Genomic DNA, 72,089 nt, shown 5'->3' with positions numbered 1-72,089 from the left:
CCTGACTAGAGCAGATGCTCTAGATCTGCTCCCGGTAATGACTATGGATCCAATCTCTCTGACAGAAAATAACATCTGGGGGATGGAGGGGGTGGTTACCTCTCTGTGGCATTTCCAATGCAGGAAAAGAGACTTGCATATATTGTACACTCAGCATTTTCAGAATGGATGAAACTTTCACTTGGGGAGTTCTGCTTACTATACGCCCCACAGTCAGGAATCCATCTCCTGATCTATTAGAGAGAAGCAATGCATCTGAGTGTCCTGGACTCAAAAGAAGTAAGCAAGGCTACTGATTTCAACTTCAGGACATTCTCCATCACCATCCAAGGTCATCTATGTGGGTAAATGTGATGGAGGGTATCACACACTCATCATCTCCTCTATCATCAGCATCCCTGTGCCATCTGGGTACCGTTGAGGTGCATCAAACATTGTGCAGTTGTAGTTAGAGCTATGGGTAGGCAGATATGCTTTTAGCCACTAAAATGTCATAAGAAGGATAGATGGCTTAGTAAAGTCCCTGCCATTTAACATGAATGTCTGAGTTCAGATTCCACATAAGTCCAGAGCCCACATGAGAAACCAGGCGTGGCAGCATCCACCTGTGGGAGAAAGACACAGGTGGGTCCCTGAAGCTCACTGCTAGAAAGCCTACCTCAGTTAAGGAATATTGTTTGAGTGAGAGATTCTGTCTCTAAAAATAAATATTGAGAGTGACAGAAGAAAGACATCAATCATCCACCTTAGCTTCCATATATATGCTCCCATCACACACACACACATACACACACACACACACACACACACACACACATACACACACACACACACACACACACACAAATACATACATACAGTCATGGGACCTTTAGCAGATCTATTTCCTCTCTGGCCCTGACCATCTTAGGAAGAAATGATTAGACCCACAGTCTTTGAATTCTTTTCAGTTTTAAGCAGGCTTTGATACACGCTTTATGAAAGGAACACAAATCTATAGAGTTCCACTTGGATGCCATTTGAGAGACAGTGAAACTCAGTAGTCAAGTGAGGGCAACGAAAGCTAGCATCTAAAGTGCAGGGCTGCTTTGGATGACACCCAGATTCGTTAAGCCTTCAGATCGTGGAGCAGTAGCTACTTAAGCCTACTGAGTTTGTGTAGGCGAGTTTTTATGTTAAATCGACACAGGCTAGAGTCATTGGGGAAAAGACAATCTCAGTTAAGAAAATGCTCCCACCAGTGGAACCCATAAGCAAGTGTGTAGGGTTTTTTCTTAATAAGTCATTGATAGGAGAAGGCCCATCCCATTGCAGGTGGCGCCACCTTCCGGTCCAGATGGTAGAAGGAAACAGGCTGAACATGCAATGAGGACAAGTCAGTAAGCAATACTCCTTCATGGCCTCTGCATCAGCTCCTGCCTGCAGGTTCCTGCTTTGAGTTCCTGCAAGCTCTGACTTCCCTGCATCATGGATCACAAGCTGTAAGATAAAATAAACCCCTTCCTCTCCAAGTTACCTTTGATCACAGTGCTCTGTTTCAGCGATAGAAACCCTAACAAAGGCAGGCAAACTGCAAAAGACCTAAGACTATACATGCATGTGCGTGTGTAAATAGGTAGACTTTACATGTGTGTGCATACCAACTTAGCACAGCCATCTCTCGTAGTTTGTGGATTTAATTCCTGCTGGTCTATTTCACGTTGTGCTTTTCTTGTTCTGTACTCACTGAGTCCCCTGAGAAGAGACCCAATTCTGTCCTCTTCCCTCCTCATCACCAGGCAGTCTCTCTGCACGTGTGTGTGTGTGTGCACGCAAGTGCAGGTGCAATTGTAAGTCACTTTGTAAAATGTCAAATGTGATCTAGCTGCTCATTAATAACACCCAACTCTGCATTTCTGGGTAAATAACTAAATTGCCACTTTCCGCGTGTCATCTCTTCCTGCCTGTGTTGTCACTTTGGTACTTCAAGGGATCAAAATGTGGAAACGCTTAGTTCTTTAAAAATCTGGTCTTCAAAGGAAAAAAAAATTGACATGATTGCTCAGTGTCATTTTCCCCTTCCCAGGCTTCGAATTTAAAAATGTAATTTGTTTTTTTTTTATTTCCTGGTATCACACATTATAATTGGTTATAATTAGGAATAAATTGCTTCAAGGAATGAGTAAAGCATCTGATTGTGTTAAAAAGAAATCTGCCTTTAATGTCAAGGCATCCAAGAGAAGTGCACTTATTCGCATTAAGTCCAGAGATCAGTGGTAGGAAACTGGAAGTTTCCTTAAGAAAGGGCTGACAGCCAGTTGCAAGGGTACTTCAAGGAGGAGAGAAAAAGCATAAACCAAAGGATCGAAGGACTCAGATTCTCAGGCTGTAACATAAGACCTAGCTGAAATGAAATCGAATGTCAAGCCTTTTTTCTTAAAAAATCAGCTAAAACCAGAGGCTTTATTAAAGGAGACACATTATAAGACGGAAAAACTCTAGAAATATTTAAATTAGCCAAGAATTGGTTTTTTTGGTCTGGGAAATAGAAAGATAGTTACAGGTGTTAAAACACACACAAAATGGATGGAAGTCCAGTTAATGAAATTCTATACAATCATGCATGTTTCAGAACCAAAATGTTTCTGAACCAGAGGCTGTGTAGGCCCGAAGAATGTGAAAGCATGAGAAAGGCTAGGACTGATAGACAGACAAAGGCCATGTCTGCATCCACATCCGATGCTGTGAGTAAAATAGCAATATCCCCCGCCCCGTGGCTCAGTGCCCCATAAATCCCCAGCTAATAAGGTGCCTATGACAGAGCTGCTCCTTAATAACTTCTAGGGTATAATAATGGATGGCGTATCCAGCTGGTTGCTGCAATCAGATAGAAATTAAATCATCTTTATTGTTTTATGTTTTCGCCAATTCCCTGCCCCCAACCCTGCCCAATCCTGTTCCTAGCCTTTCTTAACCAGTCCTGGGAGAAGTGTTTGTTTGCATCACTTATCAGGGAACTAGAGCTGGAGGGGGGAAGAGCAAAGAGGACTAGAAAGAAGACCTCAAGGCTTCTGGCTTCCATGAGCCACAGATCCATCCCTGAGTCGCACGTGTTGTTTGTTCACATTCTGTTTATTTATCTTGTATTTCTTAATCCGCCTTCGCCACAGATCCAGAGACAGCCATGCATCTTACATTTCAGAATCATGGCTTGAGAGCCCATGTTGGGCCAGGCTCTGTGCTACTTACTGGGTACAAGTTGATTAAAACAAGACCATTCCTTCAAGAAGCCTCCATTGAAGAAAACTTTAGCAAGGATGGCAAACATGGAAAACAGAGAGAGAGAGAGAGAGAGAGAGAGAGAGAGAGAGAGAGAGAGAGAGAGAGAAAGTGAGTGAGTGAGAGAGAGAGAGAGAGAGAGAGAGAGAGAGAGAGAGAGAGAGAGAGGCAGACTGCTGTGATAAATTTGACAGGTATCTCAATGGACAAACTAAAGAAAGGGACAGAAGAGAGTGAGATAATTGCAATTCAAATGAGAGAAAACCAGAGCAGGATTATGGATGCTAATAGAATTGAGGTTAGAAGTCCATGAAATTCCTTCTTCTTTTAGACCAGTGAGAATGTCAACGAAGGTTCAAAACAATCCATTAGTAAGGCAAGGCTTTGCCCTGCAATCTCTCTCCTGTGTCCCTGCCTTCCTCTGTGTCCTGAGAGAAAGGCTCATGGCAGCCACTAAGCATCTTAAAGCAAAGACACATACCTGCACAGCTTTCCCTGGATGCTCCTCCACTGTTCACCAGCGATAGTCCATCTTTTAACCACCCTCTCATCACATAGTTTCATAGGTGCCTATTAGGAGCCAGGCAAAGTACTGAGGCAGGGCTGAAAACAAGACATGCACAGGATATGCATCCTACCTTTGAGGTCACTAATTGGTAAGCTGCTATGGAGTGGTAAGGCCAAGCACTGACAAGTGGATGGGATAAAACCCCAGATGGCAGTTATCAGAATGCATAGGTCCATAATCCTACTTTTGCCAATTACCAATTGGATGACCCTGAGTAACTAACTGATCTCTCTGTGCCTCAGTTTGTATGTAAAATGGGAACAATAAGACTTTACCGTATAAGAATATTAGAAAGCTCAAATGATTCAACAAAGGCTAAAGCCATATTGCCAAGGGCCAAATGCTGTAAGGGATAAGCAAGCAATGCACAGCACACAGTTTTTCAGAATACTAATATGAGTATTGATGGAACTAGAAACAATGGGTAACACAGGCACAGAGGAGGGAGCGATATGCATAGTGACAGGGAAGCTTCTCCGAGTAGGTGGGATTCAGACTTAACAATTAAGTCTTTGTATCCTTTGTTCATAGTCACCTACCTAACAGCCAGTCAAACGTGACTGCTGGGTATAAAAGACTGAGAAAAGAATTCAACAAAGGGAGAAGAAGTTGGGCTAAGGGTGATACAGAGACAGCTTGCTTGAGCAGTAGATACATACGTGTCTGAATAGCAGGCACGTGGCAAGATTCTATCTTAATGCATTAGGAAAACTTCCTGGTGACACAACCTCCTAGAAAGGCAACCTCCTGCATGCAATATTTTAGTCCCTGCTTGACTGAGAAAAAAAATAGACCTTGGGAATGGAACCCTGCCTTAGCAAGAGATAAAGAGCCCACACAGCTAGTAGGTGGCTTATCACCTTGTATGGAGCTGTCTGTCCAGTTGCAAGTTCTATTTGTGTTCCTCTTTTCTGCTTAAGCATCATGTATGTCAATGGTCCTCAGGCTCACTCCTCTTTAAGTGTTTCGGACCACATGGGGGAGAAGCCCAGTGCCCAAATTGTGTGCACGAGCTAAGCACCCTGACCACCTCCAGGAACTGCTAACCCAGGCACAATGGGAGCTGACATTGTTGTCATTTCGCTGCTTTGTACTTTCCTTGCTAACTCCAATATGAGGGTGCATTAAATAAAACATTTGAATTTCTGTTCCATAGCTGACACAGGCTGTCCTGTGTCTTTGTGTTTGTACTCCTCCATTGGCACTCGCTACCAGTGTCGCGTTCTTCAAGTGTAGGAAGCTTGTTTAGCTCACAGTATACTCCAGAAATATTAGAATGAGCAACCACGTGAACTGTATATTTCATACCTGGTGTCACAATAGATCTTCCCTTCCTTAAACTATTTCCTTTAGGTATGTTTGTCACAGTGTTTTGTCAGATTAATATACTATCTATACTGATTATTATAACATTTGGCTATGCAATTGGCTGAACAAGTTACTAACCCTTCACAAATCTTTGGGATATCTTGTTTCTTAAATTGGACCAAGGAGACAAGAACTGCATTCTTAAGGTAGTTGATATAATTAAGAATCTATTCTTACACCATGCCTGTCAGTATAACTGACAAAATAATAAATATCCAGTAACTGGTGATTATTGTACAAACTGATGGTGAGGATGCTGTTGATGACAATAATGAAGATGATGTCAATGATGATGATGATGATGATAGTTATGGCAATAACATAGGGTAAAAAAAAATCACAAGTTGTCATAAATTCCCTTACTCAGTTTAGCTTTTGCAATGGATTTTATGTGTCTAATAATTGACATCTCTTCATTCAGCTTAGTATTCTCTGTAGGCTTAAAGTGTCACTTTTCAAAGAAATATAGATTAGGTTCATTGTTGATTACATTAAATGTGTGGGAGACAGACATGTTTGTTCACTCTGAATTCTTAAAATGCCTGGCTCAGACTCCCCAATCATAGACCACAGCTCAGCAGGCAAGGGCAAAAACAAAGTGATCTGGATATGATGCGGTGGGACTATAAATCATGATGAGTGCTGAAATTGAATCAAAGGGGGCACCTGTGCACACTATTTCAAAATCCAAGCAATGGGGAAATCACGGACTTGTGAGATCAACTAAGTTGTTGGCCACCAAGCAACAATTCCTTCCACCCTGCCTGTTGCTTGGGATATTTCCTAGCTTCCAGGAACAATGTGGAGAGTCGTATCAACATGGTACTGTCACCAGAATGTCTCTTCATGTGGTAAAAGGTAGTGTGGATTTCTGTATAGAGTGGTGATTTCGAGAAAGTAGGCAGAGCTATCATGGCGTATAAGTGAGCACTAGAGATAATGGTTGACCCTCTGAGAAGGGGCTGCATATCTTGTTACTAATTTTTAAGGTTTCTGAATACTAACAATTCCTCTCGATGTCAAAATAAATGGAAAAAAGATAGAAGCAGAATCCAGCCCTTCAAGAGATAACCGTCAGGCTTAGGTGATGTGAGAAAAGTTCTGTTCTTAGTTGTGAAGCAGGATTAATGATTCATGGAGGTGGTGAAAGAAAGGTCCACTGAACTGTCCTGTCTCTTAGAAGTCATAAAGGATACAATAATGGAGGAATTAAGCAGGCAGACCCAGCACAGGCGGCAGAGCTATTGAGGACCTCTGTCACAGCTTTGTGTACAGCTGACGTTGGCCCAGGCCCTAAGGAAATCACAAGACAAAGGGGAAGTAAGGGTAATGAGAAACTTGCAGACTTCCAACCTGGAAACCGTCCAGAGGTTTCCCATCCCTGCCACTCCTCCCATCAAACATATGCAAATGGAAATGGTAATAAACTCAGATAATGATAGAGTCAGCATTTAAACTCACCACAGAAAGCATAAATTACAGGGGAAGCTGTTACAGACACAAAGACTGGGTGCTTTATTGTTGGAAGAGAGGATATTCTGATTCGCAGGTGCTAGCTGCGCATCTCAGGCCAGGCAGGGAGTCTTACAGTAGGCTTCCTACAAGGAAACAATCTGAAGTTGGTCTGTCCTGCTGCAAAGCGATAAAGATGCCCTAGAAGGCTCAATGGTCTCTGCTATCAGCTGGGTGATGCAGACCAGATGCTGATCCTGCACCACATCTGCTGAGCCACACCACTCTAGCTTCACCGGTTCCCTTGCTGATCTAGGCAGATGTTTCTCCTGGGCTGAGTATCTGATCCACCATATTATTCTTTCTCTAGATAAGCATGCGGTTGTCGCTTTCATCTCCTTCAGCTCAGTACCCAAAGGTCCTTTTCTCCAATGATGCTCACAACAGCTACTCCATTTATTACTAGATCTCTGTCCCTTACCCTTGTCCTGCCCATAGTATTTATAATCTTTTAATATGCTGTACAATTTATTTTTGCTACATATGTTATTTATTTATCGATCTTATGGTTTACTACCTGTCTTCTTCCACTAAAATATAAACTCCATGGGAGTAAGAAATTTTGTCAGATTTTTTTTTGCCCACAACAACCCCTCTTCAAAGACCTAGAACTGAGTCAAGGACACAATTGTGCCTATTAATTAAAGTGGGCTAAACACATAGTTTTAAAAAAAAATGGCCTTCTTAAAAGAAGATGCTTCTCAATAGAGGTAGCTGCAATTCCAAGAGGCTTAGAGCATTGCTGGCTTCAGCACTCTCTTTCTCAAATCTGTAGTATGTCACTGGCACAGGAAACAGTGTTCATGCCAATTAGTGTAACACATATGGCTTAGAAGTATATCATCTCCCAAGAATTAAAAGTGCAGCAGAGGAGCCCAAAGGCCTAGGGCAAATATATGCCCCATTTGATTTATCCTGTACTCATGCAAAGACCTACCTGGAAAGTTATTATTGATTACAACTTTTAGAACTTAGAATGAGCTTACATCTCATGCAATTATCTTATTTGATAAATAAGACATGGTAGATTAAATGGCTTTCCTAGGCTCACGCATCCAATTAGTGGGAGCAAAGAAATCAAGCCCAAGGTCTGTTAATTCCCACATGTGCATATCCTACCACATTATCTCTTGTGTGGTTGTACTGGGTAGGATTTTTATGCAGATATCCCATGAATCACTCTGTACAGTTACTTTTAAGGTCTTTGTCGGGGATCCATTTTTATGCAGTGCCCAGGGCCTCACTGTTTCAGCACCTCTACACCGTGGACAGCAGCCAGCCCTTTACTCTGTTTAGTCTGTGCTTTAATAAACTTCTGACTCCTTTCGTTTTTATTTAAATGATTATCTGGTGCTTCCAATGTTTGCCTTAGAGAACAAGTATTTTAAGAGGATTTTATGATCCATGCCTATTCCTCAATAACTTGGATGTGGTAGTGATCTAAATAAAGCTTTGCAATTTGTGATATTATAGTTAAAACACCCAAAGCAAATTTTAAAACCTAGTGATTCTTAGGAAACTAAATAGACGCTTTGATACTAAGTGAGTAGCTATACATATATACACTTAAACAAATATAAAAATATAGGCTCTTTCCTTCAGATCCTATTAAAGAACATCACAAGTTTCCAGGAGAGGAATGTGGTACACACTGTCTCTCAATCTAAATTTACCCTGAAGCCCCTTATTGTTAGGCAACTCATAGATCTGATGAAAGCACTCTTGAAAAATGCTTCTCTACAAGGTCAAAATATCTAAGGACAGCAGGAGAAGCAGCTATGGGAAGCACTGAAGAAGAAAAGCAGGGCCTAAGATAAATACAGAATAAATTGGCAGGTTTTGGAGTCCAAGGATGCTGGAGCTGTAGCATAGTTAAAGAAAAATACAAAGATTAATCAAAAATGCACCAGATCTTTCATGATAAAAGGTGTTTTTCCCTAGATGTAGGAAGTAGAACTTCCCCATAGGAGAGCCAGTCACTCATTAGCTGGACCCAAGCCTCTGAGATTCTAACTATAAATCAGAGAGGATCTGAGATTCATCTGTAAGCCTCTGATTTCAGCAGCTTATGCCTTTCCAGAAGAATTACCTTGCCTACAAAATGGCTTCTGCTCAGGGCTGGGAAAGTTATAAGAAAATGCATTTAGCTACTACCTGAAGATCTAAAGTCATTGAGCTAAATGTAGGCTGCTCTTGTTAAAAATCACATTCAACACGATATTGAGGTCTATTACACACTTTCTCCAATTCTCATTCTCCCTTTATGTAATCTCAGCTGGGCTGATTTGCCTGCATTCTTCCCAGTAGAAACTTAGTACTCCAAAGACACAACAGAGTACCACCAACCTTGTACAGAGGGACACATGGCTGCATCTGGATTAGAAAAAGGGGGTCTATTTATACCCAAATTAATAGGCAGAATTTAGCGTAACACTTGCGATCTTTCTGATAAGAGAATGAAAGAGGATAAACTGCAGTTCCTTTTCCATTCTTCTTCCAACTGTGTTGTTTCTCCCATAGTATGCTTGTCACATGGCCTGGAGCAAAGTGATCTAGTAATGATAGGCCTGGATGCCACAAAGGAGGGGAAATCCAGCTGCACTGGGAAATTTCAGGGGATATCTCAGACAGCTAGCCCAACCCTCACCGCTTGTGTGTTTCAGGAAATACACTCCGGATGCTGTTGGTCTTATTTGTACATGATTCCCATCACTAAATTTAACACTGAGTGAGAGTTAATCAGAACTTCTTCCCTAACAACTAGAGGGAAATATAATCTTAAACTCTGCCCAAATTAAACAACCTTGAGTCACACTCTTTGATTCCATTCCAGTTGGGAATTCCTTTAAGCCTGTACTCACATCAACCCGGCCAGAGTCTCCCAAACCCAGCTGTAAGGAACAGCTAAACAGTGTCTATTTCTGCAACTTCAGTTAACTAATGTGTACTGTCAAATTAGTGGGAAATGCTTTCAAAGGAGATATTCCAGAGTTAAACATTTGAACCTTTAATATAGAAGAGGTAACCATTGCATAAACTTGAAGGGTCAGACGAAAGCAAAGTCTCCTCCTGTATCAGTGACGGTGGTGTGTAGGTGATGTTAGGGGACACTCCCAAGACCTAGGTGTACCTTCTTAAATCTACACATGCCAAGTTTCAGCAGTTCCACTCTCTCTCCACCCGCTGTATCTCAGGGCCAGCCACAGTAACCTAGTTACTCTGTAACTTATTAGTAACTTAATTACTGTGGACAGACAAGACAACTCTTGATACTATTACCTAACCCCCACACACCTTCACCTTGCAGCAGGCTCATAGGGTGAGTTCTGAGTGTCTTAAAAAGAAACCAAAAGTCCTTCCACCATTGCAACAAGAACTGCAGTGAGGTTTCCATCTCCTCTTCCCCCTTGACTTATATTAACTTTCGACTTGAGATCTGATAAATCCAGTTAAAACATCTGTTTACACATACTGACAGTTAAAGCCCACAACTAAGAGTTAGATTGCTCTCTCCAGAAGTTTTTATCAGGAACTACTGTTGAAGGCATAGAGAAATCCCTGCCCAGGATCCACTGGGCTCACATTCAGGCTCAGGAAGAAAATGAGGGAAACATCACACTTAATCAAAACCTCCTCCAAAATCCTTGGACAGCAGCCTCGCAGGGTTCAAACACCACAGCATTAGACCATACACCATGTTACTAGAAGAAGCTAAATAAAAGGAATTTTTGGTGCAGTAAAACATATCAGATATAAAACATTTAGAAATTCTTCAGGCCTGAAAGAAACGTTTTCTAAAATGTCTCCAAAAAGTTATATAGGAACTGGGGAGATGGCTTGCCCAGTAAAGCACTTGTACAAGCATGACGACTTGGGACTGAGACCTCCCACCAAGTAAAAACTAAACAGCATTGTAAAATGCTTCTTGCACTTTAATTACAGCACTGGGAATGGGAACAGTGACAGGTGGAATCTAAGGGCTCCCTGGCCAGCTAATCTAGCCAGTTGGTGAGCTCTGTGTTCACTGAGAGTCTGACCCTGTCTCAAATAACAATGTGGAAATCAATGGAGGCTAAGACTGTTGTTGACTTCTAGTCGCCACACAAACAGATCAACATGTACACATGAATATACTGTACACACACACACACACACACACAGAGAGAGAGAGAGAGAGAGAGAGAGAGAGAGAGAGAGAGAGAGAGAGAGAGAGAGAGGGAGGGAGGGAGGGAGGGAGGGAGGGAGGGAGGGAGAGAGAGAGAGAGAGAGAGAGAGAGAGAGAGAGAGAGAGAGAAGATAATGAAATTCCTGTCCTTTTACAGAAATGTTTTCGACTACGTAAGAGTAATTCTTCTTAATTATGGCACCATAGAAGTATCCTCCAGCCAAAGACAAAAACTAAAGAAATAAAATGAAAAACTACATAAAGCTATGTGTCCAAAACCTTCACTCAGTGACTCAGAATTGCATGGGCTTTAAAGGTGATTGATGGGAGACCTTTATATTCTCACACTCATGAAGCTTTGAAGCATCTCGTATAATCTCCTAGAGTCTGTGACCAGCAATTGAAACACAAATAGGTCTTCCCAGAATGAATACCTAGGTTATGTACATTAGAGTAATAGAGACAGCTACAGCAAATCAACCTCAAAGTCTCAGGATCCAGGGAAGAGTGTTTCTGACTTAAATAGCAGCCAGATGTAGGCATTCCTGGTAGGTAAGCTGCTGTTCCCCATTTTGTGACAGGGAGACCCAATTCTGTGGCTTTGCTATTCCTCCCAGGCCTCACAGCCTTTTGTACCACTCTGAAAAATAGGAAAGTGAAAGATGCAAAGCTCACATCTCTTCTCAGTACCCCTGGTCTTGAAGTGGCAACACTAGTTTTGTTTTGATTCCGCTGATGAAAACTTGTCACATGGCCTGCCTCAGAACAGGGAAAAGGGAAATAAAATCTGAGTGAAGATCCCTTTGCAGTGACAAGGCAGCAAGCAGTATGGACAGAAAGACAAGCATGAATTTAAGGTTATATTTTGTCATCTCTGCTAGAGAGAGATGAGCCAAAGCTACTGGGATGATCTGACTTTGGGCAAATGTTAGCAACTGCCTTGTGTGAGTTAGCTGAAGAGGACAGAAGTGGATCCCAGGAAAAAGTAAACAGATATCAAAATTAAAAAATACACAACAATTCTACTTCTTTGACTTCTCTGCTACTCTTATTTTTAAAGCAGTTACTTCATTCTGGCATATTCTAAGATAATCAACATAACACAAAGTCATCCTCGTAAAACCAGCAAACACAAGCATTCCATAAATTTCCTTATAGGCTTATAGAACAACTCAAAAAAAAAATTAAAAATCATCATGAAATAAGAGCATAGCTACGAACATGCAAACACTAATACAAAGCAGTGTGACATCTATGCAAAGATGAAGAAAGATTGTTAAGAGCTGACATAACTCCTTAGTTTTTTGAATAAAAATCCTTCAACAAAATTATTAGGGCATGCTAGAAGATGACCATTAGTACTTTTGAGAGAAGCAGGTAAACACTGTAGTCAGGGAAGGAGAAATCTGAGGAAATAATGTTGAATCCCCATTGTTACCGTCTCTCACTTTAACCCTCCCCAAGAAGACCAGGGACAAGGAAGAGAAAACAATCTGGTTGTGGCCATGAGAAAACTGGAATGGGCGAGACCTAACTCTATGAGCTAGTTCAACATCGCGTGTGTGAACACTGTGGGGAGTGTGACTCCCAAAGCAAAAGAAAGAATTCAGTAAAGGAACAGGAAGAAAACCACATGAACATCCTTTGATATATTCAAAGAAGAACCATAAAAAGAGAAAAAATGTTAAATAAGAGATTCTTCTCAGCCTCAGAACATAAAAATCCTCTGATTTCTCTCTTGATAAATATGATCATGCACTCCACAACAACAGCTAACCAGGAGTGTGGTTTAAGGCTGTAAAGGAGTCAACAGCAGGGTCCTGAACATCATACATAACTGGAAAAATTTCTATGACCTACTAATGTCATTCCTGTGGCAAAATACATCACTCATGTCGGTGGTGATCCTGGTTTTAAAATAAAAAACTCACTGCAAGGCTAATGGCACAAAACACAAAATATCCATTTACATATTATACAATACTTGATAATAATAATAAACACCTTGTTCCTGGGTCATGTACTTAATATTGTCTACCTTTCATCATTACTCCATGGTGTCCTTTATGTTAGTTCTTTATAAAATGGTGTATTCTGTTAGGTATACAGCCACCTCATATACCTTATGTTCTGTTTACTGTGCCTTGGTTGTCAAGAGATCATATTCAGTATAGGTCCACATCATTTATGTCTGTGTAAACATACTTTATAATTACACACAGTGACAAAATCACACAGCAATGAGTTTCACAGAACTCATCAAGTCAGAATCAGACAGTAACTAGTATATGACTAATAATTCAAAAACACACACACATATCATATATCATCATTCATCATTTATGCCCCAGCAATGCTTAAGCATGCATAGGCAGCCCATTTATGGTGGTTCTCCAGGTGTTCCTATCCTGGGCAGTCCTAGATGTTTGTGTTGTTGTCATACCCAAGGTTCACAGTCTTCCTTTATGCTGTCTATTAAGAGTTTCTTAGATCTTCCTCGTCACCTTATCCCGTGCACCCCTCCAAGTAGTGCTATCTTTGGGTATCTGCCATCACTCATTCTCATAACATGGCCAAAATACTTCAAGTGCCATTGTCGTATCCTGTAGTTTATTTCCTTCTGTAGATAGGGATATTTCGTCTTTCTTTTTTTCTTTTTTGTCAAGACAGGGTTTCTCTGTAGCTTTGGAGCCTGTCCTGGAACTAGCTCTTGTAGACCAGGCTGGTTTTGAACTCACAGAGATTCACCTACCTCTACCTCCCGAGTGCTGGGATTGAAGGCATGCACCACCACCACCTGGCTGGAGATGTTAATCATTGTACAGCTTATTTCTTTGTGTGACACCTAGAATCCTCCTGAGACATGCCATCTCAAACACATTCAGCCCCTGTTCTGAAGAGTGTTTCATTGTCCATGTTTTAGAGCTGTAAAGAAGGCAGCTCAAGACAAGTGACTCATATACTTGTAATTTTGTTGTCGCTGTTATGTCTCTCACTGGCCAAACCTTTCTAGTACCTGAAATGCAGCCTGCACTATCCCTATATGTCTCTTGACATCTGAAATAGTTCCCTCCTTTAAACTGAGGTTTCCTCCCAGATATACAAAGTTGAGTGCTTGAGGTTCTGATTCTTTATTACAGTGTTAAAATCCGTATGTGCCCTTCCCATGTGTTGTATCTCAGTCTTCTCGATGTTTACTTTCATACCAAGGTTTTAATATTTCTTCCACCACTCTATTTACCATGGCCTGAAGCTCACTTGGACTTTAAGCAAGTAGTGCTGTATCATTGGTGAAATACAAGTTATTGATTCACATACCACCTATCTGCACGCCTATCTCCTCATCCTCCAGGGCTATTGCTATTATTATTATTATGATATATATATATCATATATATCAAAGGATAAAAGTCAGAATAAATATCTTTTAAAATATATGTGTATCTATATATATAAAACAATACCTACAAACTACATGTATATTATATATACATATACATACATATGTATACATGTGTTGATGCACTAGTATGTGTGTGTGTGCTCATGTGTGCACTCCTGAAAGCACTAGTGGTGGGGTGGAATGAGATCCTTACATTTAGACTTCACACCATGCCACGGAATGTATTCCAGTAAATATGAGCACACAATAAATGCTAGAAAACTCAGATACAAAGAGCCACTATTAACAAAAGGCAACTAAGAACAGTGGTGACGGCAGCTACAAAAGAGACTTCAGATATCAGAGCTTTCAGAATCAACATTACAAACAACTATTAAGTTAACATGATTAGAGGAAGGAATTTCAAATAACTAAGGATTTATTCCATTGATCGGTGTGTTTGTTGTTATTCTAGTATCATGCTATTTTTATTACTATGGCTTTGTAATATAACTTGAAATCAGGAATACCTCCAGCAGGGTTTTCATTGCTAAGGATGTATTTGATGATATACTTTCTTATAACATTGTGTATTCACTTTTGATGAAGAGATACATGGAATGTTGACGGACTAGTGCCTTGAATCAATAGATTGCTTTTAGTAGATGGTCAATGCACAACAAAATTAATCCTACCAGTCTGTGAGCTTTGGAAATATTCTGTCTTTTGATATCTTTAATTTCTCTCTTTGGAATTTTCAATGCATTTTTTTTATTTCTTGGTTAGTTTTATACCAAGCTATTTTATTTTGAGACCATTATAAATGGAATTACTTTTTGATCTCTTTCATGATGTTTGTCATTTACATGCAGGAAGGTTCTAATTGTGTGTGTGTGTGTGTGTGTGTGTGTGTGTGTGTGTGTGTTAATTTTGCTTCCTGACATTTTACTGAATGTGTTTACAAGCTCAGCTGTAGGAGTTTTCTAATATACATTAGAGAAAAGACAGCATATTCAACAAATTGTATTGGATAATTCAATGAATGATTAAAATTAGATTCTTGTTTCTCATCTTGTACAAAACTCAACTCCAAACAGATCAAAGACCTCAGTGTAAGAGCTGATACCCTGACAGATGAGAAAGTAGAAAATGCACTTGAATTTACAGAAGTAGAAAAGGGCTTTCTGAATAGGACTCCAGGAACACAAGAATTAGGACCAACAATTGACAAGTGGGACTTCATTAAACTAAAATCATATGTGTAGTAAAGAATACAATCAATCATGTGAAGGATATCCTACAGAATGGAAAAAAAATCTTTATTTCTGTACAACTGACAGAGGGTTAGTGTTTAGAATACACAACGAATGTAAAAATCCCAAACACCAAGAAATTGAACAGTCCAATAAAGAATGGAATGTGGAACTATATAGAGATTTTTTTTCACAAGAAGGAACACAAAGGACTGAGAACTTTTTTAATGTTGATTATCTTCAGGCATTAGGGAAATGCGAATCTAAGCTACTTTGAGATTTCATTATTACTGAAGTCAGAATGTCGATGATAAAAGCAAAGAAAACAATCGACAGTAAATGGTAGAGTAGATGTGGGGAAAGGCAGATCCTTATTCACTGTTTGTGGGAGTACAAACTGGCACAGACACTACAGAAATCAGTATCGAGTTTTCTCAAAAATCTAGAAATAGATCTACCATATGATTCAGCTATATCAATCCTGGACATACTCCCAAAGGACTTTAAATCCTGTAACAGAGATACTTGCTCATTTATGCTCATTGCTACACATTGCTATTATTCAAAATAACCAGGAAATGGAAACAACCTAGATGTCCATCAAATGACAAATAGGTAATGAAAATACAGTGGGTATAGATATCCAATGGAATATTATTCAACTGTAAAGAAAAATGAAATTATGAAATAGACAGGTAAATGAATGAATGAAGCTAGAAATAACAATTAGGAATGAAGAGCTCAGACCCAAGAAAGATGAATGCCAGGTGTTCTCTCTTACATATAGATATTTGCTATGGCTCTTTAGAGATGTGTATTTAATTGGAGCTTTCACAGAAGTTAGGAAACAAGTTAGAAGCCATGGAGGAGGAGTTTTAAATGAAGAGAAGAAAATGCGATACTGTGATGAGGGAACTGGGAATAATGAAGCAAGAAGGAAGGGTTGAATGAGGTGAGAGATGGAAAGACTATGGGGAGGGACTAACACTAAAGATCTTTGCGAAAGCCATATGAAAATGTACTTGTGTAGAATCATATATATGAATACATTTTAAAAGCTTAAAAGGGGTTTCCCCGTAACAGTGGAATGATCCCTCTCCCAGGATGACAGATTATCGAGCAAAAGGCCAAGCGCCAAGTATGTGACCTACTTTTGAACTGTTGATCAGTGGCATCCTGTAGAAGACCCCAAACTTTACAAGCTACTGCCATTTCTCTTGGTTAGCCTCCAGAATTTGATAGTAAGACCCTATTGCTGAAGACTACACAGATCTGAGCCATAGAACATGGAGAAATCAAGTTGGCGCCAACATGAAAGCTTAATTCCCATTGAGCAGTTCTTATAGCACTGGAATGTGCTGTGTATGTTACTGGTGGAGTAAAGCATTCAACAGTCCTGCCCGGCTATGAAACTGCCAGCTGTAATAGTCAGCAACTTGACAAGATATGCCCACTGATGCAATAGCGGCATGAATGTAATGAGTGTAAGCAATTACTCTCTGAATGGATTTAAGAATTCCTCAACAAGCTAGAACTCATGTCTGGCACCTTTAATTGGATTGAAATCCCATGGCTGGGTAGGTCATTTGCCCTAGGGAAGGACCACTAGTATTATTCTGCTAGATGGACACAGTATTTAACTGACTAAGTATTTATCTTTATACCCATAGACTACTGAATCTCTAAATCCTCATTAGATGTGCCTCTTTTTGCAGTAGATAACAATTATCACAGAGACTCATAACTGGTCAGAATTCAGAGACTAAGAGACAAAGGTTGTTCAGTTCTAACCAGAACATCAACAGCACAACCCTTCTACCCAAGGCTCAGAGATCACCATAGAAGAGGGAACAGAAAGATTGTGAGAGCTGTAGAAATCAGAGCAATGTGTCCTGCACATGACAGGTCAGTCATACACATGAACTCCCAGTGGCTATGATTGTAGTATACAAGACCTGAGCAAGATGAATCCATACAAAATCTCAGCATTGGTAGGAGAGTGGTTATGAAACCCCACTCCTAGCTGAAGAACTGTTAACAACTGGTGGATACTAGGAGAGGGAGAGAGCTTTCTTCAGGGTTGTGCCCCCAAGAGACTACACATAGCCTCACAACTAGACAGGGGCAGCATAAGTCAACTCAGTGGATTTAAAGAAAGATCACATGAAATTGAAAGGACATGGTAATGGGTCATGGAAAGGGAGGAACTGGAGTATGGGGAGTAGAGGCATAGATTTACTCAAAACATGTGTGCATCAAATTCTCAACAAAGTAATAAAAACAAACAAATAAAACAACTAAGGATTCATATACTAAAGGAAATTTAAAGGATGTGTTTTAAGAACAAATAAAATAGAAAAATGAAATTCCAACCTAGAAACACTTTGAGTGTAATAGAAGTGAACATATGAATAAATCTGAATAAAAGGTGATTCTATAAAACAATAATAAGGTATATAATTTATAATGCCAATAAAGAGAAAACTAAAGCAAGGGAATATCTGCAAGGTATATAAAGATAACTAAAATTAAACTATTTTATGGTCTCATTATTTGGAAAGATTATAAAAATATTAATTAACTTTATACTGTATTAAGTACACATTTAAATTTTTTAAGGGTAGTCTCAAAGAAAAAAGGAACCAAGTAAGAAGTATCTTCCAAACCAATAGAGAGACAATGATATATGTAAGGTAATAAATAAAAGTAAAAAGGGAGAGGAAAGAAAATATGGCAAAAGTAAAACAAAGAAAAAAGTACAAGATAAAGGAAACAAAATACGTCTGACTATCTGAATAATTCGAATAGATCAAGATGGACTGCATAAAAGGAACAGATTGATCAGAATGTGATGTGTCTAAGAGCTATATCTGAAATAGAAAGACAAAGGTAAAAGTAAAAAAAAAACATGATAAAAGTAGCAAACTGTGTTCATATCAGGCAAAATGGGCTTTCTGTAAAAACACTTTATTAACGATAATGGTTGTTTATGCTAAAATGGTCACCATCCCAGCAGACAGTAAAATGAAAGGATTACAGCAGCTGTTCTCAGCCTGTCAGTCCCGACACAGAGAGATACATAGACAAGGCAAACACAACATAGTGCACCATAAAGAAGGAACGACTCCTAATAGGAGTTACAGAATATTTATGACTGAAGACCCTCTCGTGAAACTTTGTAACACGTAGGAAAAGTGAAGCTTGGAAGAAAACTGTATGAACTGAAACGTTAAATAGAAACAATGAAGGGAGTGGCACACAAAGAACCAAGGAAGTTAGAAAAATAAAATAAGAAGAGTAAGGTGTAAAGAAGCCATGAGGGGAAACAAAGTGAATGAAATAAGTAGTTCTACACTAAAAAGTTGCCTCAACATCCACCTTTCCCAGCTCCCCCTGAGTGATGTCCTCAGATGGTGGCGACCCACCCAGAGCCTCAGCGCTGCCAATTCGGTTTTCAGCTGTAGTCCTCAATCCTTAACGACCACCAGATCATCCCAGATATAGGACAAGCGCTGAGGGAAGACAAACTGAACAAGCAAGGAGGCACAATTTAGATAACGCAATGACAATTCAGAAAGAAAAACATTGTAAAATTCAGAGGAGTTATCACTAATCTCGTGAGAGATGTGAGGAATGGGTGTTTTAACTAAACGGTCATGGGATGCTGGAGTCAAAGGAACATGGCATATGTGTGTGTGTGTGTGGCGGATACTTGACAGAGACATTTTAAAACCAAGAAGGAAGACTGTGAAATAAAGTTAAAGTACATCTCCAATAAAATTGAAAGGTAATAGATTCGTTATGATGGGGGGAAAGGAGTAATCAAATCAGAGGGCCATTTCAGTATGTCCAGCATCTGAAAAAGGAGAAGGCATTTCCTAAACAAAGACAGCAGAGAAGTGGAAGGGAGAGGAGGAGAGGAAGGGCAGGAAGAGGAACAGGAGGGAGAAATAAAGAAATAAATCAAGATTCACAGTTACAAAACACATGATTTTCCAAATTGGCAGGATCCCACACAGTGACGAAACTGTGCCACCCTGAGGCACAGTGCTCAAAAATTTTACCCCACTGAAGAAAAAATAGTTCCTAAAACTTCCAAAATTAAACCTAAACAGGTGTAAATACGATCAGGAATTACAATGGCTTCAGATGTATCTATAAAAACATAAGACAAACGAATGATAGCTATGTTGCCTGCAAAATTCTTCAGGAAAATACTTTCTAAATTAGATATTTATACTATCCAAGTCCTATTAAATGACAAAGTATAGATATTTCCAGGCATAGAAAATTCTACTTATGACCAAAGATGATACCTCATCAAACTAAGGTGTAAAACAAGAGAAATAAATGGCAGGAAAAAGAAAAACTCTTAAAGTAAAAAAAATATAAAAGGTACCCTGAGAAGACGCAGAAAGGAGGCTGTAGAGTCATTCTTTGCATCAGTCTACAAACTATTCAAGTTGGATCACATTTGAAATGTTTGGACAAAGGAAATTTATGATTATAAAATCTCTACAATTCTCCCCAAAGTATACTGTAAGAGTTGGTGGGGAGCGCTCCCATGAAATGAAAAAACGTACAATGTGTTTGTGTGGGACCGAGCGCAGCAACAAAAGAGCACAAAAGGCACAGAGGAAGAGCTTTCACTGAGCCGCGTGATTATTATGTGGTCAAGAAAGTAAGAGAAACTTTATAATATCTGCGCCCTGGGATTTAATCTGAAACATAAGAAAAATGATCCTTATATGCATGTATATTTATAGATGCATAGCCCATCTTAGGAAAGATACAGCTGGCTGCCTCTGGGAAGAGGAACTTGGTGAAAGGGCTTTAAGGAAGAATTTTTTTTCCTATTTCTAATTTACTCCTTTGTTTCTTAGAAATTTTGTAACATATGTAGCCTATCCAAAATGAATGAATGAATGAGTATGTGTGTGTGTTCCCTGTTTGATCTGATTCAATAATTTTGCTTCTAAGATTTATTCTAATATGCTTCGGCACATGTGCAAAATGATTTATGTACAAAGTTCCTTGTTGGTAGTAACAAAAGAATTGGATATATTATATCCTTCAAAGAAAGCCATGGTGAAATACATTATATACATTCACACAGAAACATATTTTGTAGACATAGAGAAAATGAAGAAATTTATTTCATGACACTGAAAAAAAGTCTGCACAAATTATGAAGTATAAAAGATTAGGAGACATAGCCATTACAGGAGTAACCAACCCTTTTCTGTTTGTATTTGAGACCTGATCTATAGACAGCAACTGATTCCTAGTACTGTTGAAAGAAAAAAAGCAGTCAAAAGCCCAGAGCTGAGAGGCCCTAGGGAATCCACTGTTAGTATTTTGCTACTCAGTCATGTTGCCAAACTTCCTTCTAAATATTTATTTTTCTACCTATAGCACCGTATGGCTGTCAGTCCTAGGCAGGGAACTTCTTTTTGCAGTGGGCAGCTGTTAGACAGGGCTTCAAAATGGTCAAAGTGCTGAGAATAAGTGACTTAAGTTCTCAGCAAGACAGCAAAACCCAGTTTTAAAAATAAATACCCAGACTCTAAAATAATCCGAGGAAAATTACCACAATAGACACTGGGCCAAGAATTTTGTGATAGTCCAAGGAAACGCCAGTAGTAAAAATTTTTCATAGTAAATTCTAATAAATATTCAAGTAAATAAAATGTAGGGCACATTTACTTATCTGCTTTTTATTTTTATCTGCTTTTCTTTGAGTTGTACCTCTTAAGTCTACAAGTTCTAGCACACAGTGGGCTCTCAGTTTATACTGCATGAATAGTGTGTATATAATTCTTTTTTTTTTCTTTTAATTTATTTATTTATTAAAGATTTCTGTCTCTTCCCCGCCACCGCCTCCCATTTCCCTCCCCCTCCCCCAATTAAGTCCCCCCCCAGTCCGAGAAGCAATCAGGGTTCCCTGTCCTGTGGGAAATCCAAGGAACCCCTACCTCCATCCAGGTCTAGTAAGTTGAGCATCCAAACTGCCTAGGCTCCCACAAAGCCAGTGCGTGCAGTAGGATCAGAAACCCATTGCCATTGTTCTTGAGTTCTCAGTATTCCTCATTGTCCGCTATGTTCAGAGAGTCCGGTTTTATCCCAGGATTTTCCAGACCCAGGCCAGCTGGCCTTGGTAAGTTCCCAATAGAACATCCCCATTGTCTCAGTGTGTGGGTGCACCCCTCGCGGTCCTGAGTTCCTTGCTCATGCTCTCTCTCCTTCTGCTCCTGATTTGGACCTTGAGATTTCAGTCCTGTGCTCCAATTTGGGTCTCTGTCTCTGTCTCCTGTCATCGCTTGCTGAAGATTAATATTCAGGAGGATGCCTATATGTTTTTCTTTGGGTTCTCCGAATTTAGCTTCTCTAGGATCACTAATTATAAGCTCAATGTCCTTTATTTATGGCTAGAAACCAAATATGAGTGAGTACATCCCATGTTCCTCTTTTTGGGTCTGGCTTACCTCACTCAGGATAGTGTTTTCTATTTCCATCCATTTGTATGCAAAATTCAAGAAGTCCTTGTTTTTTATTGATGAGTAGTACTCTAATATGTATAAATTCCATACTTTCTTCATCCATTCTTCCATTGAAGGGCATCTAGGTTGTTTCCAGGTTCTGGCTATCACAAACAATGCTGCTATGAACATTGTAGAGCATATACTTTTGTTGTATGATAAGGCCTCTCTTGGGTATATTCCCAAGAGTGGTATTGCTGGGTCCAGGGGTAAGTTGATCCCGAATTTCATGAGAAACCGCCATACTGCCTTCCAAAGTGGTTGCACAAGTTTGCATTCCCACCAGCAATGGATGAGTGTACCCCTTTCTCCACAACCTCTCCAACAAAGGCTATCATTGGTGTTTTTGATTTTAGCCATTCTGACAGGTGTAAGATGGTATCTTAAAGTTGTCTTGATTTGCATTTCCCTGATCGCTAAGGAAGTTGAGCATGACCTTAAGTGTCTTTTGGCCATTTGAAGTTCTTCTGTTGAGAATTCTCTGTTCAGCTCAGTGCCCCATTTTATAATTGGGTTGATTAGCCTTTTACGGTCTAGTTTCTTGAGTTCTTTATATATTTTGGAGATCAGACCTTTGTCAGTTGCGGGGTTGGTGAAGATCTTCTCCCAGTTGGTGGGTTGCCTTTGTGTCTTAGCGACAGTGTCCTTTGCTTTACAGAAGCTTCTCAGTCTCAGGAGTTCCCATTTATTCAATGTTGCCCTTAGTGTCTGTGCTGCTGGGGTTATACCTAGGAAGCGATCTCCTGTGCCCATGTGTTGTAGAGTACTTCCCACTTTATCTTCTATCAGGTTCACTGTGTTCAGACTGATATTGAGGTCTTTAATCCATTTGGACTTGAGTTTTGTGCATGGTGATAGATAAGGGTCAATTTTCATTCTTCTACAGGTTGACAACCAGCTTTGCCAGCACAGTTTGTTGAAGATGCTCTCTTTTTTCCATTGTATACTTTTAGCTCCTTTATCGAAAATCAGGTGTTCATAAGTTTGTGGGTTAATGTCAGGGTCTTCTATTCGATTCCATTGGTCGACTTCTCTGTTTTTATGCCAATACCAAGCTGTTTTCAATACTGTAGCTCTGTAGTAGAGTTTGAAGACAGGGATGGTAATGCCTCCAGATGCTCCTTTGTTGTATAAGATTGTTTTGGCTATCCTGGGTTTTTTGTTTTTCCATATAAAGTTGATTATTGTCTTCTCCAGATCTGTGAAGAATTTTGATGGGATTTTGATGGGGATTGCATTGAATCTATAGATTGCTTTTGGTAGAATTGCCATTTTTACTATGTTGATCCTCCCAATCCAGGAGCAAGGAAGATCTTTCCATTTTCTGGTGTCCTCTTCCATTTCTTTCTTCAAAGACTTAAAGTTCTTGTCAAATAGATCTTTCACATCCTTGGTCAGAGTTACCCCAAGATATTTTATGCTATTTGTGGCTATCGTGAAAGGTGATGCTTCTCTAATTTCCCTCTCTGTTTCCTTATCCTTAGTGTATAGGAAGGCCACTGATTTTTTGGAGTTGATCTTGTATCCTGCCACATTACTAAAGGTGTTTATCAGCTGTAGGAGTTCATTGGTAGAGTTTTTGGGGTCGCTTATGTATACTATCATATCATCTGCAAATAACGAGAGCTTAACTTCTTCTTTTCCGATACGAATCCCCTTGATCCCTTTATGTTGTCTTATTGCTATTGCTAGAACTTCAAGCACTATATTGAAGAGGTATGGAGAGAGTGGACAGCCTTGTCGTGTTCCTGATTTTAGTGGGATGGCTTTGAGTTTTTCTCCATTTAATTTAATGTTAGCTGACGACTTGCTATAAATAGCTTTTATTATATTTAGGTATGACCCTTGTATCCCTAATCTCTTCAAGACTTTTATCATAAAGGGGTGTTGAATTTTGTCAAATGCTTTTTCAGCATCTAATGAAATGATCATATGGTTTTTTTCTTTCAGTTTATTTATATGGTGGATTACATTGATAGATTTGCGTATGTTGAACCAGCCCTGCATCTCTGGGATGAAGCCTACTTGATCATAATGGATAATTTTTCTAATGTGTTCTTGGATTCGGTTTGCCAGTATTTTATTGAGAATTTTTGCATCGATATTCATGAGTGAGATCGGCCTGTAATTCTCTTTCTTGGTTGGGTCTTTGTGTGGTTTTGGTATCAGGGTAACTGTAGCTTCATAAAAGGAATTTGGCAATGACCCTTCTGTTTCTATATTGTAAAATACATTAAGGAGTATAGGTATTAGCTCTTCTTGGAAGTTCTGGTAGAATTCTGCATTGAAACCATCTGGTCCTGGGCTTTTTTTGGAAGGTAGATTTTTGATAACGGTTTCTAGCTCTTCGCGACTTACAGGTCTATTTAAATCGTTCACCTGGTCTTGGTTTAGCTTTGGTATGTGGTACTTATCTAAAAAAATGTCCATTTCTTTTGCATTTTCTAGTTTTGTGGCATACAGGCTTTTGTAGTAAGATCTAATGAGTCTCTGAATTTCCTCTGTGTCTGTGGTTATGTCCCCCTTTTCATTTCTGATCTTATTTATTTGTGTGTTCTCTCTCTGTCGTTTAATTAGTTTGGATAGGGGTTTGTCAATCTTGTTGATTTTCTCCAAGAACCAACTTTTTGTTTCATTGATTCTCTGGACTGTTTTCTGCGTTTCTATTTTGTTGATTTCCGCCCTCAGTTTGATTATTTCCAGTCTTCTACTCCTCCTGGGCGCATCTGCTTCTTTTTTTTCTAAAGCTTTCAGGTGTGCTGTTAAGTCTCCGATGTATGCTTTCTCTGTTTTCTTTAAGTGGGCACTTAGTGCTATGAACTTTCCTCTTAGCACTGCTTTCATAGTGTCCCATAGGTTTGAGTATGTTGTCCCTTTATTTTCATTAAATTAAAGGAAGACTTTAATTTCTTTCTTGATTTCTTCCTTGACCCAGGTGTGGTTCAGTAGTTGACTGTTCAGTTTCCATGAGTTTGCCGGCTTTCTGGAGGTAGGATTGTTGTTGAATTCTAACTTTAATCCGTGGTGATCTGATAAGACACAGGTGGACACTGATATTTTTTTGTATCTGTGGAGGTTTCCTTTGTTTCCGAGTATGTGGTCAATTTTCGAGAAGGTTCCATGGGCTGCAGAGAAGAAGGTATATTCTTTCCTATTTGGGTGGCATGTTCTATAGATGTCTGTTAAGTCCATTTGCTTCATTACCTCCAGTAGTTCTCTTACTTCTCTATTAGGTTTCTGTCTGATTGACCTGTCCATTGCTGAGAGAGGTGTATTGAAGTCTCCTACTACTAGTGTGTGTGGTTTGATGTCTGCCTTGAGTTTTAGTAATATTTCTTTTACATATGTGGGTGCTTTTATATTAGGGGCGTAAATATTCAGGATTGAGACGTCATCCTGACAAATTGTTCCTGTTATGAGTATAAAGTGTCCATCTCGATCTCTTCTGATTGATTTTAGTTTGAAGTCAGTTTTGTTAGAAATTAATATGGCCACACCTGCTTTTTTCTTAGGACCATTTGCTTGAAAGACCTTTTCCCAACCCTTTACTCTGAGTAGATGCCTGTCTTTGTGGTTGAGATGTGTTTCTTGCAAACAGCAGAATGTTGGATCCTGTTTTCGTATCCAATCTCTTAGCCTGTGCCTTTTTATAGGTGAATTGAGACCATTAATATTAAGTGATACTAATGACCAGTGGTTGTTTACGCCGGATATTCTTATTGTTTTTTGAAGTAGAATTTGTGTGTCTCCCTTCTTTGAGTTGTGCCTGTGAAGGGTCGCTAGATGCCTGAGTTATTGTAGGCAGTGTTGGCAATGTTGGATTCCTTGGGTTGCAGTTTTCCTTCTATTACTTTCTGTAGGGCTGGAATCGTGGCTACGTATTGTTTAAATTTGTTTTTATCCTGGAATGTCTTGATTTCTCCATTTATAGTGAACGAAAGCTTGGCTGGGTATAGTAGTCTGGGCTTGCATCCATGGTCTCTTAGCTTCTGCAGTACTTCTATCCAGGACCTTCTGGCTTTCATTGTTTCCATAGAGAAATCAGGTGTAAGTCTGATCGGTTTACCTTTATAAGTTACTTGGCCTTTTTCCTTTGCAGCTCTTAGTATTCTTTCTTTAACCTGTATATTTTGTGTTTTGATTATTATATGGCGAGGGGATGTTTTCCTTTGATCCAGTCTGTTTGGTGTTCTGTATGCTTCTTGAATATTCAAAGGAATATCTTTCTTTATGTTGGGAAAGTTTTCTTCCATAATTTTGTTCAAAATATTTTCTGGGCCTTTGAGCTGTGACTCTTCTCCTTCTTATATTCCTATTATTCTTAGATTTGGTCTTTTTATTGTGTCCCATAATTCCTGAATGTTTTGTGATGAGAATTTGTTGGTTTTGCAGTTTTCTTTGATCAGAGCGTTTATTTTCTCTATGGTGTCCTCAGAATCTGAGATTCTTTCTTCTATTTCTTGTATTCTATTGATTATGCTTGTTTCTGTAGGCTCTGCTCATTGACCTAGATTTTCCATATCCAGCTGGTCCTCAGTTTGTGTTTTCTTCCTTGCTTCCATTTCAGTTTTCAATTCTTGAACTGTTTCCATTACCTGTTTGATCGTTCTTTCTTGGTTTCCCAGGGTATTATGTACGTATTTACTCATTTCTTCAAATTTTTGGTTATACTTCTCATCCATTTCTATAAGGGCATTTTTCACATGTTGTTTAAGGGACTGTATTGCGTTCATAAAGTCAATTTTTTCCACTTCTTCTGTGTTAGGGTGTTGGAGACCTTCTGTTGTAAGATCATTGGGTTCTGGTGTTTTCATGTTGTTTTTCAGATTATTGGGTGAATTCTTTCCTTGGCGCCTGCCCATCTCCTCCTATCGATGCTATCTAAGGGGTCTTTTAAGACTAGTTCAGGTTTCCCTGTTGGCCAGGGGCTCCTCTTACAAAATGCCCTTGCTCTGTTTCCTGGTTCCTGCCGGGGGCCAAGATCCCTCTCTCCCCTCAGAAAGGTCTTCAGGAATAGGACCCGGCTCCTCCTTTGCCAGGGACCTCCCCAACCGAAGGCCTACCTCTTTGGTTTAATTGTAGTGGGGCGATCTGTTCTTGGTGTTTCGCGCAGTCCCTGCAGCCTGCTTCTGCTGCTGGGACGGTTCCCGCCGCCAGCAGCCTGTGTCCTCTGCTGCAGCTCCGGTCGCAGTGGTTCCCCGCCAGCTGCGCTGGGCGTCCTCCAGCCGCCTTCCGCCGCGCCCGGTGTTCCGGCCGCCTTCCGCCGCGCCCGGTCTTCCCTGTGTATATAATTCTGAGAGTAGAAGTCCACAGTATATGGAAAAGAAGCTTGAGTTTAATTCCACTGATGAATACAGTAAAAAAAAATAGCAAAGCACACATAGCATATGTTAGAAATCTGTGCACATGTGTGCATGCATATGTGTGTGTGTGCATACTAGATATATACACCTATATATACATTCACATGCATGAGGGTTGGAGTTGATGTGATAAATATATATTGACTAAATTTGGCTTATTCTAAAACTACAAAGATGGCTAGGGCATTAAATAATAATTTTGTCGGGTCCATGGGGGTCGCACAATGAGGGGGACAGACCACCAAAATCTATTAAACCAGAAGCAAACTTCATTCGAGGAAAAAATAAAAACAAATCTCCATGTGGCACAAAATGCTTGTCAGCTACCTGAGACCACAGCCAGAGATGGACTTGTAAGGTTGTGGCAAAGGACAGTTTCTGAACTCCCCCTTTTTATAGCAAGATGCAACAATCATTAGGCAGTAGCAAAGGAATTTTACAATTTCAAGGAAAAACTCAGATACAAATTGCCTTTCTTTGCAATTCCTATTAACAGAGCTTTTAGTTACACTAGTATTTGTATTGAAGTCATCCTTCTTCCCTGATGCTCCCTGATGGTGTTTACCAAGGTTCTACACTTCCCCTGATACCACCAGTTTCACGTAGCAGCGAAGGGTATGGGACAATGCACAACTGAGAAAAGTCACATACACCCCATCATGTAAAGGTTAGATCAGCTCACATCCATTGCTGGTCATGAGTGGCCACAGGGTTATCTGAAAGCTGACCCTCAGGTTGCCAAGGGTCTCTCAGTTTGCAGACAGAGCTATGGGTTGTAAAGCAAAGTAACCCATTGTTAATAGTTAATCTTTAAGCTGCTGAGAAAGCTGCTGACAGCCTGCTCTCATCTCCTAGGCTTACAACTTGTATTTCTTTATTTCTATAGTCTTATTTCTGGAATCTACGTTTCTATATTCTTATTCTTGGACTCTTCAATTTTAATGGCACTATACATTAACTGATCTGTATTACATGATCAGTGTACTACAGAAAAGTCTTTGACAAAGATCAATACACATCCACAAGAAAATCCTTAAGAGTAAAACACACTTTTAAAACCACGTAAATGGTACTGTATTGGTTACTTTTTCTGTTACTCTGATAAAATGCCAAGACACCTTCGAATGGAGTTTATTTTGGCTCATGGCTTCTGGGAATAAGAGTCCTTCCTGGGAGGCATGGCGCCAGGAGTAGAAAGCTGAGAGCTCACACTCCAAAGTGACCCTAAAACACAGAGAGAGAGAAAACTGGACACAGCACAGCCTTCAAGGTCCCAAAGGCTGCCTCTGGTAACATCCTCCCAGCAACAAGGAAGTCTGCCCCTCCTAATCCTCCCAAAGCATCACTGTCAACTTGGCACCAAGCATCCAAACACTGTTTCCTAAGGAAACACCTCTCATTCAAAAGTAGTACAGGTCTCTTACCAGAACCCTGGAAGCAGCCAGTGCAGAAATGTTCGGATTAATTTCTATAAAATAAGACACAGGACAGATTACTCTGAAAATAAAAACAAAATAACAAAAAACAAAAGAAAACCAACAAATAAACAAAAACAAGAGCCATAGAGCCTCTGTCCAGCACATAAGGTGAGACCCTCACCAGGATGGTAGGACCGAATCAAATAAGCTATCTGAATATCTGAATGAAAAAACAAAAAACTATCTTAGGCAATAATGATATGATTATATACAAAAAACCCCACCCAAATGAATTTGTAAGTTACCAGAGTTAAAAATAACCCAGTATCTAGACTAAAATATGTATACATATATCATATTGCTAAGCAGCAACGAGAAAGAATTCATTTTGAAATGTATTTAGTAAGTGCAATCAAAATAAAGTATCTGGGAATAAATCTCAAACTGTGCTATGCTTCCATAGAGAATTATAAACCTAAAGTGAAAGACAAAAGAGAAACCCATAAAGGAAAATTTTACCATAGCCCCAGGTAAGGAATCTCATCACCATGGAAATAGCTGTTCTCGTTCATTTTATACAGAGATAAGGGCAGTCAAAACAAACAACAAAACAAACAAACAAACAAAAAGGAAAAACAGCAGTTCTTCAAGGACTCTTGTGTAACTCCAAAAATCAGATGGAAATAGGAAAAGAAATATTTCAAAAGCCCAAGAAGGTAAGAAGATTTAAAACAAAAAGATTGAACTATAGTATCAAAGATCTTTACCTAACCGATATCTACAGATCATTACTATAACAAGAAGCAGGAGTACAAAATTTGCTAAATTAAGAAAATTATTAAACATGGGCTTTGTCTGCTGTTAGGAGTACAAAAATGAATAGTCCTACATTAGGAAACAGCACACACACACACACACTACACATACACACACACACACATTATACACGCACACACACACGGTGGGGGAAGAATACAAACAGCAGACATAACCCTAACAAACAATGACTTTTGTTAATGTCAATGGTTTTAATGTAACTGTTAAGTGGCAGAGATTGGTAGTATGTACAGAAAAATATTACCTAACCATATGCTACTATTGGAAACTACAAACAACATAGGTATTCTGATAGTATATCATGCCAAATAGTAATCAAGAAATTGAGTTATCTGGTTTAAAAGTGTAACAATGAAGGGAAATGCATCACTTAGAATAAATCATCTAAAATAGCTACATTGACAACTTCAGGATGATCATGAATTAAGGACACTTCTTCATGGACTGACAAGTCTATAATTAAAACTAGAAATTGTCAACATTTTTTCCCCAGCAAGCTGTAGAACAAGTAAAGAAAAGTTGCCGAGTATTTTGCACAGCACCATCAAACAACTGGGGTTAATTGATATTGATAGAGTATTTCAGTCCCAGACAACAGAACACACATTCTTCCCAAGTGGACAAGCAACATTCACCAAAATAGACTGGGTAATAACCAGTTACCAAATAATTCCACTCATGTACAACCCAAAGTTATACAACTCATTATTTAATAAAACATATTTCATCACTGGAAACAACACAAGCTATGATGGTATAATACAGAGGAGTAATTTTAAATAGAAATAAATTATGCCTGTTCTAGAATGGGCTATAGAAAAAAAGGGGAAGTGATAAAAAAGTGAATAACAGAAGATTACTGTTAAATTTTAATTCTATTAAATTATGTAAGAAGTAAAACAAGACATATTTTCTATGTATATACATACTGTGTACATTATATTTTACAGGAATACATACACATATAGTATACTAAATCTGTATCATCAGACATGAAATTTATAAAAATGAATTCAGTATTGTGGTTACCTCTAGGTGACAGAAAGAGAGTAAGACTGGGAGAAAATACATACTATTGAAGATATTCTTTTTCTTAGCTGTTGGTTTATTGGAATCTATAATTTTGTTTCCTACATTTAAATTACATTTTATTTTGTGTATATAAAATAATATACAACTCACCTTGTATGCCTAAATGCAAAGAAGAGAAAAATGAGTCAAAATAAGAGATCTTTTATTAAAATTATTCATGAGGAGCTGATACATATGGAAGACAAAGATCAAGGCTATAATAATTCAGTGTTCATAAAGAATAGAACACAAGACAAGCATGGTGACTCACAGCTGTAATCCCAGAACTCTGGAGGCTGGGGCACAAAGATTGGCATGAGTTCAGGCTGTCCTGTGCTACATAGGGTGTTTTAGGCCATGGGGGATCCTGTCTTTAAAAACTTCAAAAAGAACGAGGAGGAGGAAGAGACATCAAATGATCCAGAGCAAACACTGCTAAAACTATTTCATGACTGGGAAGACCTTATGGTTTAAGCTGCCACACACTTCGGTTGTAGGGTATAGAGAAATCAAGCTATAATTGAGCTGGAAGCTCCCTCTCTACAGCTCCCTTTCATAGGCATAGTTCTGGGGAAAAAGTCAATAGTCTTACATTGCGTAGCTGTGGACTCTGCATGTTACAATACAGACCTAACAGTTAATACATGTTCATTGGTGAAATAGTGACATAACCATTGCAGAGGCCACCAACCACTTTCAGATTAGATTTGAGAGCTTTTCACTCTGTAGGAAGGAATTCATGCCTAGCACTGTAAGCCCAGTCAAAATCCCATGAAACAAGATCATACATTCTAGGGAGGACGCTGTTGTCCACTGTCTTCTTTAGCACTGCGATCAGTCCGAGTTGGAGAAGCGTTGGTTTACAGTGGATAGATAGCATTACCAGTTTGAAAAATAGGCATGCTGTAATACTAACTTCTAAATATTTATGTTCCTACCCACAAGTTTGTTCTGCTTTCAGCTTTGGTCAGAGAAAGTTTTTACAGTGAACAGCAGTTACAACAGAGATTCCAAACTGGACAAAGGGCTGGAAATCAATGACTGTCAAGCGCACAGTCCTAAAAGAGACATCTATCTGACACTATCCAAGGCTCAGGGAACATCACAGAGAAGGGTGGTACAAAGTATATAAGAACCAGAGGAAGGGGACACATGCAGTAATGTGCTGTCTTCCTAAATATGAAATTGCCATTCCATCATTCTGATGAAATAACAGTACCTGGGGTTACCTGAACAAGACTGTGTGCCACCAGCCCTTCAACCATCCCTGAGGACCTCTTGGCACTTAATGGCTACTGAGGAAGGAAGAGTCCTTTTCTTCAGTGATGTAGTCACTGGCTAGTTGCCCACGCTCCAGTAAATAATCTTCAACCCATGCATATGAAAACAGCTCTAATTAACTCAGTGGGTCACAAAACACAAGAAAACATGAAAGACAATAAGCTTTCTGGGAAGAGAAAGCTTGGAGGAGAGGGATACTAGGAGTGTGTGTGATCAAAACACATTATATGCATTGGTGAAATTGTCAAAGAATTCAAATGAATGAAAAGTGTTTGAATCTATAAACTGATATTCTTTAAGAAGGAAATATTGCTAGCTTCAAAAGGAATTATCAATCTCACATTATCTTCAGGTGCTTCCATAGTAATCATAAGCTAGAAGACACAGAGGTTTTCTTCTGGGAGTTCATTTTGTCTGTAAAGCTTGAATTTAAATGTACACACACACACACACACACACACACACACACACACACACACACACACCAAGTGGAATTCACCACCACAAAGATGGAGTCAATGACTAGCTGCCAAGATTGGCCCTGAGTAGCAAACCAGGTGTTCCACATCCACTGGGCGCAGTGAGATGGGATCTGACCCAGTCTGATGAGGAAACAACGTCCTCCAATGAGTCTCACAGGTAAAGGCTGGGGCTGAGGGACAATGCATAGCATAGATTTTGTGGTCAGACATTTACAGATTAGAATTTGAAGGCTGCCACATTACCTTGCTGGGTAACACACATCACCTCTCTGAGCCTCATCTCCCTGTCTTGTACATAAGGAAAATAATTTCGCTTACACAATTTTCGTACTGTCGGCAAAACACTCATAACAATGATTGGTACACAGTTGATATTTATTAACTTGTATTTAACATTGCTCAGCAAAATTCTAAGCCTCGCCAGAAACAAGTCGAAGGCTATTACTAAGAGGGCTGGCTCTGTTCATACTGGCTCAGGAATGAACAGGCTGAGGGGTATGGCAGAGGAAAGATAGGGCAGACATAGTGCTCCTTAGCCTGAATTCTGTCTCATTTGTACAATAAACCATTGGAGTAGACTGTCTCTATGGACTTCAGAGCTCTTAGTCCTAAAACTCTCTGATCTGTGAACCAAATCTAATGTGAATTCTATGTTTAGAGCTGATATATTGTTAGATCAACTGGGAATGGCTAGAATCATATCATCTATTGATTTATATCAAGGGTGATGGTAAATGACCTTGGATAAAGAATATAATCTAAAATAGTATTTGTAACACAAATGGAGTATAAAGATTTAATGGCTAACCCTTTGCACTGAGGGCCTCTTAGATATCTCATTAGAGTTTAAAGGGGTCTCTGAAGCCAGGAAGTCAAACCTTCCAACCATCAGAGAAGGCACTCGGGGCAGCACCACCACAGTCTCACCGCCTCGCTTGAATCCATCTGAGGAATGGCCTTATTCCTTCACCTTTGGAACCCCGTCATTGGATCACTTTTCTTAAAACCAAATCACTTTTGAATCTGGAGTATTCTCTTCTTAGTTATAATAGTCCCTAATATTTGAAGAAAACTGTATTTTCTGCCTTAAATCTTCTTTCCAAACTGTACATACATCTTCAATTAATCCATACAAACAGATTAGATCCCAGAACAATGCAACTGTTCATTGGGGCCGCTCAATTCAGATTGAGACTTCAAGCATGGTATACAGCAGACAGTCATCCCCAGCTAGTGAGATCGATGGCCTTCTTAATGCTGCCAAGTGGTGGTTGCATATTTTGAAATTCACACTTAGCAACATAAGGACTTAGACTTCAAAAACAATCATTTTTACAAAAAAAGGGATGTTGTGTGAACTCTTTCTTAAATGAATCAATGTGTGAACCCCCAAGGACAATGGAATGGGTAGAAGTGCGCTGTGTCCTGATCCATTTATCCCTTGCCCGCCTATGCCCTATCATTTTGTTATTGGAAGCCTACACAATATTTCCCCCAGAATACCTAAGAATCCTTGACACGCATTACAGTCACTGGACAACCTGACCTCTTGGTTTCTTATGAGTCCTAAAATTTTACTTGAAAAAAAATGTAAATGCCGTATGTATTGTTGACATGGAGTATAGCATGGTGGTGTCAACATCAGTTCAAATCCCAGTCCTACCACTTTGTGTATGTTTTATGTTAGAGGAATTTTGGTGCTGTGTCCTTCTCTTCAGGCTAGAATATCTGTAGACTCCTTATATCATATGATGTTGTAAGAATTCGATTGAAAAAATGAAACTCTCAGGACAGTGTTTTGTACTCAGCCCTGTATTAGCTGCCAGTTTAGGCCTCCTTGAGTTCTCAAATTCAGAAAATTAGACTTTTCTTGGTAGAACTTTTTCCTCCTAGTATTAACCTAGCATTCAGGATTAAAGATCAAGAGAGATTTGAATGTCTACCACATCATCTTTCAATTACCCGACTCTCAGGACTATGGAACTTTTTTATAAGCAAGTTTGCTGGGCTTCAAACAGGACACTAGATTCTTCCAAATAACTGTACTCCATTTTATTGAAGGGTCATTCTTCAGGAGATAGGATGACACTATTTAGTTTAAATGTATGTAGGTATCATAAAAGTAATATCTAGGGAAAAGTAAATTCTAAAGTTGGAGAGGAGGCTCAGTGGTTAAAAGCACTTGCTGCTCTTGCCGAGGACCCAGGTTTGGTTCCCAGCACCCACTGTAGAAGCTTACAACCACCCGAAACTACAATTTCAGAGGCTCCAATGCCCTCTTCTGGCCTTCATGGGGACCAGGCACATAGATGTGATACACATACATACATGTAAGCAAAGCACCCATAAACATAAAAATAAAATCATTTCAAAAAGTAAATTCTAAATTCTACTTATAGAAGGAAATATTGTAGAAATAAGGAATAAATGAACATGTAATTTGTCTTAGGAAGTTTGAAATAAGCAAGATTTTATAGACTGGTAGCAATCTGAATATGGAACAAACAAGCCAATTTTGAAATTGCTTAAAAGCAAAAGAAAATTGGAAAGCCCAACAGATAAGTCATGCAATATTTTTTTAAAGTACTAAGTATAAACAAACTTTTCAAAAATTAGATTCCAGGACTCTATTCAATTCAAAACAAGAATAACTAGTATTAAGGCAGAAATCAAGGGTGACGTTGATGGAAACAGTTGGTCTAAATATTGTGGATAAAAATCTCACTGGGGTAGTTGCAGAAAGGTAAAGGAACAGATAAATGAAGCAAGCTGTTTTGTAGCAATAGTAAGCGGTAACTCTAGTAAGACCTGGGTAAAGAGGTCTTCTTTCTATAATATGAAACAATGGGCTTTTGTACACAGAAATATTTATTAGGCAGGGGATCCCAATGATGGAGGAGGTAGAGGAGAATTTCCGGAATGATGTTCTTGAGCAAACTTTAGAAAATATGCTATAGCACACTCCACTCAGGGTCCATGATAAGAGCAGAATATTAGAGAAGGGGCAGGTGGAAGGAGGGTCATATAACTCATTTACTGAATCAAAGATGAAGATAGCAGTTATCAGAGCCAGGCTAAGGGCTAAGACATCAGTAATACGCATATCAAATATAAGATGACCAAGTTAGAGAAATCACCTGAGGGCCCATTCAGCAGAGATCTCCTGAAAACAGAGCCAACAGGATGTGCACCACAGCGATGTTTCTGTCGACAGTGGACTGCATATGCAATGGTGGTTCCTTTCAATTATGTCAACTCGTGATGGCGCAGATGCCTTAGCTTGTGTTCATGTACTCTTAGGGTGTTTCATAACACAATTGTTTAATGACACTTCTCTCAGATAACTTCCCATTTACAAGGGGTGCATAACTGTGTGGAGACATATATGAATGAATTTATTATGGAAGTTGACATTATGGGAGCTGAGGAATCATACAAGATATCATATGAAAGCTGGGAGTCAGGTAGGCTTAGCTCATCTGTAAGCCAAAACCAGCAGACTCAGGGACTTGCTGGTGAACGTCCAGGGAGACTAGAGCTCTGGCATCTGAGGATGAAAAACAAAGGAAGGCCCAGCTGCAGAAGATAGAGTAAATGCAGATGTCCTCTGGCCTTTTGTTTTACCCAGGTGGTTCACCAGCTGGATAGTGCCTGCCTACACTGGGGGTGTCCTTTAGCCCAGTCTAGATGGCACCCAAAGTTAACCATTGCAGATACCATGGAGACAAAATGAAGGAAACTAAACATCAAGGATTGCAGGACCAAGGGCATGGTGCAGAGACCATTGTGTTGGAGCAGGACTCCTTTAAGGGTCTACAGTCCTAGCTGATAGATTTTTTTTTCTTTTGGCTTCTAAATCTAATGGCCAGATTAGCTTTATCATTATTTCAACAATGAATTATATTTGTGTGCAAAGGCATCATTGAATGTGTAATATAGCAAGAGATCAGAAATTCAATTAGTTCTTCCATAGAGTCTCAGTGACGCTTCCAAAACCCACAAAGGCAGCAACAGGATAATGGATACCAGAAAGACAGACTGTATTCACCAAACCATTTGCAATTTTCTAGGCATTCACTACCGCTTCTGCCTCCATCTGCGCAGCTGTGTGGGGTTACACGGTGCTGATGTATTGGAGCTAGTTGAAGAAAAAGCGCGAGTCTCTGGATCCCTGATAGACAAGGCTACAGGAGAACCATCTGACCTAAGTCAGACGCTGAGGAAAACAAGAAAAATGTCTTCCCTATATTAAGTCACTGACACTTATTTTTCCCCACAGCACAGCCCAAACATGACCCTGACAAAACACAGACACACCAACTTATGGGAGGTAACCAGTTGGCACATAAATGCCAATCTTTGAAGTCATCATAAGCATTGCAGATGCTTAAATAACAAGTTCCCTTAGGAGATGAAACATAATTTGATCCACAACAATTTGGTTTGCACACAGCACATCTGGTTTTCAGGAATACATCTGTGTAAATTGAGTTACCTCTGTAATGATATTGTATTTACATCTGAGAAACTAGAAAGAGAAAGCTGACAGCGGGTTAAATAAAAAATGCCTAAGTCCGACTTGATTTGTTCTCCGAGCTTCTGTGATAACATATGTAAACACCCTAAAGGCAATTAGACTCTGATTTCTTCTTTGCTATAATGATCCAGGTGGCATTAGAATGATTTTTAAACATCTTTTCCAGTAAGGTTACAGTATATGATTTTATTTCCTTTTTAATTAAACTTCTAAATAGTGAATAATGTATCTTATTTACAAGTCCGAATCCCTCCAGAACCTCACCCCCCCCTCCTGCAACTCAGCAAGAGAAACCACCAGCCTAGCTGATTCAGGCAATTGTGTTGCGTTATAAAATACTGTCTCCAAAGAATCCTTTACCGCCACTTGGAGCCAGAGCCCAGTCAATTATTAAGTTTTCTACCTGCATTGCTCAGTCTGCACTTTCCACCTTAGCTGCGCCCCTATTAATCTACCCAGTAATCACTTTGCTATTTTTGATTCTGATGGAGGGCTTCGTGAGGTGTCTTTATGATTTTATTTGATAGCTCAACATTTGAAGAACAGCACAAAATGGCACTGGAGGGCTGATGTTTGCATTTAGGCTATGCTACCCAGCCCAGATGTTGAAGAGACGGTGCCAAAATGCATCCTACATCATGAACCTGTTCCCGGAGTACTTTCTACACCATTGATAAGATGACAGGATTTATTAGTCAGAATTTATCTCTACTGGTTCTTTTATCACTGGCAATATGTTTCCATAATAGCACCACTGTCCCAAATATTTGTTAAAGGCTTAAACAGTTTCAAACGTGTGTCCCTTTATTGAATTTACAGCTGTTTCTGAAAGTGCACTCTTCCGTGTAAGATGAAGCAGCTCATGCCTCCTGCCCTCCTTCACCTTTTGTTTTATGCTTTGGGAGATTTCACAGTGATCTCTTCTTAACCAATAAAATTTGTTTTAGGGAAGAGGATACTATTTTTTAAATAGCAAGACTGCAAAAAAGAACCCTATATCATAAAACCTATCCCCAGGACTACATATCAACCATGGGTCTGCAGACCTTTAAAAATGTAGTTGAGCCTCTGAATTTTCATGGAATCCTTTTCTATACTCTCGTGATCTTATTTCACAGGGGTAGTTACAGTAGAGTGGGAGACATGCTTGACCTGGCTTTGATTTACCTCACTGTAAATCCTGGCTGTGACACTTGAAAACTGTGAGTCTTAATCTCTCTGAGCACAATCATTCTTACCTGTGAAATGGAGTTAGTGATACTTTGGGAATGATTCCAATGAATTGACTTGGTACCCATGTAAAAGTGCCTAGCATTGACTTAAGCCAAATGGAGACAACACATATGTTTAATAAAAATGAAACATCTAATGTTAGATCTCATCAGCTAATTACATTGAGTCTCCTATGAGATACAGAGAAATCCAGGTACTTTGCCAGGTCTTGTTAATATAGTTGCTCATATACCTGCCTCCAGTCTTTTTTTTTTTTAACAAGTTGGCATATAATGTTAAATTTATCATTGTTTTGTTTGGATATTTTTAAATTTTCCTCCTCCCCAACAAGAAAGAAGTCTATAGGTTCTCTTGCTAAATACAATTTCTGTCCTTTCTTCTGTTCTTTCTCTCTCTACCTTGATTCTGATTCAGACATAAAGATTAGTGGCCAAATTAAGTATGTCCCTCATGGATTTACTCTTTCTGGGAGACTTCACTTGGAGTAATCCATGTCTGTAGTACAGGGGAGTCTCTTCCAAATGTTCCCTCTAAGAGACCCTGAAGTGCCATCTTCAAACTAGAAAGGATCACTTAGGGTCAAGTCTTTGGGGTTAAATTTCAGAATGGTTTTGAGCTCATTTGTGGCAGAAAACACTAGTGTAGAAATCTCCAGTCTAGTCTGTATAGCCCTCTCCCCAACCAGTCAGTGCCTGTGGTGTAGGAACCAGGACAGCAATGAGCCTCATTGAAACCCTTTGTACAACTTAGCTCTTTCACCATTCCTTGCCATCCAGGTAATAGGCTTCTGCACTATAATGTAGAAACTATAACCTACATTTAAGAAATATATTTTACTTCAAGACCCAGAAATACCACCCTTGGGCATCTACCAAAGGACTCACAATCATACCACAAAGACATTTGCTCAACTACATTCATAGCAGCATTGTTTGTAAAGTAAACAGAACCTGGAAACAACTTAGATGGCCCTCAATCAAAGAATGGGTAAATAAAATTTGATATATTTACACAATGGAGCATTACTCAGCGGTAAAACAAACAATGACATCTTGATGTTTGCAAGCAAACGGATGTAACTAGGAAAAAAAAACATCCTGAATAAGGTAACCCAGACCAAGGAAGACAGATATGGTGTGTACTCACTCATAGGGGGATATTAGACATAAAGCAAAGGATAACCAGGCTACAAGCCATGACCCCAGAGAAACTGGGTTAAAAAAAGGAGACCACTAAGAGGAACACACATGAAGGGCCCCAGGATAGGGTAATAGGTAAGAGCTCCTAGGTAAACTGGGAAAGGCAGTAGGAGGGGAGGGATGGGGGATGGGAACATGAGGGCTGGAGATGGCCAAGTTGGGGGAGGGATGGAGAGGAAGAGAAATGAAAGAGATCTCTTGATAGACGGAGTCATTATGGGGTTATGGAAAAAAACAGGTGCTAGGGAAATTCCCAGGAATCCACAAGGATGACCCCAGCTAGGCTTCCTAGCAATAGTGGAGAGGGTACCTGAACTGACCTTCTCCTATAATCAGATTAGTGATGACCCTAATTGTCATCATAGAACCTACATCCAGTAACTGATTAGAAGCAGATGCGGTGATCCACAGCCAAGTGATCCACAGCTTGAGCTCCTGGAACATGGTTGAAGAGAAAGAGGATGGATCATGTGAGCTAAAGGGGCTCAAGATTATGGTGGGAAAAACCACAGAGACAGCTGACTCAAGATAGTGGAAGCTCACAGACTCTGGACTGACAACTGGAGATCCTGCACAGGACTGAACTAAGCCCTCTGAATATAGGTGACAGTTATGTGGCTTGATCTGCTAGGGTTCCATGGCAGTAGAATCAGAACTTATATCCTGGGTTCATGAACTGGCTTTTTGAAGCCCATTCCTTATGGTGGGATACATTACTCAGTCAGATTCGGCAGGGAGGGGCTTGGTGCTGCCTCAACTTGTTATTCCAGACTCTATTGACTGCCCAAGGGAGGCCTTACCGCCTCTGAGGAGTGGATAAGGGTGGGCTGGGAGGACATGAGTAGCGAGAAAAATGGAGGGAGGGGGAATGAAGGCTAGTATGTAAAATTTAAAAGGATTTTTATAAAAACATTTTAAAAAGCAATAAATTTTTATCTTGTAGCCTGATAGTCATAGATATCTGCCTCTGCCTTGCTTTCTCTCTCTCTCTCTTATAAAATATATTTCTAACAGTCATTATCTTCACTATATACAATATATTTACTTTTATTTTCCATTTTATTCTGTTCTATTTTATTTTTAAATATTGGCCATGACCTATCAATTTGATTTTATGACTCACTAATGGACCACAGCCTACACTTATAAAAACACTGATCCAGGTATTTAATAAGGAGCTACTAGCCTGAAAAGGAAGCAAATGAAAGTCAGGCTTTAGAGTACACAGAATATTTTGTTTTTTCTTACAATTACATGTAGTTTAACTCATTCCTCTCACTAAACACAAAATGAAAGTTCTAGAAGATGCATGAAAAGTAAAAACAAGAAAATTCTAAAAGGTATAAAGAAGAAAGCAGACTAGAGCATCTAGGAACTAGTAATCATAAACTGGTGAGTTCTCTGGGTTTTCCTGAAGAAGAATGTAATACAGAAATCCCATAAAAGCATACAAATCAGCTCTTGTCTCATATACATAAGGCCTTGTTCAATACCCAGAAAAACACACATACACCACCACCACCAACATCATCATCACCCTCACCACCCCAAATCTCTGTGAAGGGTCAAGAAAAGGGACACCTGCCAAGGCTTATACAATAAACATTCTTTTTTTTTTTTTTTTGCTTTATGGAAAATTTATTGCAATATTCCAAAAGCACATCACTTTTTCTTCTCAACATCTTGCTCTGCAGCTTCCTTTGCCCTCTTTGCTCGGATGCCAAAGAGCCGGGCATTGGCCCGGGCCATGCGAAGACTGGCAAAAGCCTTGAAGTTCTTCTCTTCTTCTGTGATGACTCTGGCTTTCTCCTTTTTATAAACATTCCGGATGGGCATCACAGGTCCTGTTAGCTGAGTGGCCAATTTAAGTTCTTCAGCCGAACTATCTCCCTTCTTTGGAGCGGAAGGCTTCCTGGGGAAGAGGATGAGCTTGGAGCGGTACTCCTTCAGGCGCTGCACGTTGGCCTGCAGGGACTCGGTGGACTTGTTTCGCCTCCTTGGGTCCACGGAGATGCCGATGGTGCGAGCCACCTTCTTATGGATACCAGCCACCCTGAGTTCCTCCAGGCTGAAGCCCCGGCCAGCTCGGACCTTGGTGTGGTAGCGCACTGTGGGGCACCTCACGATAGGCCTGATGGGTCCGGACGCGGGGCGCGGGGCAATGCGGCGCGCTTTCGCCTGCCGGGCCTTGCGCCTGCGGATCTTGCGTGCCGGCTGGTTGAACCAAGTGTCCACTCGCCGCTGCCAGTCCTTGTGGAAGTGGGGCTTCAAGATCATGCCATTCCGGCTGGGCGCCATGGCTGCCTCCCGTGCAGGGGAACGGCCGAGCGGAAAGGATACAATAAACATTCTTTACCAGACAAACACAGCAGTTGAAACTGTGGTCTCACTTCTACCTATGCTAAAAAGGCCAAGTCAAAAATTCCAGAAAAGTCAGTAGCAAGGAAACCTAACCTTCTTGTCCAATGCACTTTCCAGGACGGCTGAGAAAGGGACAAGTTCTCCCATGACTCTCAGTTGGTAATAAGTTTTCACACTTGACAACCATGTCATAGTAGCTACTGATATGAAATTGGATCTCCACCTCTGATCCAACAGAACCCAGAACTACTCCCATCCACTACTGGAAGATTGCCAGAGGAGCCTAGTGGAGACTCAGAAATTTCATACTACCCAGGAATATAGAGATCATCTCAGCATGATGTAGCATAGGCCCATCCAATGTGTGATGAGATACTTCTATTTTTCCACGTGGTAAGTATCCAAGTAGAGCAGAACACCCATCCTTCCCAGAACTATTGGAGTCTTCTCAGTGGGTCTCAACTAGCATTAAAGTTTGCCTCCCACATGCACTGATGACCCAGGGAATCCCTTTCCTCTTTCTAAAGGATGACAGAGAAAACTAATTAAAACCATGATTTGAATACGATCTAGTGTCATGTAAAACAATATTATAGTACCCCAAAGATCCAGATGTAAGTAACTGCACTTACATCAAGAAGCAGAAATACATCAATTGAATGAAAACAATGTTAAGATACCATGATTATAATAACATAGACATCAGAATTTCCTGACAAAGTATTTTTACAATGCTGAGGTTGGAATTCTGTTCTTGCCAGAGCAATTTGGTAAGAAAAACAAAATAAACGCCATTTAAATAGGAAGGAAATGAAACAATATTTCTTATAGATGATATCTGAACCTACATAGAAAGAATATCTATGAATATAAAAGCTACTACAGCCAATTAATAAAATCAACAGAATTGCAGAATACAAGTCCAAAAAGCCTATGACTAAATTAAAATTAATTCATGAACATTTAGAGAATATCCAAATGTCAGAGAATATATGAGTAAAGTTGCTATTACTAAATACAATGAGAAACATACTCTCGATTCTCATTTATTTAGTTGTTCTTACTAAATACTGTGAGAAACATACTCTCTATTCTCATTTATTTCAAGATCACAGTAAGTTCAATGTGCTTCTCCACACTAGCGATAAACAGTATTTAAAGGAATCGCATCATCCAAAAGAACAAAAGGCCTCAGGAGGAATTTATCCAAGGCGGAGAAGATTTCTACACTGAAAATTATGAAACATGGGTGAAATTTTAAAGAGAAAAACCTAAATAACTAGAAAGATACTTACACATTCACATTTTGGGGAGGATTTAACACCATTCATCCCAAGCCCTATCAAAATTCCAATAAAATTTCACAGAAATGGAAGACTTTATCTTTAAACTCAAATGAAATTATAGGAAGCCTAATAGCAAAACAATCCTCAAAAGGAATAAGGTGCTCACATTGCAAATTTTGCTACAAAGCTAAGATAATCAACATAGGGTAGTGCCTTGCTAAGAAGGGACATACAAAGCAGTGGCATAAAAGCAAAATTCCAGAAATAAATCTATATACATCTGCTCATAATAATCTTTTGGCAATAGTGCCAAATCATCCAAATATGGCCGTGTGACAACTTGATTTCTACATGCCAAAGAACGAGTCTTGACACCCAATCTTACACCATATATAAAAACTGACACAAAATGATAAAAAATAAATGTATGTGCTAAAATGATAATATTCTTAGAGAAAAACAGGGGTAAGTTTCATGAACTTGAATTTCATAACAAGTCCTAGGTCTGACACTAAACACATAAGGAACAAAGGAAAAAATATGAAAGTTGGTCTTCATCAAAAATTAAAACATATATATCAAAGAACACTATAAAGAAAGTTTTGAAAAGTCACCTTTCAGAGGATGGAAGGAAATACTGTTAAATCACTATCCAGAATATATGATGAACCCCTGCAACTGAACAACACAAAGATAATGTGACCTAACTTAAAAACAGACAAAGGACCTGAGTATGTATGTCTCTAAAAAATACATACCAATAAAGCATTGTCAACATCATCAGTCATTAAGTAAATTTAGATCAAAACCATAATAATCTACTTTATTGTAAATCACACTAATAATCTACTAGGATAGCTTGTAACTTTTCAAAAGTGAAAAGCAAAAAGTGTTGATGAGGAAGTGCGGAAATTAAACCCCCTGTGTGTTGCCTGTGGGAATATGAAATACTGAGGTCACTCTGGAAAACATTTCCAGAGTTCCTAAAACATATAAGTACATAATTATTATAATATAGAAATCCACATCTTGGTATATGACCAAAATAACAGAAAACAGGCATTCACGCAGATAAGTAAATGCCAATGTTCATAGCAACATTGCTCACAATAGACAAATGGGTGCCAAGTATTCATCCACAGATACAAGGATACACAAAATGTGATATATAAACAAGGAGAAAATATTTAGCCAAACAGTGATATTAGGATACATGCAAAAAAATTATGTACTTTGAAACATTAGGCTAAGGACAGTCAACCCAACATAAAATGATAAGAGTGAATGATTACACATATATGAAATATTTCAACTAGGTAAGCTTATCAATTAGAGGATACCAATGAAGGGATACGGGGCAGACCACAACTACTGGTTAACAGGTACAGAATTGTTGTGGAATTATTGAAAACATTTTTAAACAGTTGTAGCCATAGCTATACAAAAGTGTATATGTAACTCAGTGACATTGGAATGAATGTGCAATTAGTTGTACACTCAAACTTGTTAAATTGCTTAATTTTGTGGTATGTATAATCACAGTGAAATTTTTAAAATATCAAATGAGTTATTTCAAATAACAATAAGACCAACTCAAGTGACTCCCAGTGACTGGCATTGAAACAAAGTGATCATTAAAAGAAATAATAACTACACTCAGTTGCAACACAACAAACACAAAAACACATGATCTCAAACTGATACTAAAAACCATTGGTCATGATAAAGATAATGAACAAGGATTGTAAAAACGCTCTGCCCTTGCTGTAGGCACTATATTTAGGGAAATTAATGACTAGTAAGAACTGGTGCTTCTTGGCCACACTCCAGTTAATAGATGCAAGGGCATTATAATGGAATTAAAATAATTCTAATTTTACAATTTCTGTAATGAATTGTCAATCATTTCATAATCTATTACATGAAAGATTAAAATATATCAATCCATCCAATCCCATGATCTCACCAGGCACTCAGTATCACCAACATGAGACCTTAGACACCCCCATCTTATGTTATGATACAAGAAATAGGACACACCATCTAGAGATGATCTCACTTTAACAAACTGAACTTTGATTTAAGGAAACTGATTAGAAAAAAAAAAGCAGAACTGTGTTTTTAGATTTTTTTCCTGCAAAGAAAGTATCAATGAAATAATTGGAAAAAATATTTAACTCCTAGAACCAGTGAGTGAGTTTATCAAGGTTAGAAGACACAGAAACATCCAAAATTCAGTTAGATTCCTATTGACTGCTTTTACATCAAAACTGTGAATCTTATGTACAGTGACTCGGAACAACAAAATTTGCACTAGCTTTCTGCAAAACAGTAGAGATACAGCCTGTGTTCATGAATTAAAAGATTGGTGAGATATAGAGACAATGTCAGTTGTTCCTACGTTGATACACAGTCTTGATAGAAAATCTATTGCAAGCTAAGCAACATACTTTTTAGTTATAAACAAGTCTACTACCAAATTTATATGGAAAGTTAAAGGAACTAGAATAGATAAGCAATTTTGCATATGAATCTTATTTATTTCTGAGATTTAATAAACATTTACAGTAATCAAGGCTGTGTGATATTTGAACAGGAATAGAAACAGGTCAATGAAATGTGTCTTAAATTGCTTCTCTGCTGTTGTAATAAACATTACAACCAAAACAACTTGGGGGAGGGAATGGTCTTATTTGACTTACAGGTTGTCGTTAACCATCAAGGGAATCCAAGGCAGGAACTCAAGCAGGACCCTAGAGGTGAGACCTGAGGCAGAGATTAGCTCTGATCACTGGCTTGCTCTGCATGACTTACTCAGCCTGCTTGTTTATACAACTAGGACCATGTGCTCATGGGTGGCTCCATCCTCAGAGGCCTGGCCCTTCCCACATTAGTTATTAACCAATAAAATTCTTTATAGACATGCCCACAGGCCAATTGGATGAAGGTAGTTTCTCAGTTGAGGCTACTTCTTCCATAGTGTGCTGGCTACTTTTACGTTAACTTCTCTCAGACTACAGTCATTTGAGAGGAAGGTGCCTCAGCTGAGCGAAGGCCTCTATAAGATCAGTCTTTAGGCAGGTCTATAGGGCATTTTCTCAATTAGTAATTGATGGGGGAGGGCCCAGACCATTGTGTGGAATGCTGTACCTGGGCTAGTGGTCCTGTATACTTTAGGAAAGAAGGTTGAGCAAGTCATGATGAGCAAACCAGTAAGCAGCAATCCCATATGGCCTCTGCATCAGGTTCCTGCTCCATTGGAGTTTCTGCCTTCGCTTCCTTTAAGGGACTGTAACTTGATATGTAATATGTAAGTCAAATAATTCCTCCCCCCCCCCAGGTTACTTTTGATCATGGTGTTTCATCACAGTACAAAATGTAACAGGAGAACTAAACATATGCCTACCAAAATATGTCCAATTTATTTTTGACAAAGGTGTAAAAATAATTCAACGAAGGAAAGACAGACTGTACAGCAAATGTTGCTGGGTCAACCATATACCTATTGGCATAAACAAACAACAACAAAAGAATTTCAATTCAAGTTTCATACAGCTCATGAAAATCCATGTCAAAACAGGTCATAGACCTAAACATAAAATACAAAACAATAAATTAGATTATTTTAAATGTTCTAAAGCATCAGGATTTAGGGTTAGAAAAGGAGTTAATAGACTTCCCACTGAAACACAATACACCAAAGGAAAAATTCACAGATTGGACTTTATCAAAATTAACAATTTATTCTCTGCAGATTGAGAAATGCTGTGTGGACCACATGGCCTATTTAAAGAACATATTCTATCTAGAGAATATAAAAGGCCTTCAGTTCAACACTAAAGTAAAAAAAGGGGGGATCAAATTGACAGGCAAATACATAAAGAGATAATTCATTAAAGAAGAAAAAACACAAGTAAGATCATAAAAATGTCCAATATCATCAGTTATGAGAGAAATGCATATTAAAACAACACCAGACTAATGGCTCACACCAGCACAGCTAACATTAAAAATAGTGGCCACAACAAAGCCTGGAGAGCAAGTGGAGAAGCAGATCACTCATGCCATGCACTGCTGGTGAAAATGTAAGATGCTGTAACCACTCTAGAAAATGGCTTGGCATTTCCTAAAAGGGGGGAGGAGAACATGAAGCTATTTATAACTCAGAAAGTGTAGTTCTGCCCACTAATCCCAGGGAAATGAAAACATATGTCCACATGAAACTCTGGGTAAATGGGCTAGAGAGATGGCCAAGCAGTTACGAACACCTGCTGCTGCTGCACAGGAACCAAGTTCAATCAGTTTCCCACACCTGTGCTAGGAGGCTGACAGCTCAGGCAATTCTAGCTCCAGGTTATCCAGCACCCTCTCTGGCCTCTATAGGCACTTGCATTCATGTGAATGTAACACACACACACCATACACACAACACAACACAAAACACATAATTTAAAATAAAATAAAACTTTTAAGAAAAACCCTATGGAGATGTTTATACCTGCTCTGTTTAAAATACCCCAAACCAGAAACAGCCCATGTTCTTCAATAAGTGAATGATTAACTAAACCATGGTGACATGTCCATGCCATGGGAAGATTCCCAACCATGAAATAGGACAAACCGATGTAATAACCCAGGAATTATTCTTCAGAGAATTTTCCCAATTATCTGTCTAGATAATTTTCTTGAAATCAGAAAGAAGTACAGAAACGGAGAGGATAGGTGAGTGGAATCTTTTTGTGGATGGAGTATCTCAACAGCTGTAACTCAACAGCTGTAATGGATGCTGATACCCAAATGGGAACATTGATTGTAGTTCCAGAAGGTATGATCCCTGAGAAAGCTGAATAGAGGATGCAGTGGGTTGTTCTGTATTACTTCTTGCTAGTATATGTAAATCTGCATCTATCTCAAAGTCAAATGGTTAATACTGGAAGTCTATGGACAGATGAAGCATGAGAACTCAGCTCTTTAATGTTTATCCTGGTGCTGTAGTTAAGACACTCACCTCCCAGGGCCTCAGTTTTTCTGTGTGTACATCAGAATGTCAAAATCTGGTGTAAAATCATTTTATTTTGGTGTTACACATAATACATAAGCATAAAAAGCAAAAACTAGCTAAAGAAAATATACAGGTAATACAAAACTTCCCCATTTTCCTATTTCACAGGGGCTTTTTGAAAAAAAATTACATGAAATAGTATATTTTTAAGCATTCATTCTAAAAGTCATGAAGCCTCATACCAATGTTAGTGATTCCTTTTTCTAGATCAAAAAAAAAAAAAACCGGAGAAAAATTTGGATATATCCCAAAAGACACTGAAGTTAAAATAATTGGTTTAAATTGTTTTAGATTATCCTGTGAAGCATGAGCTGGGATTATAACACCTGATAGAGTGTTACTGTCTCTTACCTCTACCCTGGTGCATCCCCTTATAGCACCTCCGATGGTTTCCTCAGGCTGCAAAGGAGCCCATATACAAGGCTGCTGATCAAGCAGAACTTTATATAAGAAATCTCCCCAAAGCTGACGGCATACATCTCCTCTCATTCTTCCTGCTCCCATGCACCTTGGTTTGTTCACAAAATTTAAAATATTGTTGTATAGGTTGAGGAGAAATCAAAGCTAAGGACAATGGACTAAGACCTGGGAATCCTTGAGCATCCAGTGACCTCCAATGAGGAGCCTTAAGAAACTATGCCAAAGGCTTTTTTCCACAAGACTGAAATCAAAACCAGATACAAGAGAGGAAAAACAGAAAAGAAAAGGTAAAGGTAACAGCAGCCTGGTAGAATTATTGGCTTTCTTCAAGACAGGGTACAAGGGGAAATGGATAATCCAACACCACCTGATGAGAAATTAATTTCCCACAGATCACAAAAACACAGCAGCTGCCGCTTTGAGGTGCATTTATATCCCCTTAATTTCAGAGACTGATTCAGCAGGACCACTCTCTGTCAAAGACAGGGAAGATGGAGGCTTTATCTCCCTGTGTCTTCTAAAGCATGGGAAATAAGAGGGAAGAGAGAGATGCCTTAGCATACTTAAGAGACAGACGTGATGAAAAGGTCCACTGGCCTTCGCTGAAGAACAGTGAAGCCTTCATGAGCCTGAGCCTCGGCCACACCGTACAGCCAAGGACAGCACTTACTGCACAGAAGACAAGCGCGGCTGAGCCAGCAGATAATTGGGCACAGGACAAATCCCTATGTCTTACTTGGTCATGCACATCCATTATTCAAATAACACATTGCCTCACTGTCTGACACTCGGAAGTAAAGACAGCCAATCTCCTCGCTTTTCTGAACTTTCAGAATTTTATAGATATGCCTTACCAAAGGGAAGCGCAAGCAAGCTTTCTAAGGAGTTGTGGTTTGTCAGAAAAGGGGCAAAATTTAGCAAAAAAAAGTCTATTCTGGTGCACAAGGGAGTGTTCCAAATACCTTGAAAAAAAAGCAGTGCAACATTGTGGGAAAAACATGTTGTGTCAATGTTTATTAATTAAAAACTGTTATTAATTAAGTTCAATTCACTCCAAACTCAATATTTTGCTACCATTCCACTAGACTATAAGGTGAAGTAAATATTTTTTAAACTGCCTAAAATCAGCAAGCTCATGAAAAAGAAACTAAACACATACATGTGTGTATATGTGTGTATACAGACACACAAAAACATGCATGTGTACATAGACATTAAAAGCATTTTCAGACCAATATTTGAAAGCAAAATTTTCTCTAAATTCTAAATCTATTCGGCTTCTACTATGTGGCCATCAGTGAGCTGGCATACCGTCAAAGGCAACTATGTTAAAGTCAAATATGAGAAAGCAATGGGTAAGTAATTACAGAATAATGAGCTACCTTAGAATGACAGCGCAGGACAGTCACCGAGGAAAAAGAGTGATTAAATTTTCTGGCTGGTGGAAAAGCAGCAATCAAAGACAGAGTTGGGAAAGGGTTGGAGGGACAGTCAAAGCTAATGGTCACTCTTTCATTATGACACATAACCAGCTCCAATCAAGCGGAACAGCTGGGCAAGTAGAAACTCAATGAGTGATTGGACCATGGTGAGCAAATCCCCAAATGCCAATTATAGCTACTTTTTTTCTGGGGTTCCCTAGCTGTGTTTGATTTACTTCTTTAAACATGGGAGCAACATTGCCCAGACATCATCCTTGAAACTGGCTTTTATTGAGTTTGATGATACTTATGGCGAATTTTTCACAATGATTTTCTCTGTCTGGTTCTTCCTAACATAGTATTTATCTGAGAGTCAGTGCAAGGAAATACATAATCACCTTGACTCGGGCCATTGTAGACAAATAAAATTGGGTTTTGCCTCTTTCCTACCATTTGGCACTGTCTACAGACATCAGTGACTCTGAAACAAGCATGAATAGAGGTGGGTTGGACATGCATTTCTTGCAACAGTCCTTCCAGTATCTGGTATGAAATGTAAAACTAGCTCCTTTCTATATCATCTTGTGGTACTTCCTGGGACAGCTTGACTTTAGCGTTCTCCTTTTTTTTTCCTGTCTTCTCTCTGCTTGTGGATTGTAGGCTGGTTATCCTTTGCTTTTTATGTCTGGTATCTACTATGAGTGAGTATATACCGTTTTTGTCTTTCTGTGTCTGGATTACCTCATTCAGGACGGGTTTTCCATCCATTTGCCTGCAAATTTCAAGATGTCATTGTTTTCTACTGCTGAGTAGTACTCCATTATGTAAATGTACCACACTTTCTTTATCCATTTTTGGTTGAGGAGCATCTAGGTTGTTTCCAGGTTTTGGCTGTTATAAATAATGCTGCTATGAACACAGTTGAGGAAATGTCTTTGTGGTATGCATCTGCATTTTTTTGGGTATATGCCCAAGAGTGGTATTGCTAGGTCTTAAGGTAGACTGATTCCCAGTTTTTGGAGAAACTGCCATACTGATTTCCACCAACATTCCCACCAGCAATGGAAGAGTATTACCCTTACTCTGCATCCTCTCCAGCATAAGCTGTCATTAGTGTTTTTGATCTCAATCTGTATAAGCCTTTGTGCAGATTTCACATTAAAAATATAGGGATTCTGTCTGTAGACCACAGCATATGTATTTAGAGCGGAGTGGATGTAAAATCAGAGATCCTGGCTAAAGTGCCAAGGCCACTACTTTCCTAGATTCACCTCTCTTCATATGTTCTTGAGCACATGCCAGTGCACTGGTGAACAACCATATTCTGCTTTTTGCATTTTGCTTTGTTTGTGGAGTCCTGAAGAGATTTGTGGACAGCAGGATAAATTATTTGAGGGGATATGACAATTCTTTACTGTTCCTGGTAATGAGGACTGGAGGCCCATAGACATCTAGAGAAATTATTTTTGAGAAAATGAGCAGTGGTGGCAGATCATGTGATGAACTCGGGGAACAGAAATAAATTATGGTGTGAAACAGCCTGGACATTCGTTATTCCTGATGGAGCTGGGCCTTCATTTGGCTTTGGAGATTGTTGTGATGTATGTACCTTCTGCAGAATATGCCTCAACTCTTTGTTACAAACTGTGCTCATGAGTTGAAGGTAAAGTATAAGTTTCTGATCATCCTGAATTTGAGAGAAGTTTCTTTCTGTGCTTTTGTTTCTATATTTGCAATACTTCATGGAAAGAATCTGAAAATTAACGCTGTCATTAAAACATTAAGGTCTAGCAACTCTTCCTTAGACTGGGTTACACGAATATAAAAGTCTTCCTTCTCACCTCATGAAACCAGTCAGAGAGAGAGAGGCAAGGAGGGATGATACATAGATCACAAGGATGACTCAAAGGGCTTTTTTTTTTTTGAGAAAAGGAAAAGAAAGTATCTGCCTCCTCCCAGCCTCCCATCTCCCTCTCCCTCCTCCCACCCTTCTCCCCCTCCCCCAAACTCCTCCCCCCTCCCTCTCCAGTCCATAGAGCAGTCAGGGTTCCCTGCCCTGTGGAAAGTCCAAGGTCCACCCCCCTCTGTCCATGTCTAGGAAGGTGAACATCCAAACTGGCTAGGCTCCCACAAAGCCAGAACATGAAGTAGGGTCAAAACCCCGTGCCATTGTCCTTGGCTTCTCATCAGCCCTCATTGTTTGCCATGTTCAGAGAGTCCGGTTTTATCCCATGCTTTTATTTTGAAGAACTTCTAAGAAACATTGGATTTTACTTTTCATTGAATAAAACCACTAAAGATTATTTTATTAGAAATCGCTGTAAATCTCTGACAAACCAATAAGAAGGTGTCTTGTCTTAATTATATGATGAATGTCTAGGTGATTTCGAGATGTCAACTTCATAACTCATGACTTCTGTCTCAGAGTAAGACAAAATAACAAAATGAGGCTGAGACTATATCTCGGTGATAGTATGCTTGCCCAGTATTCATAAGGTTCTGGTTAAATCACTAGTATTACAAATAACTAACTAAATAAATAACAAAAATGGGAAGTTATAGTTTGTGTCCAGAAAAAAATAACAACTTTCTTCAACCTCCTTTATGAATAACAGCTGGCTGACGGCATGGCATTTTCTATTTAAATCAAGTATGATCGCATACAGTGTTGTATGCCCATTGTCCCTGCTTTTACCCTAGAGCAGTTTTGGAAAGTTCCACCTGTCAGGTATGGTCACTTGCTACCTCTGAGTTAGGGTAGGATGCAATATCCATTCCCTGGACCTTGACCAAGGGCATGTTGGGATTTGACATCCTTGCTCAATAGACACTTAGCCTAGTGTGCCTCTCATCTTCTGTCAGAGGATTCCAAAAAAACCTAATTCTGACTCAGAAGACTCATTTGTGTTTATTGTGCTTTCCACTGTCCTTCTAAAACTGCCATCCCATCCCGAGGCTCTGGTGACAAAGCTATGGGTGCCGGTCATCAGGAGTACCAGCAGCACCCCATTAAGATTCCTATATGGAAAACAGGATCATTTCTGTCTGTGGAGTCTTGATAGCTTAGTCTTGCTTGACTGCTTCTCCTGGAGACTTCAGCTCCTTTAACTCAAACATGTGAGTTAAACATGTTAACAAACCTTGTGAGGTTTTCTTTGGGAGCCAAAGGGAATAACAAATAAGTGAATTCTCCTCTAAGTCTAAATGAGTGACAACCCTAATGAGAGAAAAGTTGCTCTGGGCCTACTATAGAAAAATCTTACTCTTTGCTCGTCTGCTAACCCTGGATGTTTACTCCCGATACCCTTTATCTTGGATTACCAAGGACCTTAAATGACTGAGGCTAGCTTCTCAGGCATCTCCACTGTGACTTCCCAGAAGTCACTGACAAATGGTTAGGTACCCAGGTGGTATCCACAGATGCTCTTAACTCACCACCCAAAGACTGAAGTGTCAGGAGCATAAACGGCAAAGCTACAGCGCAACTAACAATGATGGACATGGCAGGTTTATGGAACTATGGGTGGTTAAGAGCTTTAAAGTAGAGTGCACTGGGTTTAGATTTTGACAGCAGTATTTATCATGTGGGTAACCTAGGGCAAATTGCTTAACCTTTCTTGGCTTTCTCATCCATCGAATCACTTACTTGACAAATACGTATAGAGAGACTACTGTGTATAAGGTCTATTCCAGAAGCAGAGAAGCAGTGAAAAAGGTTGTCCTGCACTTTTGGTCTACTTAATGGAGACATTAAACAAAATAAATAAGCAAAACCTTAAGTATATTAGATGTTAAGAAGGGTCTTGGAAAGAAACAGCTTCCATTTGCAATTACTGTGCAAAATGAGCAAGATAATGTTGGGCCTAAATAAGTTCCAAGCACTGCTGCTCTCTCTATTTTTATGGAAGTAACAATAGAAAACAGAAAAATGGTTTCTGCTTGAAGCCCACCATCTCTGATGAGCCTATAATCTAAGATGAAGGAAGTAGGAAACTCAAAAGATCCCATAAGAGGAGCACTCTTCTGTATCCTGGGATTCCTACAACTTACCCCCTCTCCTGCCTATGCATACACTTGAAGATCCAGGTCCTCTAGATCTTCTATGACCCACCCAGAGTAAGGCAGAGGTTTCTCTTTCCTAATGTTGATGTAAGGAAGATGTAATCTCCTCCATTTCCCCTTATAACAAGAGGCAAAGTAAGTTTTAATCACTATCATCATTAACTCTAGAGGAAATCAAGGGATGACCATAATTACAATATCAAACCAAAAATTTCACAAGCTTCCAGCAGCACGGTCATTTGCCTATGCTCCTGACTTCAGAGGTATCCAGTAAACACTCCCTTTCCTCGTCTTTCCTCAACATCTCAGCCCAAATCTGATGCCCTTTGTGAGAGTCTCTGGGCTTTTGCTACTCCAACTCCATGAACGATGAGCGTCAACATCATCTGAAAGCTTGTTAAAAATTCAGAAGCTACAGCTTCTGGATAAAGGTTTTATTTTTCCCAAGATCTGTATGAACATTAAAATTTAAGAAGCACCTCTCCTGGATCCCTTTATTTATAAAAATAATGTACCTGGTCTTACATAATAATAAACAACAAGGATATTTATTCCTATGACTAATAATAATCTTACAGAAAGTTAAAATATCTGAAAAATCAGAAACTTACCATGGGGAGAGCTGATGGAGTTGCCAGAGCTAGCCATAAAAACAGCCAGCCATTGGAGAGATTGGAGGAATCAGAATAGAGCCATAGAATTAGGCAGAGAGAGGAAGGAGGGAGTGGGACATTAGGAACAAGCAGAGTGACCTTTCAAGGCAGCCTGGGACAGGTTCACTATCACTATTAGTATTCCTCTCTAAAGGTCATTCACAGAGAACCCAGAATTTGGCATGGAGGTAAATGTACATAAACCCTAAACCCTGGTTGAAGGTATGTAGGACAGGTTGGGGAGAGCACAGCATTGCATGGACTGGATTAGACTAGAGGAAGAAAACAAGGTCAAGTTGACTGTGACCAAAGTGGGACAAGGATCTGTGTCCTCACCTCCAACCCGTGAGACCCCACATCCATTCTCTTATTTCCAAAATAAGACATTTTATCTGAATGTATGCATTCTACTGCACTTCCACTTCTAACGATGAAAGTCCCATAAATAGGACGCCACAGTAGGCATTATCTTGCCAGATAGATGGGCACCAACCCATGAAGCCAAGGTTTTATGCTCAGTCTCCATTTTGGTGCCTTTGTGGTCACCTGTATCTTCAGAGAGCAACCCATCAGAGTTGAATCACTGCGAAGGAGCCTCTGAGAAACTAAGTGCAAAACTGAAGGTGAGCATTAATGCTCCCTGTAGACCACACATGCTGCCCTCGAAAGCCAACAGTACCCTCTGCAAATATAAACTCCCACAGTATTAGACCTCATTATCCTTGAAGTTCATGGGGAGATGTTATTCATTCTAAGTAAAGTCAGGTACAGTAACCAACACGTTATGGGAAAGCGTGTCAACGGGTTAAAGAAAAGGAATGAAGAGCCATTTATGGATTGCACTGAAATGTAAGTCAATGCTTCAATTTCTCAACCTTTAAGTTTACTTTTCACTCAAGCTTTCTTAGTGTTCAAATTAAGAGAACTAAATACCAAAGGGTTAAAACATTATGTCCCTCTCCTTGAATCTAGGAAGCGTTTCTGACTTCCCATAGAGCCACTGGTCCAGCTAACATGAATGAGAAGCTTGTGTACATGTTTACCTCTGCTGTTCTGTAAGCTCATTACAAGGAAGGGCAAGCTTGATCTCAGCAGGCATGTACAACACAGTGTCTGGAACATACCAGGTGCCCTGAAATGGCCACTTAAATTAGAAATGACTTTGACCTTTAACCCCTTAAACCTAGAAGCCATCTGTGATAAACTACTGTTTCTAGCACCACACTACTTCTCAACAGTGTTTTCCAGGTTTTCCTAACATATGTTCATAGATAAGAATAGGCTTCAACAGCTCCTGAGCTCAGAAGGTGTACTAGGAGCTGGAGCATACACTCATTGGAGCTGTCAGTCACTACCTAATATGCTTAACCTAAGCGACATATTGATCTTCATTGCCTGGAAGTACTCTTGAAAAGGCCTGGGTGACATTTCCAAGGAGAGACAAGATACTTTCAAGTCAATTAGAAGCATTAGAGGATTCGGTGAAATGGGAGTTACTCACCTTAAAGGACCAGCAATTTGAATTGAATTGAGCCCCCTTTTGCACACCAATCCTCTAATAATTCCCACATCTGAGATCTATGGTGGCCTGCCTGTCACAGATGCCACAGTCAAGGTGCCATGTCCATTTGCATCAAACCTCTAAAACATGAAGTGGCTATGATTGTCAAAAGGACAAATGCAGAAAGTATCACCTCACTTGGCATTACAGTTAAGTACTTACAATCCAAGCCTCAGGAGATGATTGCTTTGCATCTATAAATAAAACATAATCTCTTCTATTTGCAAAACATGCTGTACTTTAACCTTTCCTTTAATTCAAGTAGTGCCCACCATAACCCTATAAGAGATTGGACTATCATAATTACGCCAACATGAGGAAATTGGGGTCAAAAGAAGGTAAATTGACTTGGTCAAATTCAGACAATTAGATAGTATCCAACTTTTAATTACGATCAGATCGTCCTAGGGAGCTCTCCACTAAATCTCAGATGGTTTTAACACTGAATGGGGAAAAAGGCCTTAGGAAGATAAGATACTACTGTGGATTGATTGTATTGTGTGCAAAAGGAGTTGAAAGAACGATTCGGTGCATCTGTCTGCAACTAGAAAGCCAAACTTACAGTCAGTCAGACAGAAAGCTGTTCTGGGACACAGGCGAGCTACCAGGAGCCAGGACTCCCAAGGACAACTTCAACACCCAGAGGAAAGCTCTGGATCATTAGACTCAATACTGATGTAATCAGAGAATTCCTCTTTTATGAAAGAAAACTATAAATTTTACATCAAGCATAAAAGCAAATGTTTACTTAGTAAGAAAAATGAACCACAATTATACATTTTTTAAAGCTGATGAATGCCACATACATTATAAACATTTCGAGTAACCTATCACTTCTACTAATTGCCTGACACAGCCCTACATTGCTTCATTTTTCATACATTATTAAACATATAATCACCTCCTCCTATGGCAGCAATTTTATTTCAGTTCCTAAAGAATAGGAAGCTAATCTTACTTTTTTCCTGCAGTGATGATGAGCTTTTTTATTACTAATAACTTCAAAAAGTTTCAGCTTCATAATTATTTTTAATTAGCAGCATCATGTGCAATGTGGGATGTCCTTCTGTATATGTGTTGCTTTTATTGGAAAATGAATCAAGTTGTTTCAGCCAATGGCTTTGCAGAATACAGCCAGGCTGGAAGAGATACATAGAGAGAGTAGGCAGAGTCAAAGAGATGCCATGTAACTGCCAAAGGATAAAGACGCTGCTGCCGGAATATTACTGGTAAGCCACGGCCTCATGCCAATACATAGATTAATAGAAATGGGTTAATTTAACATGTAAGAGTTAGTCAATAAGAATCCTGAGCAAACAGTCCAAACAGTGTTTCATTCAATATAGTTTCTGTGTGTTTATTCAGGCTGGGCAACTGGGAAATGAACAAGCTGTCTCCTGCCTTCACATGTGATGTGGCTAATCTTCACTGTCAGCTTGACTGGATTTAGAATGACCTAGGAGACATGCCAGTGGCCAGTCTATGTGGACGTTTTCAGAGAGGTTTGACTAAGGAAAGACCCACTTTCAGTGTGGGTGGGACCATCTCATGAGCTGAGGGCCAGAATGAATAAAAATCAGCAAGGAGTAAGCCAGGTGATCTGCAGTATTCATCCTGTTTGTGTCTTGACGATGATGTGGCCAGCTGGCCAGCTATCTCACATATACACAGATATGTCTTCTCCACCTTGAGGGACTGTATCCTCTCAGACCAGAAGCCAAAATGCTCCTCTCTTCCTTCAGATGCCTTGGTCAGTTGTTTGTCACAACAGCAAGAAAATAATGAATATATTATGCAAATGTTTAAGACTTTTGAAAAGCTTAGAAAGACTTCTATGAAACGTCTTTCCTAGGAACTGCAAATTTTAAAAGAATATCCTATGGTCTAACTTGTAAAAACTATGTAAAAATGGAGAAACCTTGTTTTCTCCATTCTAACCACTTAAATCCAGTACTAGGCACCATGGGACTTGCTACAGCTTTGGAGGCTGGTGAGTCAACATAGTCAGTGGCGGAAATATTTCTGGAAGTTCTTCTTATACTGGAGCAAGTGATAATAACTCTCTACAGAAGTGGTGGTTTTTAAAAATGCTGGCGGGTCCCCAGCAGCAGTAGGTAGGCAGCCGGCTCTGGGAGCAGCCAATCCCAAGGCAGAGACGGCTGCGGGTCCCTGCTAGATCCCCAGTGGGCCATGTGGCAGCAGGCAGGAGACAGAGACATGATAGACACAACATGTAGAGTGAGGTAGAATATTTATTCAGGGGGTTATGAAGGAGGAAGGAAGAAGGGAGAGAGAGAGAGAGAGAGAGAGAGAGAGAGAGAGAGAGAGAGAGAGAGAGAGAGAGAAAAGGGGGAAGCAGAGAGACATGCACATACGCCAAGAGGAAACAGAGAGAGATCTAAGATGGTGGGAGGAGGGCAGGGGTTGCTGGGAGTGGGTGTGGCTTGTCTCTTAAAGAGCCAAAAACCTTAACAATGGTGACAACATTCAAGCATCCATTAAGCCCAACTAAATACAGTTCACGTGGGATGGCCCCAGCTGGATTCCACAATATTCATGGGCATTCTAATAAGACAGATCTGAGGGTTCTTAAATACTTGCAGGAAAAAAATTAATATCCAAAATATATAATCATATGATTCTATCGCCCAGAGCATTGAAGATTCTATACTACTAGGGTGTTCTAATGTCTTTTGTATTCATTGAGAGTTTGGCTCATCAAATAAATCAAGTTTCTGATTGTTTCTACCTCATGGGAAGATATAAAGACTTATGTGGATTAGAGGGAAATTCCTGGGGACTGAACTTGGGGTTTTGGAGGTGGCTCCAGAACACCTGGTATCTGAAGCACCCATCTGCAGCTCCAGATGAGGGCAGAAACACAAACTCTTGAATACCGTATGAAGAGTAGAAAGTACTTGGCACTCCTTAGAGGAAGGACAATAAATACAAGTCAAATAGAATAATACAAAATCATTCCTTTGTTGGTTCCCCTGGGGTCTGCTATAAAGTCTGCTTGGCTCTGTTGTGGAAGACAACCCAATTAATCCCACTGCACCCTGGCTTCCTAGTCTCCCTGTCCTTGCTGCCTTCAGGCACTCATGCAGATCTGGTCAATTGGCTCTCTATATCCAGCCAGGCTACTCAGCCTCCCTTTACTCCAACAAATCTCCTGCAGCCCCAGTAGCAACTGTCACTCAGTTTCCCCAGCCATCTTAACGAAACTCACTTAATCCTCTGGGCATGGGATCTTTCTGTAGCAGGGCCAGTGTTATGGAGTGTGTGATTACAGGAGTCTGTGCCCATCATTGCAGGCCTCCAGCTTTCTTAGCGTGACGTACCATACGTCCTGCCGCCCCGTGCATGGAGGGATCACCCACAACATTGCCTTCCTTGTACTGCTGCCTCAACACTGTCTTTAGCTCAGTAGATATCCCCATCATTTCACAGTAGGGGGGTGGGAAGGAGAGACAAGAAAGTCAGAAAGGGTCAGGATGGCAAATGCAGAGAAAATACAGAGGCAGAAAAAGAGAGGAAAAAAGTTACAGAAAACTATGTCAAGTCAGTCCCTAAGGAAATCACATGGAGATGTTCTTTCAACTCAACCAAAAGGAAAAAAAAAAGAATAAGACTGTGTTTTTAAGCCCGCAGGCTCCTGCCAAGAAGAACAAACACCTTAGCACCCCAGAATCCAATAGCAGCAGATGAAATGATGGGAAGAGTGGGCGGGCCAGACCTGTTGGGTAGGGAGAGCAGAGGAGCCATGTTGGGATGATTGGATTTCCCCTAAACGGTAGTGGAAGCCTCCTCTGAACGTGCAATGCTATTTTACTCAGCAACACTTGGCATTGGAAGGCTTCGGTTCGTTTTTCCACATAGATTGAGGAACTGTGAATTAAATCAGTGTTGACATTTACGTAAGAGATAAAATGGATGAATCCAGAAGGTATTTTGGGTCTGGGAGGTCACATAAGGGGCGGGTGGCACATCCAACCCAACAGCATCCTCAAATGTATCGCTTTCATCATTGTCCATCCTGCAGATGAGATGGTCTCACAAAAATAGGCTTCCCATGCCTGCGCCTTTCCTTCCCGCCAGAGGGCTTCCACTTTTACAAACCCCCAGTGCACAGCAGAACAGAGTTTTTTCCTGCACAGCTCTCTTCTTTCTCTCGCTCACTTGAAATTTCTTCCATGTATGTGGATTCCGGTGTGAAGCAACGAAATCTAAACAAGGACCTGCCTGCAAAGCTGCAAAGCGCCATCACTGTTTACCTAAGGACTCAGAAATGATATGCAGATCACATGCAAATGAACCCATGGCCCTCTTAACTAATTTGATACACCTGGATGTGGCTCTTAGGAAAAACCTAATGGAGACACCTGCTATGAACACTGAACGAATCGTCCCCTTGGTGGTGTTTCACCCCTTCTGTTTCTGCTACCAGTTCTAACTCGGGAAACCAATAAGCTGGTGCAAAACAATAACAAAGAATTGGAACTAGATAGTAGCAGCTGAATTTCTTTCAAACTGTCATTATTTTATACTGAGAAATTACCAAGAGGCATCAGGCTATCCATCAAATGTAAAACACACCATACATCCTACGAGGGACTTAGGGGAAATTAGTCAGAAGTACCGGGGTTTTCAAGCTCTGTCTTTTGTGGCGGGAGTAAGAGGTTGTCCAGTATCTGTTCTCTGAGAGTGGCATCTGAGCCTTAATCTCCCAGATAGCTCCCAGCTGTCGGCAGGGGGCCGGAGGTGGGGCAGAGAGAAGCAGTTGGACCAAGCTGCCTTCATATTCTGAACAGCCTCTGATCTTGGATTGAGCGGCAGGTCTCTGATGATCCCACTACAGTGAAAGAAAGCAAATTACGTTCCCCCCTCATGTGCCCTGCACTGGAGAGGCTGCTCTCGGGGGGGTCTACACACTGGCTCCCCAGCTGAGCTGTTTCCCTGAAGTCTCCCGCCCACCCAGATCTTACAGAGAAATTGGTGTATCAGGCTTAGGATGGGTCAGGGTCAGCCCATGTTCAGACTCCATAAATATGTAAGTGCTGGGGAAGGAATGGGGCAGAGAAGGAGGGAAAGGTGTAAGGAAGGGGACACTGGACAAGAGGCTCAAAAATGCCTGTGCCATGCGCTTACAGTCTCCTGTGTAGCAGCATAATTTCATAGCCATATATGTATGTATATAGATATATAAATGGAGTATAGAAACACAAACTGCTTCCCATATCTAAACAGGAAACCTGAATGAGTGACTCTGCTCATGGATGCTATATCCTTAAGACCCAAGGCTTAAGTGGGATTCAAGCTTGGCCCAGAGCCAGAGAATCCGGGAAAACAGGATGTAGAGGTACTGTAAACCCACCTGCATCTTTGTGCTGACAAGGTAAATCATCAGGCCAGCCGTGAACTGAGAGTCTGCAACCTCACATTCTTTCCGTTCAAAGCTTGCCTGTGGTTTACTCTAACAGGAAACATATATGAAAGGGAATCCTGGGATATGTAGTTTACCTGCCCAAGTCCACAAAGTGCTGTCTAGAGCCTCTCTCAACCACGGCGACAGGTTAGGGACTAGGTATGATAAAGGAGGACCCTGGCCTGGAAGCACTGGACCACAGTAGAGCTGGAGAAGGGACACAGAATCACATCTGAGTAAGAGACTTTACAGGAGCACCCAGACAGGCCAAGGCCAGGAATGAAGAGGGAAGCAGGCCTGACCAGCTCCTCTGCTCTGGCTCCCCTGTGCCAGGGAACACTGAACACGTGAAAAGACCACACACTGCCATCTGCCCATCTTCCCCGACAGATGTTTCTGCCTCCTCCTACACTGGCCCTTGTTCATTTCAGCACTCAACCCTGACCATTTCAAAAGTCAGCGGCAGCCCAGCTGGAGGAAGCACACGGGAAGGATGCTCCTCACTCTGATAACGCGTTTCATCACAGTTACCTGGATCACACCAGTGTCACTGTGAAAACAAAAGCGAACCCAGAGGTGGGACACAGAGGACTTAGATGTCATGGCCGCATGCGGACATGCACACGAGTGATTCACCTCCTCATTAACTAAACTAGGGCTTTGCCAGGATGCAGGCGGGTGGCAGAAGACTCGGCATGTCGGCATGTCCCTGCTGCCTCATATGGGACAAGCGCATCTGAGAGGGCTACTGATGTTCCAGGGGGTCGATGTTATTTCCTGGCATTCTTTTTAGTAAGGAGGTCTCAGAAATGCCTCCTTTCCCAGAGAGCCCCACGGGAATGTTAGCTATTCAATCCTAGCACGGCCTGTTTCCCCACAGCAGACACGCTCCGCGGTGCTGATGCTCAATCTAACTTACCAGATGGCATTGAAAAGTCGCAGCTTCTGTTTTTCTTACCCTGACAAGGTTTCAGAAGGGTAGAAATGGAACACTTCTTCCAAGTGAAATAGTGTCTGTTCTGGTACTGTGTGGAAGCTCCATTCCAACAGAAGTGGGGAGGGTGCCGCGGCTCCCATATGTGCGCACGCACGTGTCTGTGTTCCCTTATGAACAGAGGGAAGGCTGGGGAAAGGAAGAGGGTGGTGTGATGCCTAACAATGCACTCTCCTCTGGTGTCCTTGCAGCCACGGGTGCTAAAAAATGAGTAACTCGGGTCACAGAGCAGGCGCCGTCACAGCGCGCATTAAGTGAAAGCAAATTAAGTGTACAAGCACTTAACTCAAAATCAGTCTTCACAGCTTAGAATATCAACAGCATCAATGTAAACGAGGGCATCAGCCAGGACAGAAATGGCCTCACGTTGGAGCTCTGTTCCTATTTATATGGTACCTCCTATTAGCAAGCCGTGCAATGCTCTTGCAAATTATTAATTGCTCGACAAAGCAATCCAGGAGAGCAGGTCAAGGCCATTGGGGGGTGCTAGGTGCAAGAATACACAGAAAGCAGCAGAGGCTGGAAAATGGGCAATGTGTATCGGAGTGAAGACTTCTGAGGGTAGAAATCGGGATCAGGGTGGGAACAGCTGTCCTCACACTTGCACAATGAGCTCCTTAACCACCGAGTCATCTTGTGATTTTATTCAGCATGCTTCTCAATCCATGACTTGTTATTCTGAAAAAATATCAAGGGGAACATTTTGCCTTTCTGCAGCAATAGGAGAGGGTCAAGGGCTGAAGAGATGGCTCAGAGAGTAAAGAATTTATCAGGGAAGCAGGAGTACCCATGAAATCTATGTGGACAAGGTGGCTTCCTTTTAATACTAAGAGAGATAGGGGATCCTTGGAGTAAGGTAGGCTAGCAAGACTGGGGTTCAACAAAAGGCCCCAATTCAATATATATTGTGAAGGCCTATGAAGGAAGACACCTGATAGCAACCATAGCTCTCCAGATGCACAACTCACACATGCACCTAAACACATGCAAATATATACATACCTGTTTATTTTAAAAAGTGCAAGCAGATTATGTTTGGTGTTCAGATACAGCACTATGGAGGCTGCAAGCTTTTTGCAATTCACTTGCTCCCTCACTTCTGGGTCCATTGTGCACCCCTCAGAGGAACAGTTCCTGGGTCCTGTACTTAACTAAGGAGCATCCCCTAGGTCTCCTAAAGCTGGTCTTCAGCACCAGTGGATCCACTGACGTTGTAACACCTTGTCTTGTTTTATCTCTTTGGTAGCTAACCTTCTACTTTCAATATCACATAAATGCATTCAAAGTCTTACAACCTTTACATCAGACCCCAAAAAATATTTATAGATTTATATGAGTTGCTGTAATATAAGAAAGATTTTGCCTTCTCCTTTATAATCTATGTCCTCAGTCACCATCTCCCAAGCTCATACCACTGTGAGGAAAAGGGAGTCCCTGCATTGGTCAGAGCAGGAAGAGGATCCAGCCAGGTTCTGGCATCATTAAACTGGTCAACCAGCTGCAAGACATTATCAGCTGCCATGTTAATCATTAATGAGGCAGACAGTGCCTGTTGCCTGCGTAGTGAACCAAACATTATGACTTGGGTTTTCATTTCATTTAAAATTAACTCACTGAATGAAGAATCTGCCTCCAGCTTGTGAGAGACAGGGCTGTTGGCACAGAGAATGGCCTGGCAGCCCAGAAGCACAAAGGGAACATGAAGTCCCTCACAGACATGATCAAACTGTTTGCATGCAGGCCTCGCCTTTTAATTCAGCTCAGTCCCAGTTTCTTAAAGCCCCTGCTCAAAATAACCCTGTGTTTGCAAGCAGATCCACTCTCTGTGTCTCTGTCCTTTCCTGATGTAGTCTGTGCTGCTGCCTCCTCCAATTACCTCTACAGCAGCCCAAGTGAAGCAAATGTGGGAATATAATTCTGTTTTCTGCTTTGGGGCTAGGATTTCTTTTTCAGGAAAGAATAATTCAGTTTTATAAATATTTTTTATGTTTAAAAACAAAAGCAAAGAGATGAACACAAAGAATCCAGGTGAACCCATATTTCTCCTTCAGCAATTAGAAAATTGTTTACCTCCCCCAACATCTATTTTTCCTAATCTCCCTTGTATATCTGGGAATTTATCTATTATAGGTATTTCATGCAGGTATAATATGAACAAATACTATTTATCCTTTTATCTTATAATTACCTATATATTCTCTTCTCCATTATCCATGTTAACTCATTTTAGACAGAGTAATATTTCATTGTTTATTTAGGCCACATGTTACTTATCCAGGCATCAGTCCTTCAACATAGCTTTTCTTTGAAATCTCTCATGGATCCATGCACACAGTTTACCTTTTGTGCTGCAGCCTTTAGGGCATTTATTGGAGTCATTTCTAAATTATTAGGCAATTTCAACATTTTGTCATACGGCAGTCTGTTTCTGTTGAGTCCTTTCCTTTTGATTACATACTGCACCTTCTTGATTCTTCACATATCCCATACCTTTCCACTGTGCACTATGTGCAAACAAAAATACCTTTATTGAGCTTCAGAAATGTGCACAGTCTTCTCTGCTGGGTTCCTATTGCAAACACTTCTGCCAAGCTGATCTGCTCAACTGAGCATTGTTATATCTTCAGTTAGATTCCGCTTACAACTGGATTTAAATATTTGGGGGGTAAGATTGGAAGAGTTCCCCTAGGACCGAGTATGAAAGAGCCCCTGGAGATGTCCTCACACCTCGTACGTGAGGAGCCACCATTCTGAACCGTGGGAGCCAGATGCCCTGCAGATTGGCAAGCAGCTTTCATCTGGGGAAATTATCAGTCCTCTCCAGTCCTACTTCACTCTGTGCCTCGGGGGATTTTTCTTGACCTCATCTGTCTGTATCTAGTTTTTGGAGAGCTACAGCAATGGATGTAGTAAAGCCCTGCTATGTCAGGAGGGACTCACTCTGTCTTGTTGCTCTTTGCCAAGCCTTCTAGAAGCATCTGGTGCACATCTGATACAAAGCTGGCATCCCTTAGATTCCTACAAATGCTTCTCATCTTGATGTCAGCCTCAGCGGGATGTTGCTTTGCCCTTAAGAAGTTCCTATGGATCTGGTTGGGACTTTGTTCGGTTCACCTGCACGTGTCCAGATGACAGCAAACCACGGCACTGCACTGCAGATGGTGTCTGCCTTTCACTTGGGAAACTTCATATTTCTCAGAGGGACTTTCCTCAGCTTTTTTCCATCACCACCTTTGCCACCCTTTCTGTGGTGGATTGAAGGACGAGGGATCCATAGGCTCAGATATTTCAATGCTTGGTCCCCAGTTGGTGGAACTGTTTAGGAAGGATTGAAGGTATGCTCTTTTTGGAAGAGATGTGTCCCTGGGGGTTGACTTTGAAGTTTCAAAAGACCATGGTTTTCCCAGTTAGCTCTGTCTCTTACTTTCAAATAAGGATGGAAGTTCTCAGCTGCTGCTCCTGCGCCATGCCTGCCTGCCTATGACCATGCTCCCTGCTATGACGGCCATAGATGCACCCTCTGGAACTATAAGGCCCAGATTGAAATCTTTCTTCTGTATGTTGCCTTGGTAATGGTGTCTTGTCACAGCAATAGAAAGCAACTAAGACACTCTCCATGTGTTAAAGAGAGAGTTGGCAGGTGTTACTGGCATGTTTTGTAACCAAGGATACCATCACACCAGCCCCTATGTGGCCATTACAAGTCGGAGGGAAATGAGCTGGGTTTCTCTTTGCCCCCATCTGATGGATCGCTCCCTTACACACTGTTGTTCTGGGGATGCACACCGCCACATGCTTCCTTTTCCCCTGAATATAACTCATTTGGGTTTCTTTGCATGTGCTGCTCTCTAATAGGTTTTTCTATTTTATGATTTTATATCTTGCCCGGTCTGCTCATGCTGCTACGGTAGTGAATTAAACAGGAAACTGCATCAGGATGAGATGATTTTTCAGTTGCTATTAATGTGGTGATTCTCAGTTCTACATACCCCAATTCTTCTATTTGTAAAGCAGTTGCTGCCTGCCAGTCAAAACGGTGGGAAGAGTAAGCATTCGAGGGAAGCAAAACACTTGAAAATGGGGAAGGAATTCAAACGGCTGGACCATCTAGACAGACACACCCACCTGACTGTCTTCATCTCCATTCTCTGTCCTGCTCTATGTCTTCGAATGTGATGCTCACTCTGTCAGGAACTCTTCTCCCTTCTCTCTGCCTTGCTAAATGTCTTATTTCTTCTAATAACCCTTCCCTGGAGCCACTCCTCATCAAGTGATTCCTGATCGTATCACTGTATTAGAATTACATCTTTATGTGTGCACGTTTCTCGGTGGGCAATGAGTTCTTTAAAAATGGGCACCATGCTCCATCACAAAATTTAACAGAATGGCCATAAACAGCATTTATCCTAAATGAGCTATCAGCATGCTGAAAGTAAGACAGGAATGAATGACTCTTAATAGTGTTATTTAGTCATTTGGAAAATATTCTATATCTATTACATACATAGCACAATGCTAGATGCTCTAGGAAAATGGTGCATAACTGCATATGGCCCACAGATCCTTGTCTCACAGGATGCATAATTAGCAAGAAGAAACAAACACATAGGAAAGGCTAAGTAACACTTGAGAGTTTCAATAAGAATAAGATGTATGTAAAAGAGAAATTAATTTCTATAATGAAAGACAGGTTCAACTGTTCTAGCAGTCTTGATGCTAGTGGGAAGAGAGAGCCCACAAAGTCTGAGATGTTTCGTCATTAGGGGGTAACAGTGAACTTTGAAAGTGGAACTTGGTAATCCGGTGACAACAGAAGCCAGACACCTGGCATTCGGAGTGAAGCAGGGGAAGGAAGTGGAGCACGTGGGTGGAGTTCATAGTGAAGGCATTTGTCAAGGATTAAGCAAAGAACCATTCCACAGAAGACAAAAGATCAAGCTGCAGATGATAAGGGTCTCACAGAGAAGAGAGAGACTGAAGTGCCTATGAAATACAGAATGCCCAATAGAACATCATCCTGGAAAGAGAGAAACCAGCACAGCCTATCAGGGCCAGGAGCAAATGAAGGGCCCCCTCCTCTGAGACAGGAGGAGGATGAAGGCAGAGGCATTGTGGGAGAAGGCTGTAAAAGGAAAGGAAACCCTGACGGATGTCTTCCACAATCTTACAAAGCATCACTTGCTAAGAAGACAGGAGGGCAGCTGGGAGAGAAGACTTCACGAGGTGAAGCTTTAGGTGAGTGTGTTTGTGCATGCGTCTCCTGCTTGAATATGCCTTATTCATATGGAGTATGACCTTGTAGACATGAAGGTGGATATGTGAGGCACAGCAGACATAAACGTATCCACTGGGATGCAGTGAGCATCCTCCAGACAGGCTGATGGAAGAACAACATCAAGAGAAGGCAAGCACACGTTCAAGTATTTCCTGGGGCAGTCCAGGTGGAATAGCAAAAATGAAACACAGTGGAGTCCAGAGTCATATCTTAGGGCACTTGAGAGGAATTCTAAGCCTTCAATCAAAAAGGCAAAGACCGGGCCGAGTGGCGAAGGCACGGACAGGAGCTGAAGAGAACGCTCAGAAGAAGAGATAGGTATCGGAGGTGAACTCGGGTGCAGTTCAGTAGTTATTGAACAAGATTCAGTGACCAATTTGGTTATATTCTTACCGAGCTGCCTACAAGTATAGCTCCTTTTTCTAGAGATTTTAAAATGGATTTGGGGGCTTTTTCACCAACATACAAACAGGTTACACCAGAGAACTGTGCCAAAGAGGAGTTTGGGTCAGAATCTCACAAGATAAGCATCCAGGCCTCAGAAAGTACTACCAAGAATGATGGCAGAAAGGAAGCAAGGCAAGCCTTAGACCAACCTGGACCAAGATTCAGATAGTTCTTCAGGAAAAATAAACCAGGCCATTTACTAGAATAGAAGAAGGCGAATGAGGAAAAAAAAAATTGGGAGCCACGCTCTAAAAAAAAAAAAATCACAGAGAAAATATTACATAAATTCTTCCTTCCATCACAAGCATGAGTTCCCAAAATTCAAAGGACTGAACAAGGGGTGACAATATCCAGGCTCAGGGCATAGTCTTGATGGATTTAGATGAGCAGTCTCAAGACTGCTGATGTGCCCGTATTAAAGTCACGTAAGTTTCCTGGATGGTCCTAGGACCACAAAATATTCCCACCAATAGCAAGCAGAAGGAAAGACTGCTGCCCAGAAGTGGGTTGTTAGCAAGGAATTCTTGAGAAGTGCAGGCCATGGCAATGACAGAAATTTTCAAAATTGAAAGAGTAGAAGGGAGTTAAAAGGGAAGTAAATGCATTGATGTGATCAAGGATCCAGAACACAAGAGCTGGCTTGTAAAGGAGTCTCAGGGGGAGCCAGCTGGAGAGGTACGCTTGCCTAGAGCCAAGACGGCAAGCTGAAAGTAAGCGGGAATGGGATGATTATTCATAAGCATTCTCTGTCCCTAATTCTTAAGGTCTGTGTCTAGCCAGGGGAACCAGGCAGGCCTCTATTATGGAAACATGGTCCAGAATTCAAAAGAACACAAAAGAGTCTCCACCAGGAAATATCTATGTGATATTTAAATGGACTAGTACTGTATTCTGCAAGAGGCTCTGACCTTGGAAAATTGGGATTGGTGAAGATGGTCCAAAGCAAACAAATGAAACACACAGTGACAACTGTAATGTGTTTTCTGCCAGGCATCCACTCTCTTTCCTATGATGAATGCCCTTCCCCTCATGTGTATGTGGTCTGAGGGATAGGTGACTCCTAACATCTGCCTTCCATTATCATTTGCAACTGAAGAAGCTGAGGGGAGTCAGATCCTGGAGGACCCACCCCTTGTTGCCCTATGAAGCCTTACACCAAGTCAATCAGAACCCATGGTTTTAAATCCTGAACTGTAGGATTGGTAGAGGCTGCAGTGTGTGTGTGTGTGTGTGTGTGTGTGTGTGTGTGTGTGTGTGTGTGTGTGTGTATTGGGGGTGTTGTCAAAGAACCTTTAAATCCTTCTGATGTTCTCACTAATTTTATGAGCCCTTTGCATTTCTCCAGTGTGTTCTGCTTCTGTTTAAAAATAGTTTGGAAGGAGTTTCTACAACCTACAAGCAGAGGCTCTGACCAAGGCACACAATAAGACAGACAGGAGGATAAGAGCAAGGCTCATGGTACGGTAGGAGTGAGAGGGAGGAGAGTAGATTAGGCTGTCAGCAAGGCAATGTTGATACGACTAACCTTGGAATGGACTTTAGGAAAGAAGTCAAAAACACAAAGGAAGATGATGTGCCTTGGGGTGAAACTGAGAAGTGAAAATGTAAGAGAGTTGTGGGTCCTGATGCCTGTCAGAAAGGGGGAAGACCCCATTGTAAGTCTGTTGTGGAATGTTATTTTAACTAGGCAAAGTGTGTTAAGTTTGCTTGTGCTTCAGAATATTACTTTAATTGTGTAAAGGTGTGTTATATTTGTTTATTCTGCATTTGTCTAATGATGTAAGGATGTGTGTTTATTAAATATGTGGTGCATTTATTTCACCTTGCTTACCTAAGGCACCTGACTGATCTAATAAAGAGCTGAAGAGCCAATAGCTGGGCCTTTGGGCAGAGCAAAGATAGGCAGGGTTGATAGGCAGAGAGAATAAATAGGAGGAGAAATCTAGGCTCCAGAAACAGAGAAAAAGGAGGAGGAGAGAAGGAGGAAGAGACAGAGGGCCATGCCAGAGGCCAGAAGTGAGGAAGCTACCAGCCAGACACATGAAGAATTTGAAGTAAGATACAGAAGGAAAGCAAGGTAAAAAGACCTGAGGCCGAAGGTAGATAAAGAGAAAGAGGTTAATTTAAGTTAAAAGAGCTAGCCAGAAACAAGCCTGAGCTAGGCTAAGCTTTCATAACTAATAAGAAGTCTCGGTGTCATGATTTGGGAGCTGGTTGTTGGCCTGGTACAGAAGTTGGTGGTAGATTTGGCAAGAGTAAGGGCTAGCAGTCATGCAGAACTTACTCTCTAGTAGAAATGATAATGACATAAACAGATATCAAATGTGATAAGTGTTATAGATAAAAATCCAAACATGTATATTATGCACATTCTCTCTGCCTGTTTCTTATTGCTAAAATGTGGTGATGAAATAATGAACACAATGCAGAGACCATGATGCATAATCTCCCCAAATAGCTCTTTTTTTATCAGAAACACATAGTGTTATATATATGAAAATATAAAGCCATATTCCTAGTCTGGTGTTGCGAGAGGGCAGAAGTTACTGGAAGAAAATGACTTTTAAGACCTGAAAGCAGAGTAGCCACAGCAATAATCATAATTCATATTTATTAATGTGAGTTCCATGTGCTAGAGACATTATCTTCTTTTTTCCCCACAAGAGCCCTGTGAGATAGGCACCAATATTATCAGTACTTCACAGATGAAAGAATCGGAAGTGTGGAAGAGCTAAGCGCCCAAACCAAAATCACTGTTAAGTGGCAGAGGACAGTGAGAGGCGGGGACGGGACTGATGATCACCTGAAACCTCTCCTGATAAACTTCTAACTGCCGGAAACCCCGCTGCCTGGTGTCACCTTCTAGGAGCTTGTTCTGATGCCATTCTGCGTCTTCGGTTTTATAGCACACGATAGCAGGGGACACATTTCATAGATTACATTGTATTTTCTGTCCCACTTTTCAAAAGTATGTATTGTTCGTAAACGAAGAGTAATTGCTCTGGTTACTGACCTCACAAAATTACCATATTTTCTCAATTAGATTCCTATCAGAGCACCTCTGGAAACCGCCTCTCAAAGAACCTGCTTACTGCCCTCCTGCCTGATGGCGGTGAGAGAAAACATGCTAAGTGCTCTCCCTTCTTCCCTTCAAAGAGAGACCACATTTGTCCTGAACACTAATCAAAGAAATGAGCTGCCACGTTGCTCAACTGGAGCCCTGACTTCATTACTAAAATGCGGTGTCTGCTGAGGTGGGTGACGAGGGCAGCTGTTCAACATATGCCTACCAACACTGCCTGGCCCCCTTAGTCCAGAAAGTGAGGGATGCTCTATCCCTTTGAAGCTGAAGGGGAAATTGTAAGTAAGCATAAAGTAATTACCCACTTGGAGCCAGTCCAGGCCATGTTCAATGCAATTGAATGTTCCTGTCCTTGATGCCAACCTTCTCCTGCTCAGGGAGGTTGGAGACTTGGAATAGCTTCACCACTCTCTGCTGCAGAGACCTGATGTGCTTTGAAGCTGGATCTGAAATTCACTTAGGTCACCAAGGGGAGGGATTACTGCCTTCCCAGCCAAAGAACATCCTGTCTCGGGAGAGTTAACATCATTTCAGATGCTCTTTGGTTCACGTTAATATTGCTACTTTCTCTCAT

The 72,089-nt window shown here is 40.5% G+C and overlaps 1 protein-coding gene across 1 annotated transcript; it reads right to left on the bottom strand.

The window, feature by feature from the left end:
- Positions 1 to 41,093: 41,093 nt before the first annotated feature.
- Positions 41,094 to 41,798, bottom strand: LOC142858718 (large ribosomal subunit protein eL13). The gene has a single exon (XM_075988350.1). The coding sequence runs from the start codon at positions 41,762 to 41,764 to the stop codon at positions 41,129 to 41,131; it is 636 nt and encodes a 211-aa protein (XP_075844465.1). The 5' UTR covers positions 41,765 to 41,798; the 3' UTR covers positions 41,094 to 41,128.
- Positions 41,799 to 72,089: the final 30,291 nt, after the last annotated feature.

Source organism: Microtus pennsylvanicus, chromosome 10 (assembly GCF_037038515.1).
Source record: "Microtus pennsylvanicus isolate mMicPen1 chromosome 10, mMicPen1.hap1, whole genome shotgun sequence".
Lineage (NCBI taxonomy): Eukaryota > Metazoa > Chordata > Mammalia > Rodentia > Cricetidae > Microtus > Microtus pennsylvanicus.
This window is presented reverse-complemented; position numbering and strand designations above follow the sequence as displayed.

Coding starts and splice junctions, on each gene's coding strand:
- LOC142858718 (XM_075988350.1), bottom strand. CDS start 41,764: ATGGCGCCCAGCCGGAATGGCATGATCTTGAAGCCCCACTTCCACAAG.